This window comes from Caloenas nicobarica, chromosome 3 (genome assembly GCF_036013445.1).
Source record: "Caloenas nicobarica isolate bCalNic1 chromosome 3, bCalNic1.hap1, whole genome shotgun sequence".
Classification (NCBI taxonomy): Eukaryota; Metazoa; Chordata; class Aves; order Columbiformes; family Columbidae; genus Caloenas; species Caloenas nicobarica.
Window position 1 is genome coordinate 13,010,984 of NC_088247.1, and position 72,089 is coordinate 13,083,072.

Genomic DNA, 72,089 nt, shown 5'->3' on the forward strand with positions numbered 1-72,089 from the left:
AGCACTGAGGTTCATCTTCAGAAGTGATGAACCGCTACAATTCCAAACAATATCAGTGGTACCATGAATTATGCAAGTGATGACAGGATCATACTGAATATTCATATAATTTACTTCATAGAATACATTAGCATTATCCTTTTTGTCTGTGTTAACTACAAAAATAAAGTACTTCCAGACTAAGTAGATGATTAAGGGGCTAATTCAATGGCCACTGGCACTGAAGACTCTTTCCTTTGAATCTGGTAATCTCTGAACTGGGCTCTAAGCCTTTCTTTTCCTGAGATTGCTCTTTGTACCAACCTTCTTCATTTCAGTCTGCACAGAGCTAAAAGAAGCATTAAGAAAGATGTCCTTTTATTCTACAAATCAACTCCTACATGTAATCCTTGAGAAAGCTGCTAGATAAATACATCAGTTCTGTTTAACAAATTAAACATCAAAAGCTGAAAACTCACGTTCCAACCTATTCTGAGACCGCTGTTTGCATCCAGATGATTGTTAGTGCAATTCTGCATAAAACCATGAGTTTCAAGCCTTGCAAGGTACCATACTCTATAAAAGATGAGACAACACTGTTCCAGGTAGATAAAAAAATCAACATTGTAGATTACTTTATGCATCATTCCTCAAAAAAATTATGTCACCATTTAAATTACAGCAGATGTTATAAGGCCAGCGTCTAAAAAATTTGGGAGATTGCTGTTATGTTCCAGTTGAGCCACAGCAACTGGTTGTGAATATGTTGTCATAACTGTGAAATGAAATGTGTTAAATTCCCCTGAGATTTGAGATTGCAAATCGATTTGGATGGGATTCAGTGTGAGACTCAGACTCCTAAATTTTAGATGTCTGTATGCAAGTGTCTTCAGCCAGGTGTTTGAGTTTCCACTGCAGTGAAGACAGGTTCACTTGTCTAGCAATGGGCATTCTGAGCTACCTGACCTACCTCTGTGGGTCACAGGACCTACAGGAGATCTGATGCTTCTGGAAGAGCAGCAAAAAACAAGGCATGATACCCAAATGCCTCCTAAAAAGCCTATACCGCCCATGGATCAGGACTCAGGTAAACCAAGCCTGGGGAGCTTTGAGTTATGATAACGCAGCCTCTAAGTGGCTGGTCCATTGCGTTGCTCACCAGAGAACTGATTGTAGAACACCTACCTGCTTCTTGTGATGTGTGAGAAAACCACATGAATGTATCAGACCTGGACCCTACTACTGACTGTACTGGGAGAACAGACACCTCCTTAATGTCTAAGAACATGCAGGTGTCTATATACCCAAATTTAGAGGCACAATTCACCTATGTAGATACAAGCACATCCTTTCATCTGAGAAAATGTAGGGTGTTTGAGGTACAGGGATTGGGCTGGTAGAGATGAGACAGAACTTTATGGAAACCCTGCACTTCTTCAAAGCAAAAACTGGGTGTTATGTGAGATCCCTCACAGATTGCAAGTGGTAAGAGATGACTTTATTGAGGAATCTGAACCCTACCAATGTGCCTCAAACAGAATTTGTCTCACACCAGCACTGGGATAACAGTTTAGCACAGACAATTACTGTGGCTTGGCTAATACACAAGTAGCCGGTTGAACAATTATTTCCCGATCTCTAACGTCATTGTCCAAAGCTGAGAATCTGAAATCTATCACTCACCCGCCATTCCCCTACTGGCTGTTCAACTTCAGTCTTATGGCAGTATGTGATGCTAAAGCTATGTAGATGTTCTATAGTTCACTTTGTCAATATGTAACAGTCCCTTTGTTTTGGCAGGATATAAAAGTTGGACTTTTCTAACTCCTGAATACTATTCATATCCAGAAACAAAATATTCTTCTGCTTAAGTCCCTGAGGCATTCAGTGCAGCCAATCTGAAAGCACTCATAACATGCACTAATAGAGTCAGAATATTTCCAAATGATGGATGACAGCTGCCTCTTCCTGTGTAAAAGCATCCAGTTCATGTCCATTATACAGCAGTCGGAAGGCATGCCCCAGAAAACTAAGTAAAAGGGGACATTAAGCTGCTAGCTGGGGATACGAGGTTCAGTTCTCTCTCCTGGTTCAAGTTTTCCATGCGACTGTCTGTTCCACTTGAAAGTGAAGCAATGCTATTTACTTCTTTTAAAAGATGCTTTGAGACTTGTGGATAAAAAATGCAAGCCAGCAGCTTAGTGTTCTACTAAGCTGGGTGCCGGAAGGGTAGCTATATTAAATATATGCTACAGTAACAGACACCAAGACTTTTAATAGGCTAAGTATGTCATTTGAATTATTTTCCAACTAGAAAATTTGGAATTTTCAGACCAAAGCAGAACAATTCAAAGACATAAGGGTACAGCCTGGGTAAAGGCAAGAAATCGAAGCCTGCAAGTGATGCTGCTCTGGGACACTTGCTCAGTGGTAGTGACAGGCCAGAGGGTCGGGTCAGCAGCAGATCATACGTGCTCGCAGCTCTATCAAACCGCTCGGCTTCGCAGGCTTCAAAACATGCCTTATTCATGAGAATCACACCCCTGGGTGCGCACAGGCCCTTTCTGCAACGTGTCTGCCCCGGGCAGAAGGCAGCTGTGAACTCTCGGTTCACTGGCACAGTGCTGTAATGGCTGTGTGGTCAGCAGCACGGCTTCTCGCATTTACACAGCTCAGCAAGCAGAACCCTGGTACGAACAAGTAACCAGATATTTCTGTGCTGTACTTCCAATACTGTTACTTGTAAGCTTTTTTTTCTTTTTTCTTTTCTTTCTTTCTTTCTTCCTGTAAATGACTCATAGAGCGGCTTTTGGGGAAGGGGGAAGCCAAGTGCTTCATAGGCACTCTTGCAACTTTAACCTTATTTAACCCTCAAAACAGCAAGAGGAAGTACAAAGTATTTTCACGAGCTGTGAATGGGCTCAGATCTGGTTTTGACGTGTTGAGGAAGTGCTGCCTCCTGCAAAGCCAGAAATGCAAAAAATGCATTTGCAGTCCCGCTGAACTCATTTACACACACACGCCCGACTCCCATCCCAAAAAAAAAAAAAAAAAAAAAAAAGCGCACCAGCTGCGGGGAGAGGACGGGATCTCTGCGAAACGGGGCGGATTTGGGTCAGCGCCGATGCCCGCGGGTGACAGCGGCACGTCTCCCGGCCCTTACTTCTGCGCAGACACCCCCAAACACCCCCACCCACCGCACTGGGGAGCCCGAGGGTCCCCGTGTGCGGTCTGTGCGGAGGTGGCGGAGCCCCCCCCGCCGCCCCTTCTCCCCGTTCCGCTCGTTCACAGCCGCGCCGCCGCGCCTGCCCTTCCCCAGTCCCGCAGCCCCGGGACCCCTCCGACTCCTACTCCTCCCCCTCCAGCCTCCGCGGGCGCCGCAGGGCGCCTCGCCCCCCGAGCCCGCGGCGGCGGGAGGCGGGTCCGAGGCAGCCGCGCCCGCCCGGGGCCGCCCGCCGGCGGCAGCCGCGCGCAGCCACGGCGGGGCGGGCCTGCGAGCGTCGCGCTGGGCCGGGCCGGGCCGCGCCGCCGGCTGTCTCGGAGGCGCGGGGGATGGACGAGGGTCCCTGCAGCGGCGAGCGGCGACGGGCGGCTCAGGTAAGCGGGGGCGGGCGGGCTGAGCCGCCTCTGCCGCTGGTTCCCGCCGCGCCCCCCGCGTCAGCCCCGCCGGCAGCGGGGCGGGGACGAGGCTCTGCAGCAGCACCTGGGCTTTCTCCAGCCGCAGGGCTCCGCTCGCCCCGCTGCCGTCTCTGCGGAGCCCTCGCTGCCGCCTCCTCGGTGCGGGGTCAGCCCTCCCCGGCCGGCCCGGGCCGCAGGCGGCGCGGCTGCCGCTGCCCCTGGCACGGCGGGGGCGGCGGGGGGGACACCGGCAACTGTTGCCTGGGAAAGCGCCGGCCCCAGCCTGCAGCGGTGGGCGCTGGGGGGGCTCGCTTCGCCTCGGCTGCCGGCTGCGTTTGGAGAGGCGTGGGTTGCGGTGCGAGCCCCCGCGGAGATTCGCCGCTTGGCCTCGCCTCAGCCCGGGGAGACGCTTCCCCCGGGCACAGGCTGGAAGCCTCCGGGGTTTCGCTGCCGGGCGGTGGATGCCGGAGCCGCCGCGGCCGCAAGGGCGGGAGGCGCTGGTGCGGGGACCTGGCTCTGCCTGCGCCCGGGCCCAGGGAAGCCTGGCTTAGCTCTGGCACTGGTCAAGGATATCCATCAAGCTCGTCGTAGTGCCTGACTGGAGTAAGTACGGCCCTGCTGTAGTGGGGGAGAGAGGGGGATTAAATTCACAACTTTGATTATACCGACAACTTTCTGTTCCGGCTGCTGGTGGCTGTTGGCTGCAGGGGGCTGTAAAGGCGTTGTTTCCAGAGGGATGTACCTGGGCATGAGATGAAAAACTCGATCTGTAATACCGCATTCATCTCGTCGTTTGAATCTCTGTCCATGTTGAGTTGTGTTACAGTGAGCAGATACCACGCTTGCATCTACTCTTCCTATTAGTTTTTCCTTAATTAAATTTGAAGACCGTTTGGCTTTAATTTTATTTATCTGGGTTTTGTTATGCTAAGGTCTTGGTAATACATGATGCCGCTGTGTGAAATCGAATGCTCCATAATTCACTGGCAACACAGCGAGACTCTTAACTTCACATGGTTTCAGTGGTGTTGCTAATGACTTGCCAAGGATGGTGATGTGGGCCGGTTTTCAGCCTGTTCCTGGTACTCTTTCAGTGCCATATATCTGGTCTTTGCACTGTTTTTGTTTACCAGCTCCTAAAGTCAGTGTGTGTGTGTATGGGGAGAGGGTAAGTTAAGGGAGACGGGGATGTTTTTGCTTTGCTTCTCCTGTTCTGACCATTTGCAAGGTCAGAAAAAGAAGAAAATGACTTTGGCTGTGAACTCGTAGGTGGGGAGATCTGGAATGAAATGCTGTTGTGACATGAGATTGCCTTGTGGGCAAAGAATTTCACATGCTCAGCACTGCGTTACAAAAATCCCCCAACTCATATTACACAGGGAAGAACCAAGCTGATACTTCCCTTTTCTCTATTACGCTAATTTTTGTAACATGTAAGGAAGACTTATACATCAGCAATGTACTTCTTTATTTTTTAAGAATAAACCTTGTAATTTATTGTGCTTGATTCTCCTTTCTACTCTCCTGTAATTCCCCTACACTGCCACCTCACCAGGCCCGAATTAAAAACTAATGATAAATCCCTACTACTCATGAATTTACCTTTCCTAGGGTGGGCTTTAAAAAAAAGTTTTAATGAAACTAATTTACAGATTATTTGGAATAGCATGAGGGGTTTGACTTAAATTCATAAATAGCATAAAATAGCAACTAAGAATAAAATTCTTCAACTTTGATTTGAACCACTATAGTATAGTCTGTCTGGTATTTAAGGTTTCACTTAAATGTAAACTATAGCAAGTATAAGTGAGGCTTTCTGGGTGATTTATATGGCTTCTTAATGATTGCCCAATATTTTATTGTATTCTACTCTGTAGTTTTTTACTACCCTCCTGTGCTGTTTTTGCAGTGACACTTCATTTTTCTGTGAACTTCTGTTCTTTATTAAAAACAGAAAATAAACAAACTGCAAGTGATTAAAAAGACAATGTGTACCAGTAATTAGAAGAAAAAATACTTGGTTAATTCACAAAGGAAAAGTGGTGATTGCTGTGGATACTACTGCATAGTTACTGTCAGCAGATGTCATTTCACTATAATAGTGAGTCTATTAGTGAATTTTGCAGTGGTGGGAAGATAATTCATTGTTAGTGTGCTTAGCTTGTCTTCGTGACATCATGTTTGACACTGTTTTGTCAGGCCGAAATATCTTGTCCTCAGCAGTATGGTAGTCTCACAAAGACTGAGGATTTGCATGTGCACTATGTTGCAGATTTCTACATGTTAGGTGTTATACAAAATGAGAACTTAAAATGTGTGTCAAAAATACTAGAAGTTTTTTAGATGAATGAGAATTCCTGTACTTTAACAGAAGCGACATTTTATTGGTGTACAGATACTATAAATAAGACCTCTTTAATTTATCATATTTGTATATATTTCTAAATACCATTTTAATTAGAGTTTTTAGAGAAATTATAAGAGATTTGTAGAATCGCTGGCATTCTTTAGCACTAGGTGTTCTAATGAATGCAGTAGCTCATGAACTCGAACATTCAGTTAACATTTTATCAACAGAAAGATATTCTATATTCAAAACCTGTATGCAGGTCTACTTATAAAAACCCCGGAGACAAACTGAACATATCAATGTGACCTATAGCATCAGCGGACAGGGGTATATGTGTATTAACAATATATGCTGATTTGAAGGAGCCAAAGCCTCTTACTATTTCCTCTGTGCTGAATTCAGTATGTATTTGGATCTGTTTCAGTATTATCAATCATTTTTTAGCAGTGCCTTCTACTCATGTTATCTAGGAATGCAAAACAGTAACATTAAATCAGGGAAAACAGTTTGAGAGGCATGAATTAAAATATTTAATAGATGTGGCAGCTTGAGAGTTGCGAAAAACACAATCATAGATTTGAATTTTGTTTAAATTAAAATTGTAATAGAAGCTGCTGTGTACTCATGTGTAAATGATGATGAGAACGATGTGAATGATGTGAGATGTGCAGGTCCTAATTCTTCTGAAGTACTGAATTTACCATTTTTCTACTTTCATAGAATTCCAATTCACATTTCCAATTAAAATGAAAAATGTGTCTAATAAACGTGTCTTTTTATACTTCTTGATACAAGTTCTTGATTTAAACTGGTAGCAGGATTTGCTTCTACAGGAAAAATAACAGTAATGGATATAGGACAAACACCTTTTAGGACAGATATGTCCTAGTACAGCACTGACACACAGGTGCTTGAAAGATTTTTATTTATCCATGTGGATTTTAAATATTTAGAAATAATCTGATGGTGGGTATCTTCGTGTTTACATTAAGCTGAATATCAGTCAGTCTTACTTTAATTCAGGAATGGTTACTTTTGCATGTTAACAGCTGAAATATTCTTGTCTAATTTATGAACTTGTCAACAGAATACATAACCAGTCCTCCATGGGACTTCTTTGTGGATTTTATGCTTTTTTTTCCTGTCTGTGACAATACTTCTGTAGGTCTGTTTGTAGTAGAAATGAACAGGTTGACTTTTAACGTCATGGTTTGGATGAATGACCGTGCAGAACGTGAAGCTAATGCCTGAGTCTGAGGCTTATTTTTGAGTAAATCTGCGTAAGGATTTTGTGATGTATGTATGAAGTATGTAAAATGGGAAAAGTTCCTTTCAAGGCTCCTGTAGCACTGCAGCTTGTAGTGTGTCTGCCTATCACAAGCGCTAGTCTGATTTGGTTAAAGTCTTAGGTTAATAAATGTGATTCATGACGGTAAATCCTTCAGACCTATTGAAGTGCTGGGTTAACGGTTGGACTCAATGATCTTAAAGGTCTTTTCCTACCAAAATTATTATTTGATTCTATGGTATGGCATGGGACTTGTCATGTCTAGAATATGGCATGGAGAATACTGGGATCTGGAATTTGGTCCCCTGTTTGTCTGTGGTGAGCTCTGCATGACTGAGTCATTTCTGGGCATTGGTGTTTGCACAATTTAATAACACTGTGGAGGTGGCTTGGTGTTCTTAAGAAGATGCGTAGACTCACACTGACATTTTAAATAACAGCCATTCTGTACTCTCCTATAGCTCTCTGATACACATAGGTTTAACTTAAAATTTAAGTAGTTGCTAGAAGCTTTTTTTATATATAATTTATGGGATTTGGAGGGAGGGAAATCCTTCTCCCTGTTGTATTACAGCCTGAATTCATAAATTATTTAGGTGGCCTATTTTACAATTAGATGCCTCAAAGTTAAGGCCGATGTTCTTACAACTCGTGTCTGAAAGCACGCTGTTGTCTAGTTTTTACTGCAAAGAAAATCAGATGCACAGAGCTTCATTTCTGCATCCCCCCAGAGCCGTTACCACCGTGACCATTCAGAAGAGTGGCATCTCCCTCCTGCCTGACTACCTTTGACACCTGGAATGGGAATGTTCCCTCAGGATTTGAAAAGCTTGTTTTGCTAAGAAACAAGTAAGTGTAAGCTATTTACTCAAACTCAAGGAAGAAGCATTTGCAAGGATGTTTATCTCTTCTTCTTCTTACGTTCAGTGGTGCATTAGTTACATCCCTTACTCATGAAGTGTGAAGCTTCATTCTCTGTTCCCTTTTCAGCTTGAAGTAACTCGAGCTCACGTCCCTCTTCCCAGGAGAGTGCAACAAGCTGCATGTCATAAGCTGCCCTTTATTTCACCTGCAACCGTGTTACTTTGAACAAAAAAAATAATTTAGACCAGAGGGAGAGTGACTCTTTCCCTGTGATCAAGGCATTCAGCTGAGGTGAGGGAAATCTGGTTTCTATGGGTGTGTCATTCTTTCATCCAGTAAATATTTTTCCATTTCATAGCTTCAAGCAGGAATAGCCTAGGACAGACTATAGTCTGTAGGTTAGGGCACCCGGCTGGCATGCAGAGATGCTGTTGTGAGCCAGCCTTAGCCTGGAAAGAGCCAACTGCCCACTGTGCTTCCTCTGTGGTTGCTTTCCTGATGCTCTTAAATTGCTTGATGGTGCTTGGGGGCATGGTCCTGCCAGCTCATCCAGAACTTCAAAATTGCATGCCTCCTTTCTTCACCAGCTTGTGAAAGGGATGACTTTGTGTCTTGCTCCTGGGGAGGCCTGAAGGTTTTACAAACCTTTTTAATAACAGAGGTAGCTCTTGAGTTTTCAGGATAGGTGACATTTAAAGTACAGCCTTCACAGCTTTGTTTCCTATTAGGTCAGATGGCTTCCTGCTTACTATCCCAGTTATTTTAATTTCCATTATATACCCATATTTATTGTAGCTATGTTCAAAATTCTCCTGTGAGTCCATTTTGTGCTTTTAGTCTCATATGGACCAGTAAATCTAAGAAAAGTGTAGATTTTTTTTTTTTATGATATCCAGAATTGGCAAGACTGAGGTTCCCTTCAGGAGAAGGTCTTTATTTTGGGGTTAGAACACAATTTGAGCCTGGTTTGGTTCAGTTGTCCACCATCGGCACCTCATCCTTGCTGAGATGCTTTACAGCGTCCACTGTGTCTATACTTGGCCAGCAGATGCAAGATGGCCAGAAGACCCAGGTCCTTGGAGTAGCACCTACTGGGGAAGTGGGATATTTTAACACAGCTCAGTATTATTTGCCTCTGCAACTCAATTGAGCCCAGTAGTGTCCAAAGACTATTGTTGTCTAGGCTGAATGTGGTTAGACTGAGAAGCAAGAGGAAGGAGTTGTTTTCTTGTTTTTCAAAGAGATTTCAAAGAAAAACTGATTTCTATTTCATTTTCTTTATTGCAAGCATATTTGGTGCCAGGGCCCATCATTATAATTTTCATTTTGCAGCCACCCCAGATTAAGTCTGGGAGGTTAGCTTGAGTTAATGGCTTTCTGGAAAAGGTGGGCAGAAAGTTCATCTGGTTTGTCTCTTGCATATTAATAGTGGTGTGGAGCTGTGGGGCAAAAATTCGTTACTGTTGGTTGTTAGCTGGTATGGAAATGCTGAGTGATGGTGCCCCTTACAGAGCTGAATTGGTTTTGGAGAATAAGGAAAATGCTCTCTGGTAACTGATCCATATGATCCTATCTCCGCTAAATTGATTCCAGAATTGTGTTTAAATAGCCTCCATGAGAGATGTGCAGTGGCTTTTATTTGGTACAGATGATTTTGCTGGCCCTAATTTTTCAGAAGGGGTTCATTTAATGCTATATTGGGGGAGGGAGGCAATGGTAAGGGGAAAATTCTATGATAATATTCTTCAGAGTAGTGTAAAGGGATTTAGAAGGCTAGATTGTTAAATTTGTTATGTTTTATTTCCAGGAACTGTCTAATTTTGTCTCAGTTATACTTTCTCCCACCCACATATACACAGTCTGAGCCCTTGTACTGTATTGCTTTGTAATTGCACAGTGTTTTGTTTCAAGGATCATCTGTAGACTGTTGGTGACTCCTTCAGATAAAGATTTCATAACAAAGGTTGGCATCTTCGGAAGCTTCTGGAAATAAGTCTGTAATCATGTCCCTAGTAATTGATGGTGGCAGAGGAAATGGGAGCTGATATTCTGTAACCGTTTTTCCTATGTTTTTATTATTAAAGCATAAATGCCCTGAAGGACTGGAACATTTCCCTCGCCCTCTCCCACGGCTGTGCTGCAGCCGAGCTCTGTAATACCAATTACTGCGGGGATGGTTTGCTGTTCCAAATGAGATCATGATGGGGGTGCTGGAAAACGAGTCTCTCAAAATGTGTTTCATGCTCTGAATACTTGAGAGATTTTGTTAGAGTGAGATACTCAGGTCTACGGGGTTTATGTTTTTAATTAGAGAAGGTGGTAAAAAAATCCACTTACTGTTTTGTATCAATGTCTCTTGTATTCAAGAGGAAAATAGAAGATATTTCCTGAAGTATTCTGGGAACTGATTCGCATTTCTGCAACAAGATAATATTACTACCTTTATGTATTTATTTTCCCAAAAGGCAGAGAGAGGGAAACATTTAGAGGCCTTAGAAGTATAAATAATCTGCTTGTGCATTTTTACACTGTGAAACAAAAACTGATTGGGATCTGACTACCTACGCCTAAGGTTTCGATTCATTATGGCACAGACAGTATCATGTTGTCCTTTACTGAACTAAATGTAAATCCCTAAAAAAGAAAAAATCCCCTTTTGTTCTGCTGCTGAGGAACACTGTGGGCTGCCAAATCCTGGCAGTCTGAGTCACCACAATTGCAATAAAGTGTTTGTACTTTTGTGGTTGCTGTTATTCAGTGTCTTCTAATTTATTCATAAGGCAAAGGGACACCTACAGGTTAAAACACTATTTTTAAAGCAATATTTCATATTTATACTGAAATAACATTTTGTCTGTAGATAATTAAATACACACTGGTAGTACTTTAAACTTCCAAGTAGCAAATGGTAATCTTTAACAAGAACAAATATATATATACATGTATTTCACAAATTCCGTTTTCTGTGGAAGACTAATATTAGACTTCAAAAAATGATGGGATTATTTTGAACTCCTTACTGAACTCTGCTGTTTTGGCCATCTGATCTGACCTGATAATGATCTGATAACCAGGGAGACTGCTTCCTTCCTTAAGAAAAAAAAAAAATAAAATAAAGCTTTTAAGGACAGAGACTCTGACCCTGGAAATGCTTATCTGTCTTTTAACTTTGATGCGTGGGCTGTGACCCAGCAAGCAAACTCATGTAATTGAATTCAGTTGTTTTCAGGATCACTCCCAAACAAAGCAGTCGAATATTGAGCTGCAATATTCAAATAAAACTCAGAATTGTTGCACATAAGTAACTGAGGGAAAGCCAGGTGGTTCTGGATCAGCGGTGGGTACCTGTGAGGCTGACAAGTATGTGCCCAGGCTGCACAGGAGATGTTTGCAGGTACCTGCAGGTGCTCTGAGGGATGCACCTTGTCACCTGTGCTCAGGTGGGAGTGCTTACCAAGTCTTGATCCCATCACCTGTGCATGGAGAGGAGAAGGCTTTCCTTATAATTTTTCGATTCTTTAGCTATTTATGGGTAGGAGTCCTCATGATACAGGCTTTTAACTCTAGTGTTGGTTATTGAGGCAGAAACAATGATTTCTTTCTTTCTACTGATAAAAGAACAACAACGCTTTTATTACTTTTTTTTTTTCTTTGATACATAGGGAATTATGTATGTCATTTACCTTTCCCTAGTGTTGGGCTAATAAAATTTCCACAGTTCTCTCAAAAATGCCAAATTTGGTGAGATCATTAGTAACTTTCCCCGACTCCATCTGGTAGAGCTGCTGAAGATAAGGTGGACCCAGCTGGGTGGGGGAGTGGGCACCGGGGCAGTGTGGGACATGTGTGGAATTATATGTGGCAGAAAGTACTATAATTTTAATTGCTGCTCTGAGTCATACTATCATTACAGCTGTTTCCCAAAGAAGAGGTTCTCATGCTATTGCCAGGACATTCACACAAAGAAAGGAGATGGTAGATAAGCAAATGCAAATATGCTACATGCCTTCTATCTTTTAGTTCTTAATACATTCTGTAGTGACGAGTTCAGTGTGAAACACTTGGTGACATATAATTATGGCTGCATTAAGTAAACACCAGTTGATTCATGGTATCCAACTCTCAGAGTATGTATTCTTAATGCACTGAGGTAGGGACGACTGAGTAGTAATACAGCTCTGAGCTTCTCAATACATGTGGCAATGCAGTCCTTCTTGGGGTGCAGACTTCCTTTCTCCTTTTTTTTTTTTTTTTTTTGCCTATAAAAGGAGAAAAGTGGTGCCATATGACTCGCTGTAGAGAGAATCACAAGATGAAGGTTGGGGGAGGTTATTCAGGTAGCTCTGTCTCTTGTACACAGTGCGAGACATTCTGCTTCCTGTGTTCAACGTGATATTGCTAAACAGAGTATGTGGTAGTATTTCCTTCAACTGACATTAAAGTAAAACATTTCATTCTTCTAATAATGTGTGTTGGGCTTTTTTGGTTTTTTGGGGTTTTTTTCAATATGGGTGAGAGATTCTGAAGGGAAGTTGGATATAAATGAGTTTGTAAAGAAGATGGAAATCCCAGTTCTCTGAGATGAGGCTCTGCTCCAAACCTGCAGACACTTTCCCGCTGCTGGTTCAAGAATGACTATGTGTGGTGGTCTCCCATCTTGTGCCAGTGACTTCAGGTAGACATGCCTAAGCTTATTGCTTTTTGCACAGTTAAAAAGTTTCGTCTCCAGTTTTCCAGAAAATGGACTGTCCAGCTGATTCTCTGAAGACTTGCCCAGAAATCGAATCTGGACATCTTGGTGCCTTTGCATGACTGGAGAAGTCCTTGAGCTCACTTGCTCTGCTGTCTTACAGTGACTTTCAGAGTACAATGAAGCAAGAGTGGCCTGACGCCCTTTGGCACACTGACAGAAAGCATTGCCCTCCCACTGATGAGGGTCACATTTTCTCCACTGAGTGAAGACAATTAACAGTTCGAAATATGTTCCACCCAGCTTCTACCCTGGGTTACTAAGTGGTGTTCGATGGGCTCCTGATTCAGCTTCAGAATGTGCAGGATGGTCTCGAACTGTCAGCTTCAGCCACGCTGCCTGCGGATGTCCTCTGTGTGCACTCAAAGCCATCACTGAGTCAATGATTCATGGTATTGATCAGCTTGGCTTTAGTCAGCCTTGTGCATTCCCTTTATTTAGTGATCCTGTGAAATGACTTGACGTGGAGGCCTGTACATGAGCTGTCTCTCTTGCTCAGTCCAACACAAGATGTTTTAGAAATCACAGCAGAATGGATCTACCTGTGGAAAACAGGCTTTTTTCTTTGACAGCTTTGAAAAGTAGAGATCTTCAACCCAAACATTTACTTTCTTATGAAATGAAGCATTTTGTTAAGGATTCCAAAGGGAGCTGGAGAAAATGAAGATCTTAGTAATGAGCAGTCATTTCCTAACATTATCCTTTTCTGGTGTCACTGTAGGTATCCTGGGAGCAGAGCAGAAGGACCGCACTAATTCTGGATCTGAAGTCACATATTCTTCAAGCTGTTTTATTAATTTTTTTCCACATCAGAACTAGGATGTAGGCCGAGATCTGTGAGAAACATATGTCTGTCTCATGCCAGCAGTGTTATCATCGCTGGGATTTAATAAATTCATTACTTCACTTAATGTGAGATGGTTTTTGTTGTGTTGTAGATTTTTGGTTGTTTTTCTTGGAAGATCCGATAGCGAGTTTTCTGGTTAATTGGAGTGATGGTCTTTAGTTAAGTGTTGATGTTGCTGTTGGGGTAGAAGTGTCGTCTTTTCATCTTTTTGAAATACATAAATTGTACCTGTAGTTCAAAGCACTATGATTAAAGTATTGCCAGGTAAATCAGGGTGTGGGAGTTCATCATCTGGGGCTATTAGGTTGGAGCAGATGGTTATTAGGTGAACTCACTAGACCAGATTGGCAGCCAATATTCCAACAGTTATAAATGATCGGTCAAGGCTTTACAGAATAATATGCAGTTTTGTCAGTACCATTACATTTTTAAGACTACTCCAAGATAAGCAGAGTTGGGAATGGAGAAGCATGTAGTGAGATGATCTGTAGGTAAGCAGGTGTGAAAGGGGTGTAGGCTTTTGTACTGTCAGTGTAATTTTTCAGTATCCTGTGACACTGTATTATCACATACATATATATACAAAGTTTTAAACACAGCAGTTCTTGTTAAGTGTAATATTTACATCGAAATTTGCAGTAGGGTAGTCATGTTTTCCTTTGGAAAATTTTTATGTGCCTCTGTTGTGTTTACAAAGACTTGTTGCCTGTGATTCTTTTTGTGCAAATTAAGGGTAAATGTTTTTGATTCGGATTTAGAAGAAGTAAACAAACTTGTGAAGACATAGATAAATTTGTGAATTATTAAAAAAACACAGTGAATTTGTTCCTGAAACACTACTTGTGTAAAGTGCTTGGATTTCTTCCTTGCCCACCGCCCCGATGTGGGTGAAGTTTGGAGATGCAGCGTCTCAGCTGCTGGGCATGGGGATGCTGTCAGTAGAGCTGTGCCCGCTCACACCAGCTGGCAGGCTCCAGCAGTGTCCTACTGGCCGCAGTCCAGGCTTTGCTGAAATGAAGAAGTCAGATGCTCATCCTCACTCTGTCTGAACACATTAAAAAAGTCCAAAACCTAGAGAGCGCAGATTTTCACATGCTGCATGTAATACATGTAGAAACGCAGATGCTCAATTGTTACATATTTATTTGGTTCTGTATTCATGGTTTGAAAGCATCAGCCACCTAGCTGAGGATATGATGTTAAAGCCAGAAACTAATAATTCCTGGAAAAGATGACTTGTTAATTCTGAAATGCATTGGCTACTTATGGAATTAACTTCTATACATGATGTTCTCCAGAGGCAACTGGGTACTATAATCGTGATGCCTGTTCATAGTAGGAACTAAATGAGGAATGGATATGGCATGCGACTGCACTGTTACTTTTTTAGTACTGTTCGTGACACAGTTTTGTGCTGTGCCAAATAACACTCTCCCAGATCATGCCTAAACCTAGTTCTGGGGTTAGGAGAGACGGTGGACTATTTTCAAAAGGCTGTTTGGATCTGGCCAGGCTGTTTTAAAGGGATAGGATTTTAGTTGTACAGCCATGAGCTGTACCATGCTTGCTGGTTCCAAGCCCAGAGCGTGGCTGTGTGCCCTGGTCTGTTTTATTTTTTGACATATATGTGGCCACAGATCCTGCTTTCCAGGAAGCTGGGATTCAGCAACTCCTTTGGGAAGGCCATGGCAGGATTGGGTTTGTGTCCTTAGAAGGGTAGGAGAAAAAATTTTGTCAAACCTGAAAGTGATAAGCTGTGTCTGGAAAACGGGAAAAATAATCCAGAGCCATTTAAAATTATAGAATAATTGAGTTTCATTTTGTTTTTATAAGAAAAGCCCCAGGGAATGTACAGGTGTAATTAGCCATTTTGAAAGTGCTAGCTTTAAAAAAAAAAAAAAAAGAAAAGAAAAAGAAGAATTATTATGGCCTGGCATTTTAAATCAAAATAAATAAACTAAATGTAAGTAGATGGCATCTACAGTGTCCTCAACCAGAGGATGTATATCCTGGCAGTAAAATATATCTCTGTCCTAAGCTTTGCCTTGTGTTAAATAAAGGAGAAGCAGTAACCTGCTAGTGCAAACCCGAGTTGGCAGTCTTTAGTTTCTTCCTGGGGAATCCCTGTCTCAAGCAGATGTTTCAGCCCTCTTGTAATTGTCTGATTGCCTCCTAACTTTATATTTAGCAAAAACTGTAGGGTGTGGGTTTTTTGCTATTTGTGTGTTGTGGGTTTTTGTGTGTGTGTGTTTTTTGGTTTTTGTTTCTTGGGGTTTTTTTTAGCAGTGTTAAAGCTATTAGCATCCTAATGACTTAACAGAGTCTGGTCCACCAGACAACTTAGGGGTTGACTCTGGTCCGTGGAGCGCTTCCATCTGTCTCACAACCTCGCTCCTGTTGGAGGTGAGGAATAGCTGTGGGGGTGGCATAGGCTGCCTGGTGAACTGGCCACGTATCCCTGCACCTGGAAGTGGTCCCAGCGATGGGAAACCGAGCTCCTGGTCCCCACGCAGACAGCGACGGGCTGAGTGCCATTCCTGGGCTGGGAATTCCTGGTGCGATTTGTGGTTTGAGGGTTGTGTGGGGAGAGAAAGGAAGCTCGGGTCAGGATGCTCTGCAGGGTGAACCGCCCTGAATTACCTGTATTACCATCGACATTTCTTGCAGCTTTCTGTGTAGTTTTTAAATAGTAGGAGGTTGGTAGTAAAAACTTTAATGACCCTATGCTTTTTCAGTACATTTATTGATACGTGTGTTTGTTCTGCTCCATTTATTTTCTATATCTTAAATCAAAATATAGATTTGTAACTTCATTTTGGAACATATACCTTCTACTTTTTGAGTGAAGAACTTCTAAAACATGAAGTGATATTGCATTACATAGTTAGGATTCAGAGTCTGGCCTCTGATGCACATTTAATCTTATTTACCTCTTCTGTTTTGCCTTTGAACTACAACATTACGTAGTCCATTCTGTAATGCAACTTCACCTAACTCTTTATTTGCAAGTAGAATTAATTTAGCATCTTTGCTCTTAATGCTTTGTTGACTACTGATCATACAGCCTTAATTATTTCTCACGCAGCAGGAAACTTTCAAAGTAGCAGCTGTGTTTTGCCTTAAGTTGAATTTGACTGCTCAAATCCCTGAGTGGATAATAAGCTTTACTGCCAGCAGGTCTCCCAGACTGCTACACTGAGGGTACTGACCTGACTTCTGTCTTTTATTCTATAAATGCATTTTAACTAGGGATAAATTGACTTAGTGGCTGCTACCAAAACAGTAAAAGATAATTTTCTCTTCTGCATTAATATGTGGTGGCCTCCTTGTTGACATCCTTTCCTTAAAGCAGTATTAAGGATTTTGCTAAGGTTTCCAGAGTGTCTTATTTGTTTCTGTCCAGTTTTATCATGCTGGTGTTTAAGAGATGTTCATTTTCCTTTCTTCCTGACTTGCAAATTCTCCCAAGAAGAGCAGTTGCTCATAAACATGTTCCTTCACCGCATATTTAGGTCGAAGTGTTGTATGCACTATCTTGGTATTTAGTTATTTTATAAACATTGTGAAGTCTTGTCCCTCTTGATTTCGCCCAGCTTTCCTATGGAAGACTTTGATATCAGTCTTGGGCTGTTTTTCTCCACTTCTAAAGGAACATGCTGTTTTAAAGACGCAAAACTGGAAATTTGAAGCTCTTCCAGTCAGAGTCTTTTTTTCTGTCCTATGTGCTTTTTGTCCCTATGTCTGACCTCGGTGAACTTGCATTGCAGCCCGTTCCACACAGTTACTGCTGCGGAACAAGAAGCGATTCGTGGCACGTTTGTGTCCTTTTTTAATGCCCATTTCCTACCCCTTTGTCATATTAGCTCTATGGATTGGATAGAGATCGTTTTCATTTGGTTCCGTTTTAGACCGAAAGAAATTTGGATATCTGAAACAAGTTTTTTAAAAAGGTTAAAAAGCAGACTTCCAGATTGAAATGTGTGTTTTGTTAAAAATCTAATTCAGTGCTAGCTACTGCTTAGGTTGTGCTTAGGGTGGCTATTCTGTGTAAGTTGCAAAGTTTTTGTAATTTCCTCATTTAGTTGAAGAAGAGGTACTCCTTGATAGTTGCTGTTATTTATTTCCAAAATTTGCTATTTCTATATAAAAATGGCTGTTGATTTCCAGAGTGACTGTGTTATAATCTATTTCCCAGCCAATCTGTAAGCTGTGAGTATATTTTGCCCCTCTTATATGTGTTTATTGTTGCCAGCACTGTTAATTTTCTCCAAACAAGCCAAGTTATGTAACAGAACAAACTGGTCTAACATAAAAATATGGAAATATGAATATGAATTTGAGAAAATTCTCATTTACCTTTCTCTGGTCTACGTTAGATCTCAAGATTTTTAATGATGTGCTTGTGTGCCCTGATGAGTTTTTTAAATTATCCAACTGTCCTGTTTTGCAATGTGCAAATTCTAAAGTTTTGATCAAATATATTTGATCTTCTGTTCTTGCATCTACTTTACAACTGTTATGCTATTTAATTTCTTATAGCGATCTCTTATTTTTGTTCTGTAGAGTTTTAGCTTGGGTTTTTTTCTGTCCCACTTGCAGTTGATTTAAACGTTTCTGGCAATTTTTTACCATAATTAAACTTGTAAGTCTTGTTCTAGAATTAATTAATTTTCCTGAAAACCATTCTGTTCAGGTACTTCTGTAGAATTTGGTGAGGTATGTACTGTGCATTTGACAGGAATTTATTAGTTGTTCACTCAAAACTTAGGATCTTTGTAGTCATATTTCCATTTCATACTTCCAGAAAGAAGTGGAAATTTAGTACCTTTTTTCCCTTACGAAGGTCTTTTTAGTTCTGTTTTCTTTGTTGTGATAATGGTCACTAAATCAATTAAACTTTGTTGCCTGTGGCTTCAGTGACTAAAAACTTCTGATTTTTTCACATTGATGAACTCCTACTGGAGTGAATGTAAATGGATCAAATAATGGCTCAATAAACATAGTTCTGCAGGTGCTCGCTTTGGTACGAGATTGTTAATTGATTAATTAATGTATTTAAGATATTTAGCCAACAAATGCTTTTGTCCCCTTTCTCAGTCTGACTTAGGATTTTTTTTTATGTTGTGATGTTCCTCCAAAGCCAGTTCATGTTGTGTCAGCATCGTCTGTGCTAAACTCGCCCTTTCAAAGCTAAATTCCACCTTTTTTACTTTTGGTGAGCAACTAAACTTCACAATCCCGTTTCTTTACCTGCACAATTTCTGCTTCTGCTCTTTCCAGTGTCTTCTTCCCACCTGTGATCTTTTCTCATCATTTTCATCCATACCCTCTCTGAAACTTTCTTCATGGGTGCTCATTTAATTAGTGCCGGTGTTCCTCAGTCCTTCAGACTTGTCATTTTTGTTGTTGTCGGGTCAAGAGGGAAGGGGTCATGTTTTCATATAACTTCAACCACTAAATTCTGTAGAAAACGGTGGTATCTAGAGCTGGTTTTTGCAACCCAGCAGGGCCGGAGGGTGAGAAGTTGTCTCTTACTGCATCACCGCTCTGTAGGAAATGATAAGTTTCTGGGTTTCGTGAGGCGCTCCCAGGCCATTCCCTGTCTCGAGGTGCTCCTGCTTTGCCCATTCTCTTTTTCCTCCTTCCCGGCTTCTTTCCTGTGTAAGCTCCATCATTCTCCAGAATTAATTAAACATCCTAAACACGGTCGTTCACTGCCCTGATGCGCTGTACAATGGGATTAATTGACCTTTTCCTCTGGGCGTAACGCACAGTAGAAGATACTTTGCAGCAGTACTCATTGCTTTTAAAAAAAAAAAAGGAAATTACTATATTTTGAAGGCATTTAAGTAACATTTTTTATTTTTACTTAGTAATTAAAACAGCTTCATTAATAACAATTCTTTTAAACAAATTTTTTAATCCACAGATTGCAGCCTCTGTGTAATTATCGGGAAGGCTCTGGATCATCTTCAACAGGTAGGAGTCGGCTCCGGTAGGTTCTGTCCTGCACAGATTCGAACGTAGTAAATGAATTCTCGGCGTCCCTTGAATAGCCTCCAGTTATGGAGTTTTACTGTTGCACCTGACTGACGCAGTGAAAATGCTATCTGGGCATAATATTCTCGCCTTGGGGTTTTTATTTGTTTGCTTTTCTTATTATAGAACAACAACCGAGAATTGTTCTTCCCATGTACTCTTTTCATTTACTCCACTGTTTGTTTTGAATCATTTCACTGTTATTGTTCTGGCCTGTGTAAACCCTTGGGACAGAATTGGCCAATTGGCCTAGACAGTGAACAGGATTTGTTCTCATCCCTTTTGAAGTTCTAATTCTACGATATTTTTAAAATTTTTTAAATTTTTTTAGGCTTTCTGCTGCCATTCTTTTTTCTTTTTCAAATGTTGACCAACTTCCCATCAGAGTTTCTGAAATATAAGTTCTAAACACCCTCTGTTGCTACAGAACTGGAGAGAGTTTTCAACCAGCAGCAAAATAAAGCAATGCTGAAAATAGACTTTTTTCCCCTAGAGAAAGGGAGTTCCCTGACTTGACCAGCTACTAATTGGTACAAAGGTTTGTTTACACAGAGGAGCTATTCCTAATTAGTTCCCTGTGTGGATGCTCTACTTGAGAAATTAGTGTTACATTCTGATTTAATTTAATCTGTTTTTATAATGAATTGTTATAGTTTTCAGTAAGGAACGTAGTTTTAGGAAAAAAAAATCTGCACTGCACCACCCCTGAGTTTCAAAAGAGAATTCCTCTTTAAGTGGTGATCAAGCACTCTTACTCTTTTGAACTTAAGCGAGTAAAAATCCTTAGTTAGAACCACGTTTCAGTCATATCTTTATAAATATAGCTGCAGAAAAACAACCACGGGTTTTTTAGAGCCAAAACTTAATTCAACTGGTTTATGGACCTGATGACCTCGATTTTTCTGTAGTCATGGACCTCTGTTTTTCTGTAGTCATGAGAATAGTGAACCAGAATATTTGGGAAGAAGATCATTTATGGAGTTATATTAGCAGCGTTGAGGTTATGGTTGAAACAGAAGTTCACTTCTGAGCTTTTCCGTAGCAGATTTCTTTTTCTTGACTTCGTCTTTGTTCTGGGTGCAGACTCACATCCCTGTAAGTTCTTTTATTGAGCGAGTTAAAAAAGTGCCATAAGAGAGAGACCCTAAGCACAACTGTCCCTATAGAGCAGGGATGTCAAACTCATGTTCACTGGAGGCCACATCAGCCTCGCGGTTGCCTTCAAAGGGCCGAATGTAATTTCAGGACTGTATAAATGAGGTTGACACCCCTGCTCTAGATCCTTATGAAGGACCCGGTCCCCTTGTTTTTCTCTCACAACGCCTGCAGAAAGAAATGACCAGTTAGGCATTTAAATTACATGATGTATTTCGGTAGGTTCAAAAGATTGGAAAATTAATTTCTGAACATAGAACAGCTTTAACCAGACCTCTTCCAGTGTAAATGTTTAGAATAAATGTAGCTGTTACAATAAATTGATAAATATTTTGGAAATGGATTTGCATTTTCTTTATCTCATTAGCATTTCTTCTAATTCTTAGTACAATGCAAACTGGTACTAGTGAACATTATTTACCTTTGGCTGTACCAGTCTTGGCAACAGCTCATTATGAAACTGATATTAAATCTAATCTATTCTGCAGAATAGATAAAAATTCAGTTTAAGTACCTGGTCATTTCAACCTAGCAGCATTTTTAATAGTATTACTTTGAAAATTTTTGCAAGTTCCAAATTTCACTTTTAAAATAATAATTTCCATTTTTCATGGATATAATCGGGTATATTTCCTTTTTAAGATAGCAAGTTTAATCTGAAAATTGAGAGAGGGAAAAGCACAGTGATCCCAAGTGTAATTTTGAATGTTTTTCATGACAGGCGGACGTTGAATGTTTAGCATCACCTCTTTGGATTTTTGGATGTGAATTGGAACGACTGTATTTCTAGGTAAGACATAACCAAGTGTTTGTGTTAAATACCCCCTTTGTTTTATACATGAATTGTGAGAAAGCTAAAGAATACAGTATGCTGGACTTCACTTTGTACAGTGTTTATGTGTTTGTTGAATGAGTCCACTGTTATTTGAGATTTCAAATAATAACAGTTCAGTTGTTGTAAATTTTCATATTCCTGAGAGAAATGACACCAGCAACTCTGCACGGTCTATCTATGATCGAGTATGTAGTTGTTTGATTAGCTTGTTGCCCTTGGAAGTGGTGGTTCAGTTCTGTCTGCCCTTTGTCTTGTATCAATACTTGCACTCATCCGGGATCTGCTGGTTTAGGGAATTTGCTGCTGAAAATCTATGGGATTGCAAAGGCTTCTTGGAGGCTTAATTTTCTGTCTGTTCAGACCTCTGCATCGTCAGCTCGCTGTGGACTTAGGCAAGTACTGGTGTTGACACAAGGAAATCAGTGCCAGTACTTGCAGCAACAAATTGTTTTATTTGCTTTAAACCTAAGGAAAGACTTACTAAGATTAAAGGCTATAATCATAGCTTTGACAATTTCTGCAGTGTAGGCAACTGTTCTTCCTTACCTTGAAAACTAATGGTGCGATATTTGTAAGGACCGTATACTTGACCACTGAAGCTGCTTTGTCTATTTTGTACTTACACTTTTTCACTTAAAAGGTCTTCCAGCCTTCTATTTTGTTACAGTTGTATGGAATTTAAAATAGGAATTATGACAGACCTAATAAATTTTATTAAAATAGATTTTCAAGTAAACTTAAGGTCCATTCTACTTTTTAAGTGAAGAAGGGTCTTTCTGAGCTGGAGAGGATCTCAAAAGTGAGTGTTCTGGATGGGCTTATCCTAGTAGGGGATACTGAGATGAGCTGAAGGGAGATCTTAGACAGGACAAGTAAAGTGAAAAGGAAGGATTAAAGGGAAAAATGACAGCAATAGAGATGAGCACTCTAACATGTCAGAAGAAAAAGGAAGCGATGAGAAAGGAGGAGTGTGAAATGAGGAAACAGAGATTTGCCAAATTATGGATTCTTTTAAACTTAGTCTGTAGAAAGCTAATATTACTGCAGTGTAGGTCACTGCTTTTATTAATTCCATTGGTATAAACTAATAGCCTAGTAGGAACTGTAACTGGCAGAAAAAATTTTCAGTAATTTTTTTTACCTGCTAAATTTTTGAAGTCCAAACTGTTTGCTATTTGAGACCTTATACAGACGATAAGACCAACTATTTTTTTCAAAATGAAGCTCTTAAATATGTCTTTAATGACCTTATAGATTGACTCATTCAGAAGAGTATGACAATATGGACCATAGAAGCATCTAACTATTTTTTCTCTAAAATAAAAGGTTCTGAAAATAAAATCTTAATATGATGACAAGCCAGTAATAATTTCTAAATACTAATGCAGTAGAAGCAGTTCTTTGTGCTTGTAACTGTGAGCTGTTTGAGCTGTGCTGAACGTCTTACATGATCAGGTTTTTCATTTCTCTTAGTGCAAGCAGAAAGAGTGAATCTCTTAAGCTGTTTTTAAAATGACCAGTGTCCCTTACAATTGTTCTGAAAAAGATGACATGTAATATTGTTTTAATTCTCCAGAATTTGAATTTTATTACCAGTTTAAATATTTGTATAACTGTTTGCAGAAATGGTTTTGCGCAGTCATATGCACGTGCCTGGTGATCTATTAATGTTGTTTTTTAAATTACCTTGGGGGTAGGAGAACACAGGATGAGGAGAGAGTGAACTAGTTTTCAGTTTCCTGTTTTCTAAAAATACATAGGAAATTTTCTTAGTTAATATCATAATAAACATAAGTCGAAAGATGAACTAGGATAATATTACTCAGGTCGTCAGATGGTGTGTTTTTAAAATAGTAACTGGTTGACAAGAATTAGGCATAATTTTCTAAAAATACTAGTGTGAGCTGTTAAGATGAAGATGGTGTTACAGGGAGAGCGATATCAAACATTTAACCTAATTCAGACAATTAAGTTGGATGCCTGTAGAACATTTGGGAAGCTTCAGTAACTGCGTAAGGAGTCTGGATTGATGCTTAGGTGCTAGAATTAATATCTAAAACTGGATCTCTGGAGTGATTTTGTACTTCACATGCAACTGTGTCCTTAGGCATCACCTCAAATGTGGAAACTTCTACTAACTTCTCAGGTGCTGTGATAAAATGAGGAGCAGTGGGGTTGTAGAAATTCAGAATGCATTCTAGACTTTTTTTTTTTTCCTTAGAAAATAATTCCAAGTTCAGAAACAAGATGATGTTTCATGTCTATTACTGTGCAATCTTTAAAAGACTGTTCTTTTTTTATGCTCACAGAGTATCTTGTACAGGGCTGTTCTGTACTGTTGTGAGGAGCACCACGCAATGAAGTTTTCAGCATGGATTTCTAGTTCGCTCACTGCCAGGTGCTTTACAGATACAGTGCAGAAACCTGGTTCAGGGAGAGGTGTGAAGGAAGGTGACTGTAGTTTGTTGCCTTGTGTTGTTGGCCAGATGTGTTTTCCAAAGAAGTGGGCACGCTCTGTGAGTCTGAAATTCAGTTTTAGGCCTGATTTTAGTCTGTAGTGGTAGACTGTGACTCAGAGCCTAAAATTAAAATGCTTTTCCTGAATTTTGCATCCTCACAGGGGGATGGTCTCCCAGCAGGTTTTAATGATGAGGCGTTTGCTGATTTACAGCAGTGAAACTTCATGAAGCTCTTGAAATTAAGGGTAGAATTTTTCAAAAGTAAGAAAACCTGCAGACTGTTAGCTTCTCCAGAAATAAAGGCTCTATTTTTCCACCAATAGCAGAAACTAAGGCTCTGTAATATCTATTTTTTTTTAATACAAACTCTTTCAAAGAGATTTTTCTTCCATGAAAAAAAAATTGTAAACATCTTTTTTTGCCATGTTTACCTTCATTAACACAACTTGCTGACTTCCTTCCTCAGCTGCAGTTCTTCCTACACTCAGAGGTCAGAAAAGAGCAAGATCAACAAGCCACACATCTGGCTGTCTCCCTTTCCAACTGGAACAAAGAAACAATTTTTTTAATGGCTTTTTGAGTTAATTGTAAACAATTTGGTTTTGGAGTCGCTGACTTGCAGCAAATGGTTGTCGTAGGCGGATGTAGGGAAGAAGGACGATGTCCTAATGCGATTCCTCTGTGGCCAGTGAGGAAAAAAAAATAACTTAAAAAAATAATGTCTTGATCCTTCCAGCATTGAAGTATGCTCAGAATTTTAGTGCATGTATAGGACATTTCACAAGCTTGAAATGTATGCTTTTAAGAGGCAGAGACGCAGAAGCAGCTGCTCATTTCATGTTCTTGTACTCTTATAGACAGTGATGCTGATTTTTTTCCCTTTATTTTCAGTAGCTGTTTACGTATGTACAACTTGACAGTGATAAAAGACCAGGGACAAACAATAAGAATAGAGAGGACAAAAACTATTTTAAAATGAGACTTCTGTTATTTTTTCTTGTATTTGTACTGTTCCTAAATGCTTTTTTTCCAGTGAACAGTTAGCAAAAAACTATATTTACAGTCATTAATGCTTAAGTAACTTTTTAAAAACTGATCCTTAAATAGTTAGTGAAATGTGATACTTTTCTTACTTTCCCATTTATTGTAATTTTTTCAATACCTTCTAGCATCAGGTAGCATCAGTTCATCTACTCTATTAGATTTACTGGGGGTTTTTTTAAAGTGTTTAACCATCTGGTGTGACTTTTAGTATTTTCGCACTTCACAACACAAAATACTAGAATTGCTGGTGTACAACACTTCTTCTGAAACCCCAGCTACTTTAAAAATACCTTTTTATGCCTTCATGTGTCTGATTTGAGCTCCTATTACTCCAATGTTTTGGTTGCTTTGTTTAATATGTGTATCATGATAATTTTATTTCTAACCTGACCATTCTGCTAAACATTTACAAATATCTTGGTGTGAAAAGTAAATTGGTACTGCTGGTTTACTAATACATTGACTGTTTGTAATCGTCTTTAAATTTCTGAAACACTTGAATAAAATGAATCAACTTAAGAAAATGTTTTCCATCAATTTGTGTGTAGGAGTTAAAAGGCACTGGACTATGATTATTTTTTGTCAAATTTAGGTGTTTGAGTTGATGATGCCACTTAGTGGATAACAGCCTTAACTGCAGCTTTTTTTCAAAACCAAATCAGGTAGCAGCAGCTATGTTGATTTATATTGGGGTTTTCCTCCTGGCTAGAACATGCTGACTGTAGCATGTTTTCAAAGAACCTTTTATTATTAACCCCATATTACGATGTTTATGATAGCCAATTCGGTTTGTAGATGAAATGCATTAAAATGCAGGAATCATTTGCAACAGAATTTTAAACTTCTTGTAGGAAAACAAGGATCTTCTTATTTGCATATTTAATTTGATTGGATAGATTAAACAACAATCTTGGTCCTTTTGCGCTGGTTATTTAGGTTAATGAAATGTGGTTGGTAATATGGTGAAAATTCTGGTGGTTTAGGCAATGCTTGGTTTTAGCACTTGTGGTTGGAAGGTTGGTGGCCAGGCAAACTCTGAACTGGAACAAGCCAATTCTTCAAGAGCTAAATTGAAGAGAAGCAGATTGAGAGTAGTTAGAGCATTTTCTTGGATGACATTGTGGAGAGCGTACACAAAAGGGGAGTCGAGCACTGAGCTGGGTCCTGCTTTAGTTGGACTTTTGTCGACTTCAAATAATTCTGCTTTAAAATGTCAGAAAGGTGAGATAGATGCCGAATGTCTGTTCCACCACCGTCATTTACAGTTATTAATTCTTGAATATATTATTTTCACAAAGACTTCCCTAAGTAGTTTGGACGGTAGTATTAATAACTTGGTATATCTGATATAAAATATACATGTAAAATTTCAAACTTTGTATCTGGGACCAATTTATGTATGCATATATAGTTTATATTGTGTATATATGTATATTTTTTTCTAACATTAGTATATCAAAAAACACTCATTCTGTAATAAAAGAATCCTCTGCAATTTATTGGCTTTTTTATAGAAGAGGTTTTTTGCACTGTTGAAACGTATACTGGTTTAGGTCTTTCCATTCCTTTTTGGTCTTTACGCTGTATTCTTTGAACTTTTTTTCCTTAAGTAAATTTTTGTTACTTCCTATCAACCCTGATAATCTTCAGTCACTGAGCATTTTTTTATTTCATCTCTCAGGCTTTTCTGAAGTTTTCAGTTCTGTTGTTTTTATTAGTAAGCCAGTTGAATAAACTGCAACTAAAATAATGATTGGCTCAAAGAACAAGGAAGAAAAGATTAATTCAATTTCCAGCCGTATTTCAGTGCTGTGTTACAAAACGGTTTTATTAATGACAAATATTAACATTTTTCAGAAAATTTCTATCTTCCATTTGTTGGTTATCAAATTGGGAATAATTGAGGCTTTTTTTTCCTGCCCCATCCCATCTTCCAGAGAGCTCACATCATCCAAGTCATGAGCTAAGAGCTTTTAATATTCCCTGACTCTGTACGCTGTGCTGCAGGTGTACAACTGCTTGTTTCTGCAGACACCTGGAGTAGATGGGTTTGAGTCAGCAAACTCAGTGTTGTTAAGTCAGTTATTTTAATCTTGATCTTTATTATTGTGTTAAGTTTTATTCTTGATTAATTTCTTTTTTTTTCCTGTAAAAAGCAAGTGTTTCTCAGTTCTTTGTTAAATGTGCTGTGTGTAGATGTGTATATGTACATACGTTATGTATGTTTGTGTGAATGTGTGATCTTTACACAATTTAAGTTTTTAATAAGTTATACGCCTTTTAAAAATATTTTTAAATGAAGTATTTAAATAGTTGATTATAATTTGAAGTTTTGTCAGAAATTAATGTGTTATACCTTTATAAGGGTGTATTTATTTTACATTTAACTTATGTCATCTGTACTCAAGTGTGAATAGGGAGTTAGTTTATACTGAAAATGACATTAACAAGATTCTTAGATCCTTTTTAAGTAAAATCAAAACTTAAATTTTGCTCTGAATCTAAATATGGTGCCTTTTCTATAGTTTCTGGTTCTAAAAGGCTTGATTTGCCTTTCAAACAGGAGTATTAAACAGGCAATAAGAAAATATTGAAAGTAACTAACCACCTCACTCCATTTTTTCATTGCAGATAATTGACATTTTAAAGCTAAACGTATGTCATCCCATATATCTGGGTTTTAGTCAGAGACTACAAAAGGGAAACTAGGTTTTTTTCTTTCTCAGCTTTTAGTCTGCTTTGTAACTTCATTGAATGAAGGCAAATAAAAGTGATATTTCTGTTCACATGGAGGATGCAGGACTGGAGCTGAGGGCTGACATAGCCTGTGTCAGATGCTGGGCTGCGATGCCCTGCTAAGAACACTCACAGCCTCGCTCTCTGCTAAGCCTGGTTACCCCGTTTAACCCCGTTTAACATTCCAGTAGAAAGGATGGTTTTCATAATTTTCGATGCAGACACAGTTCTTTTTAAACTAAATTCTGAATTTCAGTGGGAAGAAAGGGAAAGCAATATGTTTTTTTTTAATACTGTTACTCATTCTGGAATGTGATTATTAAAATATTACCTAGATTAGTTTGGCTTTGGAAAGTAAGAGTAGAGGAGAAAGTCATCCACTGATACTGGAGCTGTAGTCCCTGCAAAAATTCAGCTTGAAGCGTGCATCTCCTGCAGAAGTGAGTTAGCACTGATCATCGAATCACAGAATAGTTTGGGTTGGAAGGGACCTTCAAACCTCATCTAGTCCAACCCCCTTGTAATGAGCAGGGACATCTTTAGGGAAATGCTTGAGAGAGTCCAGCGCAGAGCCACAAAGATGATGAAGGGAGTGGAGCATCTCCCTTATGAGGAAAGGCTGAGGGAGCTGGGGCTCTTTAGCCTGGAGAAGAGGAGACTGAGGGGTGACCTCATCAATGTTTATAAATATGTAAAGGGTGGGTGTCACGAGGATGGAGCCAGGCTCTTCTCGGTGACAACCGAGAAGACAAGGGGTAATGGGTTTAAACTGGAATACAAGAGGTTCCACGTAAAATATGAGAAGAAACTTCTTCTCGGTGAGGGTGACGGACACTGGAACAGGCTGCCCAGGGAGGTTGTGGAGTCTGCTTCTCTGGAGACATTCAAAACCCGCCTGGACGCCTTCCTGTGTAACCTCATCTGGGTGTTCCTGCTCTGGCAGGGGGATTGGACTGGATGATCTTTTGAGGTCCCTTCCAATCCCTGACATTCTGTGATTCTGTGAACTAGACCAGGTTGCTCAGAGCCCCATCCAGCCTGGCCTGGGATGTCTCCAGGGATGGGGCATCAACCACCTCTCTGGGCAACCTGGGCCAGTGTTTTTTGTAAAAAATTTCTTCCTCATGTCTAGCCTGAATCTCTCCTCTTTTAGTTTAAAACCATTAGCCTGTGTCCTGTCGTAACAGGCCCTGCTAAAAAGTGTGTCCCTATTTTTCTTACAGGCCACTTTTAAGTACTGAAAGGCCGCAATGACTCGGTGCACATATAAACTAATGATTAGATCTAATCCTGGCCATTTGCTGAGGCGTAAAGGTACGAGCGTTTCAGAGAAGTCAACCACTTTTTATCAAGAGCATGAATTTTCCTGCTCTTTGTGTCAAAACCTCTGGCTCGGCCGTTGGGGGCGGCAGGGGGCGCCCCGGCCCCGCCGGGTTCGGTGTGTCCTGCCCGGGAACCCCGGCCCTGGGGTTGTCACCGCAGCGGCACAATGTCCACCCCTGTGCATGTTTGATTTCACTCACGTGGTTGAACAATGCTCGGTTTTCTTTGTATAATGGGCCTCTATACGCTTGTGCATCTCGTAACGGGGAAGGGAGCGAGCTGTGCCGTGAATGGGCTTGTGATTAATCGCCGTCGAGATTTGTCAATTAGCTAAAAATAGATTTTTACAGCAAGGCAGGAGTGGGATATAAAGTCACCACTGTGCATGAATTTTATTGTCTTAATAAAAAGTTATTGTGCAAATTTCATTGCTAAATTAGGAATAGCTTCCAGTAGCGATTTGAATTAATTACTGCGGAGCCTGTCAGGGTCAGTGTGGTGTTTTAATTTTCATTTACACTTACAAAAAAATCTAATTTTTAATTTAAACGTGGTTTTAATTCAGCGCCATCCACAGTAGTCCTTCCTTATTTGTCATCTTAGGCAAATAGCAGGCTCGTTAATATATAAAAAAAAGTTGCACTTGTTTTTAGCAGCTCGTGTTGGGGCACAAAAGCTTGTTTGGCATTCTGTGTGTGTAAAACACATTATTTGAAAATAGATTTACCAGGGAATGCACTTCTTAAAGTATTGGGCACAATGCAAAATTAAGAATCTTTATGTTTACATCATTAAGAGGGCTAATGTGTTTGCCTGTTAACTAAAGGCAATTTTCAAGGTTGACTATTTTGCAGAAAAATGCCGTGGACCCAGTCTGCCCAGATAAGTTTTAATGAGTGTTTAATGTGAAAGAACATGAATTAATAAAATAATATCAGAAGGGATTAAAAAATGACACAAAACTAATTAAGAAAAAAGGGGAAGTTTTATTGGAATTTATAATTTTCTGTAACTCCTTCATAATTACAGATTAGACTAGCGTTTTGGAGGAAATCTCTTCTTGTTCAGTATTCAGTCTCTTTGTCCCTTAACTTGACTGTGAGAGCAATCTTTGAACAATTATGGAGTTTAGCAGCTTTCTACCCTGTTTAATTTATAGTCCAGTGTAATGATTAAATATTTTTTTTTCCTCAAACTTTCTGCTTACCATTCCGTCTGCATTCGTGGGATTGATTTGTTGTTTTCCTTGAGTGGAGTATTTCCCATTTGCATGTAGTGAATTTCTTCTGGGTAATATCACCAATTTATCAAAGTGGTTTTGAATTAGGGTCCTATTTTCCAGGATATTTTAATTCCCTTCTAGTTTAGTACATATTTTAAAAGTCTACTTTCTTCTCCTCTGTCTGTCACTAATTAAAAGTATTGAACAAAACCAGATCTATACAGCAGATACCAGATACTATTTAAAAATACCATCATCTTTTTTGCCAGTAAACCACTGGCAACTACTTTTTCAGACTTTCAGTGTCACAACAAATTCATGACACTAAATAGCATTTTCTCTTTTCTCATCTCCAGTCATTTGTCAAAGCTCCCTCCTTTATATATTTCTTTGTTTCAGTTCTTCCATATGCTTATACAGGCATATCTATTTTGAAGTCTCTATTTTGTCCATGGGAATAACCTGTTGTGTATTTTCTTAACTGTTGAGTTTCCTGCACTCCCTTCTCCCAAAAATCAACTTTCTGAGAGACCTGTTCTTCCAGTTATGTGAAATTACTGAAACTACTTTTTTAAAAATCATGATCTTCAGTTTGCTGTTTTTTCCTTGCTTAGTAACCTCTGCTGTTTTTAATTATTTCTCCTGTGTTTCCATCCTTATTCAGTTAATTCTCCCCATAAGTATCAAACAAGTCTAAAATAACCATTCCTTTGGCAAACTCCTCTGTGCTATAGAAGGAACATTTATCACCAGTGAGCTCCAGGAGCTTCTACAGATACCTGGTTAATGAACCCTCCTGTAGGTTCTTGCCTTATTCTGTTATTCAGATGCCTCTGTAGTTCAGCAAAACCTCATTTCTTTACTACTTTCTTGGGATTAGGTGGTCTCTCACATTGCTGTCTTGGGATGATACCTGTTCATTCTTCCTTTGTCCTCACCCAGAGACACATAAGATGTTTTTCTTTTACCTTTTTTCTGAAATTTTAAGTTAAAAAAAAAAAAGAAGGTATCGTAACGCAAATTGTTCAGCAAGTTTTCTTATTGTGTGTAATGAGATATTAAAGCAGACCTCTATCACACAAACGGCAGTATTTTGAGCTAATGGCAGCTAATCCCTATGAAGACCACATTTCATCTTTAATTCCTCAAATCTTGAGCTATTGATACCTATTGTGTCAGCCACAGTTATTTTAATTCCAGTAATATCGATATGTTTGATCAGAATGAATTGTCTGATTAGTATTGTAAGATGTTGTTTGACTTCTCTCCCCGTTTCCAGTAAAGAATACTTATAAAGACAGCTTCAGATCTATATCTTACAGATCATTACTTTCCAAACCAGAAGTACAAATTTAGCCAGCAGAATACATTATGTCCTACATACTGACACATTCAGAGCAGATCACTAGCAAATATGCGATAAGATATCCAGTCACTCTAGGATTTATGTCTGGCTTGACTCAGATTATATGTGCTGGTTTGGCTTTTATTTATTAAACGGAGAAGTAAAATAAATAAAGAACAAAGTTAACATGCAAAGACTTATTCCCATTATCAACTGGCACAAGAAATAACTTGGAAATGAAATCACTCTGGGGAAAATCTTTACCACAGTTGCACAAAGAACTAGAATATGATGGTTTTCATCTTGTTTTTTCAGACACTTGCAGTGGATTTTCTGTGAGTATAGTGCACAGTACTCCGTGTGGCATAGTCAGAAGGCTGAATACTTGACAGTCATTAAGAGAAGGGACCAGCCACATTTTTTTCTGTTTCTGATTTTTCACCTGAGAGTCCTGTTTGTGATTCTGTATCGAAGAATGTATATGATCTAGAGCAGATTTTCTTTTACTCATATTCACAGATGTCAAAAACAGATACCTGTTCAAATGCCCAAATCCTTAGATTTCCAAAGTGGAGCATGTTCTGAAATGGTGTGTTTCCTTTTTCACTATGATTTTGGTGAGAAAAGACAAGGACGAGAAAACTTTAAGAGAAAGATGATGATGTAGCTGCTTTTCTCTTACAAGAGTTTGGAAGAACTGAGTCAAACGCCACCTGGAAAAAAAAAAAATGAAGTGGTTTTGTTTTGAAGGAAGAAACACTTAAACTAGCCAAACCTGTTCTGTTTCTGTTAAAGGTATCTCTCTCCTGTGTATCAGTTTGGTAAACATTAGTATCGTGCTTTTCTTACTGAACAGCATCAATTGATAGAGGCTTCATTTATTGCGTGCAGGGAAATTGTCTCCCTGTTTTGTGTGGCAGCATCTGTGCATGCGAAGGCCTATTCAAACTAGATTATTGTAGTTACTGTACACTCCTGTGGAAGGATCAAAGTACAGCAGTGTTTTCTTAATTTCAAATATAATTCTATTCTAATTACTTAATTGACTTCCATTCTACTTTTTTTTTTTTTAATTATTATTATGATCTATGAATTGGAATCCAGATATTCTGGTTGCCTGGTTTTCATCCTTTCATGATGGCTCTTCTGCCATGATGCACTTCGAAAATATATGAGAGTTCTGTTCAAAGTATGTTCAGGTGTGAGAGCTGGCATCTAGAAGAATCTCCCCCTTGAATAACTTTTAAGTTCATCTGAGGTGATCAGCTTTTTTTAACCTTTTTATTTTAGTGAAACCATGAGCCAAGCTCTTTAATCCTTGGGGCTACAGGTACTAATATTGTTGGCCAGCTCTTTTAACATTTTATGATTAGTGAAAAATGTATTTGTCATTACAAACTATTTATTAACTCCCTTTGATTTGCCTCACCTTTTTTGTGTGTTTTAATTGTGTCCTGCAATCTACGAATCAGTTAAGAGCAAAAGCTCTTGGCTTGAAGTGTTGCTTATCTAGGAATTGTAATAAAATAATTGTTCAAAGCAGAAATGATTCTTTTATCTTGAGTTACTTTCACCTCAAGCAACTTTTTTCTCTTATTATGCTTTTCACTTCTTTACATCTGTTTTTTGAGTTTGAGTTTTGTTGGGGTGGTTTTTGCATCGCTTGCATAAAGATTGTGTGGCACTGGTTTTTCTTCACTTGTGTGTAGGTTGCTTCTTGGTGCATCTTGTTATGTGAATATGTTACTTATGTTATGAAAATCTTACAAACCCAGTATTTAGAGGCCAACATTAGGGATAATTTGATGTTTTTCTGGAAAACAAATGTAGGTTGCCTTCTGAAAAGAGCTTGCGTTTGTTTTTGCCTTTCTGTGTCTTACTAGAAAATACTATAGGTACTTCACTGTGAAATATCTTCAGGGTCTTTTTGCAATTAGCATCTCAAACACAAATGTATGAGTATTTTTACACATTTTTTTTTCTTAACAATGCAGTCTGATTTCTAAAATAAAGTCCGTAGAGGAATAATACCACTTTTCAAATATAACATCTATTTGCACAGCTATCTGTTAAATATCAGCTGTTATATTTCTCTTCATCAATGTAACTACGGTTTATAAAATTTAAACATTTACCAGTAAAACAAGTGTAGCTAATGATACTACTATATCCATGAAAATAGTTTTACCTGTAAGAAAATTGGAGAGATGATTTAAAAAAAACCCTATGTGGAGTTTGATGGAGATAAATGTAAGGTGCTGTACAGAAGCAGGATGAACAAAAGACCAAAATGCAGAAGGGCAAACAATGAGTGAAGTGAAAGTGTACAAATAGTATTTGAGGGAAAAGCACAGTTTTCTGCAAGACACGATTCCTTCATTATGTTTGGCACCGTACTTGGATGCATTCGGAGCACTGTACTGAGAGCTGAGTGGAAGTTGGACCCCTTGGAGAGGTTTCCGAGAAGGGCAGTGAGACTGGTCAGCAGCAGGATGACCATGAGCCAGCACTGTGCCCTTGTGGCCAGGAAGGCCAATGGTACCTGGGGTGTATTAGAAGGCGGGTGGTTAGTAGGTCGAGAGAGATTCTCCTTCCCCTCTACTCTGCCCTGGTGAGACCTCATCTGGAATATTGTGTCCAGTTCTGGGCCCCTCAGTTCAAGAAGGACAGGGAACTGCTGGAGAGAGTCCAGCGCAGGGCCACAAAGATGATGAAGGGAGTGGAGCATCTCCCTTATGAGGAAAGGCTGAGGGAGCTGGGGCTCTTTAGCTTGGAGAAGAGGAGACTGAGGGGTGACCTCATTAATGTTTATAAATATGTAAAGGATGAGTGTCATGATGGAGCCAGGCTCTTCTCAGTGACAACCAATGATAGGACAAGGGGTAATGGGTTCAAGCTGGAACACAAGAGGTTCCACTCAAATATGAGAAGAAACTTCTTCATGGGGAGGATGACAGAACACTGGAACAGGCTGCCCAGGGAGGTTGTGGAGTCTCCTTCTCTGGAGACATTCAAAACCCACCTGGACACCTTCCTGTGTAACCTCACCTAGGTGTTCCTGCTCTGGCAGGGGGATTGGACTAGATGATCTTTTGAGGTCCCTTCCAATCCCTGACATTCTGTGATTCTGTATAATAAAACGTGAACTGTTGTGATTGAGCTTAAGGGGCTTTTTGAAGAGCTTTAAGCAGAGTTCAGACAAACATCAGTGCAGAATGACAGAGCTCCTGCTGTTCCTGTTTTGGGGTCTAGATAACCCCAACTGTAACAGTTTTATAGCACTGCTGTCAGTGTGAATCAAAATGCTTCCCTGTTTATTGCATAGAAGAAAGAAAACGAAGAAAGCAAAAAACCCATTATTAATAGAGTGTGCAAATGCAATTAAAAATTATCTTTTATATCTTCTTTCCTCTCCCAAACACAAACCAGTGGGTGACACAGGGTTTCCTTCAGAAAACAAAGTAGATTATCTTTGTTGAAAAACTTCAGCTCTTTTTAATCCTTGTTTGTTTTTATTTTATTCCTTAATAGAGTAAACTGTTCTCTGAGTCTTGCTCTTCTGCTCTTCTGTTATAAGCACCTCAACAAACTTCATAGCTGGATATCACAACGATTTGGAGTCGTGCTTTTGATCTGAGAGATCTTGAGTTCAGATGCTGGTGTTTTTTTGAAACCACAGTTAATTATTCATGCAGTAAGGTCAGTTCCACCACTTTAATGGCACTAATGCTTCATGCAGTACAGTTCCTTCAGACTGCGGATGGGCTGCCTGTCTCTGCCCATGCAGAGGTGCCATTAGGGATTATCTTTCCTAATCATTCATTGCCACTCCTGAACTTGGGAGTCTCTGTTTCTCCTGAAACTCCCACTGGAGCCGCTCATGAGAACACTCCCAGCCCTGCTTCGTTAGATCTAAATGGGTTTAAGCAGTAGGTATTTGCTGATCCAGCTCATTTTGACACAAGCCTTTTAGACTATGTTTATGTAAGCAGGCAGATTTAGGAAAATAGTATCTGGCAAAGGAGCAGCGGTGAGGAGCAAAGGGTTGAGCTGGAGAATGTGGCTTTTTTCACTAAAACCAGGTTTAAATGCTTTGTCTGTTGTACCTTCAGTGTAGCTGCAGTGATGCTGATGGCTTTGGTTGGAATTGATTAAATTAGTCCCGTAAAAGAAGAAGAAATAAATTAGTACTTCTGTAGCAATTTATATAGCGCTATAGCTATCATTTACAAGATAATATAAAACTCCACACTTCAAAATTATGTCATTGCTTAAAACTGTGTGTAAATAAATATTTTAAAGAGTTAAATAACATGAGATTTAGCTTTGGGCATGCAATATTTAGTAGATAACACCTGGTTTGTGAACATTTACTAAATTTTCAAAACTCTTTTAGTATATAATAAAAACATATTTCAGTATATTTCCAATATACCTGTATAAAATCCATGTCAGATTTGAAAGGTTGCATTTTGATTTGTTTTGAAGGGGTAGTATTTTATCCATCAGAATTCAAAAGTAAATTGATCATTTTAGTGGTGGAGAGGAATTTATTTTCCCATCCTATATAATGCCTGTAAAATGTCAAAATTAAATTAATGAAATTTTAGGGACAAAGTGATGTATTAGAAAACCAGCCTGTGTTACTTTGTTCAAACCTCGGCATTTTGAAATAATTGCCTGAATAATGGTATATAAAAATGCAAAATGCTAAATGTACCTTCTAGTTCATAACTGTTTTTACAGTTTCTTAATGTCTGTGTGCTGCTAATTAAATATTGAGCATCAAAAATTGACTCATGAGCTTTAAACTGTCAATATTATGTTAGAAAGTATTTTCTGTATGTTTACGTAGTATCTTAGAGTAAACTTTAATGGCTTTGAAAACAGTGGAAAACATGAAAATGAAAACAACATTGTCATGTCAACGTGTCATCATTTTTAAAGCATACTGTTAAGTTGGGATTTAAAGGGATTGGGACACTGAAGAGAAGCTGCTATCATTTAGGAGTGCTGCAACAGCAATTTTTTTATATGTGCGTTGTGTCTCGTTTCAACATTTAAACTGATTTAACAGTAAGTAAAACAAAATGCTTTCCAGTTTAATGAAATGGAATTTTATGGTCTTCAGCTAAACCTTTCTGTCTTGCTCCTGTGCATCAGCTGTTTATTTGCATATCTGTTACAACTGCAGTATGTATACTGACCTGCTCAGAATTTGTGTCATTAGTTACTTTGAAGGTTCATTAAAAATTATCCTGGAAGTTACTTGTAGTTCCTGAGATCAGGAATACATTGTTAAGAGTTTCCAGGAAAAGACAATTTGGAAAATCCATGTACTGGGAAGCAGCAAGCCATAAAGAATAATCAATTTTAGGGCAAGGGAGTATATTTGTTAGCACTTACATTAAGGTGAAGGCTGACCTTTTAACACAGAGTTAAAAACTTAGTGTTGAATGATGAGTTATAGTTTAAAGTAAAAGTTTCTTGCAACATTTAGGTTGTTTTTTTTTTTTTAGGAAACCAGAAATTATTTCAAATCATGAAAAAGTAAAGTATGTTTAGCAGCTGCCTGAACCGTATCTTCTAGATGTTGATGTTGAATATCACTATTTTGGGGGGTTGATATACATCAGAAATTGTGTCAAACCAGTGCCCTTGAGATCCTTGGAAAATGATGCAGACTCACCATGAAAATGGGAATCAAGTTTTTGGCAGGGCTCTTGTTTCATACTTGCAACCTGAATAGCTGAATCAGTTTCTACAGTGAGACTGAAGGAGAGGGGAATAAAATGAAAAGCAAGCTAAGAAATATAGTCAAAAATCCGGAAAAAATACTCATAGTCAGAAGTCTCCAGAGCCATAAGACGGATCCGAGCTCGGGCACATGCCCTCGAGCTGCTGGGTGCGGATGAGGCCGCGGATCCCCAGGTTTTTGGCAGGAAGGTTTCCCGGCTGGCGGGAGGAGCCGCGGGCTCAGCCCCTCGCTGGCTGCAGCACCGGCCTTGGCAGCAGAAGAAATGGTTGGAGACTCTCTGAAGATCGAAGGCAATGAGGTAAGAGACGGCTGGAAACCAGTTGAGACTGAAGAATCCAAACTGAGTGATTAGATTGTGATGGTATTTCATATTAATCGCAATAGTTTCTTTGAAGGTTATGAAAAGGAAATTAAAAGTATGCCCGTTATCTTGTCCCTTTTACCTGGTGCTGATAAAATGTATTATACCAGTTCGATGAAAATGTTATTGAAGATACAAGTTTTAATGCTGTATAAAGTCTATTTTGCTCTGTTTGCAGGTTTTTTCCCTTTGTAGGCTAATCAGAAAGTCAGACTTGGTTCATAAAGAGCAGATCTTGTTCTGAAAGTAAAACCGTGTATTTTGTTTTTCCTGTAACTTTATGAATAATGGAGGATGTTTCTTCATATTTCAATGTTGTATATGCAAGATGTTGCTAATTGTAAAGGGCTTGACAGTCTGCTCACTGGATCTGTTCTGGAGAGAAAATTTTGAAGAAGTAGTTAATGCAAAACAAAGCCATTTGTCTAACAAAAACCTCATTTACATGAAGCTGCATGCACTGAACCGATTATCGGTTAAATTTATGTCATTTTATGGAATGACTATGTCTGCTTCAAAATTCCAAGACCTACACTACCTTTCTAGGTTTTCCTGCTATGGAAATGTATCCCTAATATGCATATAGAAATTAGGGTTCATGATACTTTTATTCTGTAATGCTTGGGGGAGAATTTGAAAAAATCTTTGTCTCCTCATATGGCGTATGAGCCATGTACATGCTTAGAATAATTTTTTGCGGTCTGATTTCTTAAGTGGGAAAAGAGTTAAACTGAAAAATAGATGAGCATCAGATGCGAGCCCCAAGAGCCATGGTTTAGAGTACTGAGAATATTTATCTTTGAGGCAAAAATCAGTTTTCAATCTGAGTTTTAAATCTAAAATTACGTTTTTCTGCATCCCTCCAGGCAGGCCTCTTTATCCTCTTATGTGCCTTTCATGGTTTAATTTTTCTCTCTTCTGAGAAAAAGTTTAAGTTTGCCCAAGAAAGCTATATTTTTACATAATTTTAGAATAATGTATCTTCCTAAGGACTGTACTGGTAAAAAAACTTCTCTTCAGACCTCCTTCCTTCTTGTCTTGCATAGAGAATTTTTTGAGAATTGGTCACTTTTCCTTTGGGGACTTTTTCATAACTTGAAATGCAAAGGCTTCCAAGGTGATAAAAGATAAAGAGATAAAAGGATAGAGTTTGAGCCTCTTTTTTTTTTTTTTTTTTAATGCATACACGCATTAAAGTTAAAAGGTTAAAAAAGCAAGCTTTTTAGCTTTTCTTTCTGATATATTTTGTAGTAGTATTTTATAAAACCTTGCTGATTGAAAAAATTAGACTTTTTCCCTTAATTGAGTTATTTTCATTGAATAACATGGATTTATGGTAAAGAATCCAAACCAAGGATTAAGACCTCTCTTTTTTTTTTTTCCCCCCCTCTGGAATGGTGTTCTGTAACCTTGAATCCAGCAATTTAGGGAATTTACAAATACAGATACAGTTCCAAGTTTGTTTCTCTTACTAAATAAATAAACTCAGAAATATATGTTTGTACTTTGTGATGTTATACTGATGTTTAAATTCCAGTTTGTTGAATGGAATTATTTCTGTGTTTGTCTAAGGTCTTACTCTCTCTGTCCCCATGCATAAATATTGCAGAACCAACCATCAAAATGTTTCTCATGGTCCAGAACTTGCCAAAATGTTTAATATATGATGCAGACTGTATCAAGCCCTTAGTTGTAGTATTGTAACTTTACGTATATAACTGTTTATGATTTTGTTGCATTTACTAGGTTTGCTGGGATGGGTAATCTTCTTAAGGTCCTTACCAGGGAAATTGAAAACTATCCACATTTTTTCCTGGATTTTGAAAGTAAGTTCAAACAACTACAAGACAATGAGAGAATCTTTTCCCTGACTTAACAGCAAACTGAGGAAAAACTTTTAGAATGTGATTGCTTGCAGTTTGTATTTTCCAGCACAACCAGCCTGTCCAAGTCCTTGTCTCTAAAATCATTTGTTCACTCAGGACTCCTTTTCTCTTCCTTTTCTATTTTTCAGGAACCAAATGGGAAATCTTTTAAAAGTTCTCACTTGCACAGAACTTGATCAGGGGCCAAATTTTTTCCTTGACTTTGAAAGTGAGCAAAGCTTCTTGCCTGGCTTGCCTTCTTTGCTTATTGTTTCCTAATAAACTGCATGCGCTTACGCATCATAAAGCAATTCAAAAGGGATTTGCAAACAAATCAAATTACACTTCAGTCGAATATTGCTGTTTGATATTCATTAAAGCCATACAAAACTACTTAAATTCATTCTGAGCAGAGGAGGGCACGGAATAATAGATATGCAGGTAAAATCTTACCTTGAATTAGTTTCAAAACATTAATGACCCATACTTAAATTTACGTATGGATGAGCTTGACCTCAGCTTTCTTTAACAAATCAGGGTTAAAAAAAATGATTTATGTTGCTTCCTTGAATAGACATATATATTGGAAACAGAAATATAAAGCAGAAAAAATATAAGCAGTGGAGGTGACACTATTTTTACTTAGTTCAGTGATGATTTAACTGGGATTATTATAGTTTCTAAAAAGTAGTGAAGTGGTCATAGTGTATGTACTTGATTGCATCTCTCTTAATTGCATGGTTATCAGTTTGCAAAACGGTGTTTCACATTCTAATTTCCTTGTCACACCCATATCTGATTCAAAGCTATTTCACTTTTGTGATTACGGTTTCCCTGCATATACTTCTAGACATTGGCTTGAAAACTGGTCATCAAATCCTTAAATATGGGTTTTATCTTACTCTGCCACTTACATGAAATGCTTTTTATTTAAAATGCTAACAATGTGCAATGTTTTGTCTCTTAATACCTTTATTCTAAAAAAAAAAAAAAAACCCACCCAAAAACAAGTTTTGTGAGAAAAGCCAGTGCTTTTAAAATAACTTTATTTTGATGCATGGTTTAAGAGAGAATTTCAGGTGATTAGACATGTTTTATCACCTTGAAATAGTTTTCTTGAATAATTTATTCCTGACTTGTTTTTCTGAAAAAAAAGTTACTGACGTGATGTGAGACTGTACATGTGTGTGCACTCTGAAGCACCGGTTCAAAAAGTCATTTAAACACATACTTAAATCTCATGAAATTGTTCAAACATGCTTTCTTGGATGAAAGCTACAGTGTATGACTATAACTTTGCACATACCTTCTCATCCGGATCTTATTTACCTCATTATGAAAAATCAGTTTTACATGATGAGAAAAAATCAGTCAGTTTGGGTTTAGGTGAAGGTCCCGCGAGCTGCGTAGCCTTTTTTCTCTGTTGCCCATATCATTTGAGAGTTTAATTATAAACCCAGGATGTCAAACCTTTATCCAAACCACCATGTTGTTTTTTTTTTTTTTCTGTCAAACTTTTGAAGGCTTCGGTAGCGCTCGGTGGCTTTGCCAAGCTGTTAGGAAGGTTTTCAGCTGCTCTGAGCTTCCAGGTTTAATCAGCCCCATCATGACCTGGGTGGTAAGAAAGTTCTCCCGAGCCAGACTGCAGACTTGGCTCTGGGGGTGGGAAGCCTTGGTGGAGCAGAGGTGGTGGTGAGAGGGGAAAATATCTGTTTCATTGCCTTGACAGCTAAGGTTGGTTTTTTTCCCAAAAGTTCGTTGCCAAGAATTGAGTGGGGTGAAGCACCTCTCCCATGGGCAGTGACCAGTCAGTACAAGCACATGGACACACTAGCCAGGCACGTCTGCCTAGAGAGGAACAAATCTGTCACCTCCAAATTTCAGTGAGTTTGATGCTTCGGAGTGAAAGGTTAAAATGTTTTGCCTGTTGAAATAATGTCCTGGAGGTTTTTATGGCATGAAATCTGTGTTGTGTTGAAGGGATGTGACTAAAGATGCCTGTAGTTGTGTGCTTTGGTCACCTTGAATTAGCCAGGATATGGTGTAAAAGGACACTCTCAGTGGACACAGATAAGAGCTGCTCGTGTGCTTGCTGGACGTGTGACTTTCTGTGGCCCGAGTTTTCAGTTTGAGTTCATGGACAAAAGTGGTCAGTACCATGGGCCGTTCAGAGGATGAGGGATATGTTGAGTTGATGTGCTTACTGTATTTCATTACTTGCATCGGCATCTTGCTTTCTGGTTTTTGTGCACTTTTTCATTAGCTGAAATCTCAAATCTGTCAGCCTTACTCTGAATTTTTTACAGAGTTTTGGGATACTATTGCCCTTGTGTTTTTTTTGCTGCTCTTCATTTTATATGTATTGTACCTGAAAGGAGGGTGTGTGATGTACTCCTTCCTGCTGAGTGTACAGCATGCCACACAAATATTGCTTTAAAAAATAAAAAAAAAAAAAAAACCACAACAGAAACAGCCTTTTTCCTTGTGCACAGAACAGATACAATCTATCTCCATGCCTCGAAAATCAGAGGCTTTGTGGGCTGATATTGGTCAAAACTAATATAAGAGTTTATACAAAGAAAGTGGGAAAAGAACATCAAGGTGTTAACTTCGTTTGGCAGTCGATTTAATCTGTGCTGCCGCAGAGGAGCCATCCCATGGGTGATGCTTTGCCACATGGTCTCATATCCGAACGTACAAACACGATTGCTCCCATCGTGAGTGATGGCTGTGTGGGGAAAATGAACTTGCTGAGATTTGGCTGTTAAAAAAAACCCCCCCAGCCAAGTACCAGCTTACCTTTCTCCCTGAGTGTTCTTCCAGTCGGGTCAGAGTGCTGTGGATGCTGGTGCGGGTGGGAGAGCCCCAGCAGTGGCACAGAATGGGAACAGAAATCCATGAGAGGATGGCAAGCAGTTGTACAGGTTTAGATAACTTAGGTCAGTCATGAAGCTAAACAGCAAGGTCAGCGTGGTAGGTTTTTATTTTATTATCTTCCCTTATTACCCTCAGTTAATAGGCTTTCTAGAGGCAATGTGTTATAAGGATGACTTTTTCTGTGCAACAAAAATGAATTTATTTTCTTGGGAATTTTTATTCTTCGGGGCAGAATTCTGTTTCAATGACAAATTTGAAGAAGACAGTCTTGTATTGCATCTTTTGAAAAATCCCATCATTGGGGTTTTTTGTTTGTTTTAAAATATACTTTATTACAAGTTGCTTTTCATCAGGTTCATGCTCACTTTTCTCTTAAATAATATTTTTTTACCAACCTGATTTTTTTTATATTTAGCCTTAGGTCCCTCACCCCCATCTTCTATGCAATTCTTGTGGTCTTTAAAAATGGGCAGGTAGAAACAGATACACTTAGAAAAACTAAGTGTTCTCACGAAATTAAAAGTCGTGGGGTTTTTTTCAGATTCTGCCATGTGTTATATTTTAAAATAGGAATGAATCATGAAAGAAAAAGAAGTAAATTTCAAAATTTCACGTTCCGGTTGTTTTTTGTTGGTTGGGTTTTTTAATAGCTATTTTAATTTTTCCCTAGAAAAGTTTAGGCTACAAAAAAAATGTTCGAAATCATCTCTTCGCCCCCCTTTCCTGCAGCTCTCTGTATCATCAGTTGCAATTCTTACGACACCTTTTACTGGCATTATTCTTCATTCCAAACTGGGAACCAGGTTTCATGACTCCATGATCATACTTGAAAAACCTTGAATCCAGCATTAGTTCCAGTTAATGTTGTATAGCAAAAGCAGTTCTGTATGCTCTCCGGTAATCATTTAAGACTTTATGCAGTTATTTGGGATCTTTGCAAGGAGAAGCAATTTGAAGATCCATTCAGTCCAACCTTGAAAGCAAATGGGGGCAAATGGGAACTGTGGTAACCTCAGTGAGGGATACGGAGAAAAGTGTTCTCCCGTGCAGGTCAAAAAACCTTTACTTTGAGGTGTAGTGCAAACTGTAAGCGTTCAGCCAAACGACTCTTTTTTTAAGGTCTACTGAAAGGTTTATTTAAAGACAAATAATCTCTTTATTAACAGAAGGTGAACTGCATTGCTGTTTTACACTTGTGTCTTGGTGTGGGTATTCTTAATCGAACTGCTACAGATTGGATTTGATTATATACCACTTATTTTACCTCAATTCCTTTTTAGCTCTCAGCTCAAAGATAGTGTTAGGAAGAGTGAGTGCATGGCAAGTTTTGAGAGTCTGTGGATTTCAGGATTTCATGAGCCATAAGGGCAAATTCTCTTGAAATTGATTTTGTCAGTTCAAGAACTGTTTTGTTCTTTAGATGCTGACCTTGTTTAAATTAGTTACAGGTAAAGTAATTCTGGGTATTTGAGGCTCTTTCCATAGCAGCTTACGAGTGCTCTTTTTTTTGAAGAACATTGTCAAATTACTGCTGCCCATAGATGGCCTTTTTCAGGCAAAGTAAATAATTCCACACAAATTCTTGGAAATTATTTGAAGCCTGAGGTAACAACGATTTGTTTTGAACCTAAACGGCCACAGACTGAAGCACAGGAGGTTCCACCTAAATATGAGGAGAAACTTCTTGACTTTGAGGTGCCAGAGCCCTGGAACAGGCTGCCCAGAGAGGCTGTGGAGTCTCCTTCTCTGGAGACATTCAAACCCGCCTGGACACATTCCTGTGGGATCTGCTCTGGTGACCCTGCTTTAGCAGGTGGGTTGGACTGGATGATCTCCAGAGGTCCCTTTCAACCCCAGTCATTTTGTGATTCTGTAAAAGGCTAAAGCTTGTAGAATATTGGGAGGAGGTGTCCGTAAGTCCCATCCTCTCCTCAGATACAAATACCTTTTATAAGACCAAGCTCTCTAACCTTAACCTAAGCACGTTCCCTTTCTTCCTAAATGTTAGCTAAGTGGGCTCATTACCTGATCCTAATTTAATCCTCTTCATCCCCCTAAGAATCAAGGACACTTACTTTCTAGGATTTCCCCACCCTCCCATTCCCAGAAAGATTAATGAAACTTTCAGTTATCATTGTTCATGTATAATTAAACGTGTCTATTATTAGGACGTGTCTGGCAGCAGAGCAACCGCCCACATTTGTGTAAGAGGTTATGAATTAATACCCTGGCTCCATGCGTGGCAGGGCTGGAGATGTCATCTGTACCCAGCCTGCGGGAGGTTAAACTCTTGTCTCCTGCGCTGCCGAGTGCCCAAGGGACCCTGTCCTGTCCATGTCGGCCACGGAGCCGGAGCCTGGCACTGATGTCCCTGGCACACACCGTGCCGTAGCAAGTATTAACAGTTTAGGGAGCTTCACTTTGTTCTAGCTAGTTCAGAAAGGATGAAATTCCAAAACCCAGTGTAGACTGGATAGGGTACTGTTTCTACCCAATACTGTCTTTTAATGTATGGACTACAGTGGGTTCTGATACCCTCCAAAATGCACCATTCACTCTAGTAGTTGTAATGCCTTTTGTCTTTTCTAAGGACTAGCTCTTCATCTAATTTTGTCCTAGATTGGAATGGGAAAAATCATTGTCGTGGTGACAAACCTGAAATAGGACTTCAGCATTATACAGTAAGATATATGTATTGCTCTCTAACGTGCTGTCAGTGGCTGCTGGAATTATTGGCCGCCTTCAACAGTGGACAGGAAAAGGAAAGCTGAGAGCAGAGCCTGTAAGACATCTCATTTTACTCGCTGTTCTTTCGCTAGGCTGAGAGGGTATGATGTTTTTCTGACAAATATGATTCCACATTCACTGAAATGCAAGCACCGACCAGCCTCAGAGAGAATCCTCTTAACCTGCCACCAGTTTGACTGAGGGTGGGATAAAGTTCTGTGCTATTTGGTTTGTACTTCATCCACAGAAAGGGTGTGTGGGTTGGAAGCCCTTCTTTTAGTACTGTCTTGTTATCTCTTCATAAAAATTAATTACTGAGATACTGTTATACTTGACTTTGTAGTGGTAAAGGCTTTGTATCTATTATTTTTTATATTTAATCTTGTCCTACGAGTACTAATGTCTTACCTACATAGCCATTTCTATGTTTTTTTAATGCACATTTGGTGAAGAATGAGGTAGATACCTTGTGCTGTTAGAGTTGGATTTTTTTGAAACAAATGACAGATATTTTTCTAAGAAAAGAATGATGATTCCACCTTTGCACCCCACCATGCACCTGAACTATTTAATGCATCCACAAATGGACTGTAGTGGATGCAGCTTTCCCTCTTTTTTAATGCAGTCTGAAACCCCATCCAAAACACGGAATAGACCATGTGTAAAGATGAAAGAAAGCATTGTTCATGGAATGGATGAACTATCATATCCTAGCTATTTCTGATGGAGCCATGAAATTTGCTGATAGAGTCTGTATATGGAACAGTCAAGCCTGGTCTGACTCTGGAATTAATTTGATAGAGGATTCATTTATTATAGTTGTCAGGTTTAGGGGTTCGTGCTAGAAACGTTTGGACAAACAGAGGTGAAAGGGTTTCCTATTTTGTCTTATTAAAGACAGCATGCTCTGAATGCTAATCATGAGTATTCTAAAAATTCAGACTTGAAATGTTGTAAGTTCGGTGATTATGGTAACATATTATTGAGAGGGCTTGTGTTCAATGTGGGTTAGTCAGTGGCCATAGTTTTATTTATAAATGGGCTCAGATTGCTTAAGTGCATGCTGGTTCTTTGGTGGTTTGGGGTAAGAGGTGAGCACTGCCAAGCAGTGATTCTACACTTTGCTTCAGGAATGGCATTTTTTTTACTCTGAACAGAGAAACAAGCTTTGGTATTGTTGGAATAGAAAACCAAAATCTGTAATGAAGAAATCCGTATTCGTTTTAGTTATTGTTGCTGCTATTACTATTATTGTTGTTGACAGCAAGGTTAAATTTTTTCAAAGTGATTGATTACAGGTATTTTAACTGACCATTTTTGGCAGGATCTTCATGTAAAATCCCTTTTGAAACATGGCCATGGTCTTATCAGAACATCTGTTTGCGTAGCATGTATTTCATAAGCAAGATGCATGTTTTTCTTAAAGAAAAGCCTGAATCATCCTCCTTACCTTTATTTTTAAGCTAAATACTCTCAGCATAAATACAAACTGCTTCTGCAAATGCAAGCTAAGCCTGTTGCTCTGTAGCCTTTGCAGCCCTTTTCATCTCCCTTCTCTTTCTTTCCCTCTTCCACCCACCCACCTTCCTCCTCCTCCTGCTTCCCCAGGTGCTGGGATACTACAGAAAGCTCTATGGGTTTCAAATATACAACCTTCCCCCAACTTCCAAAAGATGAATTGGAAAAAATTGAAAAATACTGACAATGAAGGGTGTTATTTAAGGCCATTTTTGAGTCCCAAAGTGCTGAGCAGTCTATAGTATTTACGTTTCTATTAGGAGCTAATATTTTTTAAAGCAAAGGAATCGTAAAGCGTAGCACGGAAGTAACTTGTTAACCAAGCCATGCTTCAAGTGACATGAACACACAAATGTTACACTCATGAACTGTACTGATAAATTACTTATTCTCTTTTCTGTCTTAATTTTCACTGAAAATGTCATTTTAATTTTTATTAAACTCTTATAGATATTGATTTATAGGTGACTCCCTACCCTTCCCCCTATTCTGTTGTTCCATAGTATGTAACTGTTCAACAAGATTACCACTTTCTTTGTTAAACTTAGAAGCATTTACTGTTTTGTTTCATTATCACGAGGTGACAAACGCTGTATACCTGAGATTTCTTGCAGCTTGGGGAAATAACCAGTCACTAACTCTGTGAGCTCCGGGTGACAAGTAGGTCGGTTCAACAGCTGTGTCCCAGCTGGGATTTTCCTGTTCGGGGTAGTTTTTCCCTTTGGTGCCACTTACCCTCGCTTTTTGAAGGATGGTGGAATTGTTTAGTTACATTAAGTATTTTGGATGTAAAACCCAGCCGAGTAAGCCCAGCTTGTTTTTGCTTTCTCTTGTTCCGTCTTTTAAACAAGATAAGGGAAAACTTCCAGCATAAATGGGAAGTCAAATCAGTATTTTTTCTTGTGCCCGGTCTCATGGGACTCATGGTGACATAGGGATACAGGAAAGATTTTAAGTATTAGTTGCTTCAGAGCTACAGACATGTAAATCTCAGACATTCGTGTCTAGTTTGTGCAAGGTCCATGGACAACTTGACACATTTAGACAAATTAGCCTAACCTGAAACATCATGGAGAGAATCCCTGCTCTTTCCGTACTCTCCAAGGTGAACCGGTTCATTTATTTCTAATGGAGGGTGACTAAATGAATCCTGTACTGATATATGGGTGGAAAACCGTGTCTTATTTCTTAAGAACCCTGAGAAGACTAAATAGAAAAAGTATTTTCAGTATTTCTTGTCCATTAATATAGAGGTGTGTACAGTAGCTCTTCCTAATTGTTGTGTTTTGAACTGAAGGTATCTCATTGCTTTTAATTCAAACAAGTAGTCCTTAAATCCTAAGATTCACCTTCATAGTATTTTTTTTTCCTTCCATAAAAATTATAAGCTAATACAACTCTAAGGAGAAAAAAAAAAAAAAAAAGTTGTTTCTCTGTAGAAATTTGCTGGGACAATGTGATTGTTTCAACAAATACTGACTACAATTCTATATATAGGTCATCTACTTTAGTCAGCGCCAGTTGTTTTTATGTTTTAAAGCAAAAGAAGGCAGAAGATCTCTACCTTGTCTAATGCATTGTGGGGGTAACATCCCTCCCTGGTGTCTCACTGCAGCTAAAATCCCATCGGATAGGATTCGAATGGGAAAATTGATCTACTTCCAAATGTCATTTCTCTGAACAATAAAGGTCTACAGGTCATTCCCACTCTGAAAACTGATCATTGACAGAGCTGGATTTATTTTAGTAGCAGGAACAATCTCTGACATACATAAGAAAAATGTTTATTTTTAACAGTACTGTATCTGTGTTTTACAAAAGGAGAAATAAATTACCGTGGTTAAGGAGGCCTGGAGGAAAGTCAAAAGTGGTGTAATATCCCGCTGCTCCATCCACTGAAAGGCCTGATTTTTATCCCCAAGCTGCAAGAAAAGTGAACAATTCTTTGTAATTGAGCTGTGGAACTCATGAAAGAGAGGGACATTTTTGCTGAAGAACTGATGCATTATCCTGTTTTCTACTAACATTGCTTTATGATACTGCTTCACTTTAAAATGCTGCATTTTGAGCCAGAGCATACAAAAACCCTACTTTTTTTCCTTCCTTGCTATAGAAGGCAGAAACCTGGTTGTTAGCAGAATAGCAGTGCAAGATAATTGTATATTTTAAAAAAGCACATCAGAATGGAGTTACACATAGTCAAGCTGGATTTAATGTTAAGTAAAACTGAGTAATCTTGCCATTTGTATTGCAGCTGCTGTTTGACTTTGTGCATTTGGCTTTTCTATTTCTTAGATGCGCAGCCCACAGATGGAGAAAGGGAGGTATGGAACCAGATCAGTGCAGTTTTGCAGGACTCGGAAAGTATGCTTGCAGACCTTCAGGCTTACAAAGGAGCTGGACAAGAAATTAGAGATGTATGTTTGTTAAAGTTAATGACAGTTCTTTGGAAGCAAAATCAAGCACAACTCAGTGTGGTCCTTGCTTCTGTTCTGTATCCAAGCACATTCTATGAAATTATACGAAAATCTTCGTTAAAGTTGTATTGAGAAAATATGGTACGGATTATATGTAACGTTGAATGTAAAGTGCTAACGTGAAATTAAATGATGGCTGTTGGAACTTGTTTTAAGTTTACTAGTAGTAATCGTTAATTATTTTTCACTTTAAGAAACACCATTTCATATACCTCATTTCATGTCTCTCATGGTAGAAGTCGAAGTTGAGGACATGGAACAAATAGCACTCAGATGTCAGAAATACACTATAAAAAAGGTTGAAAATAGTTGTTCTGTGTATGAACCACAGTAAATTATAACCTTACATCCACTTTACAAGCTTCTTATTCTATGAAACTGGTCCCGCAATACAATTCTGAACTGTAACTTGATTTTTTTCTCAGCTGACCAAACCTTTTCCTGCATCAACTTCAGAGTTACTGTTAGCGTGAGCTGTTGGTTACTTAGGAACCTGGATATTTTGAAGATTTCAAAAGTATCAAAAGCTGAAAAAAACCCCTATTTCTGCAACCACTATTCATAGAAAAGGTCTTACCTGATGCTTCTACAATAGTTTTGTTCCCCAAAGAATATGTTAAAACATATTTCTGTATGTCAGTGGTGCATTGGAATGAATAATTTAAAATTGGTGTGCTACAGGGGGAGAGGGAAGGTGGAAAACATTTTTTGAATTTACTAATTTCCTATCCCCGTGCAACATAATTTCTTGTAATTATTCTGTGTTTTCCAGTACTTAGTTTCTAAAATAATATAGTGGAAAAATTCCAGACCACCTTGCTTGTTATTCATATACTGCAGTTCTTTACAGTAATATTTTCATTTCAGGCAATACAAAATCCCAATGATATCCAGTTGCAAGAAAAAGCATGGAATTCAGTATGTCCTCTGGTTGTAAGGCTGAAGCGCTTTTATGAGTTTTCACTCAGATTAGGTGAGCCCTGTTTTAGTACGCCTGTTTATTAGCCTACTTTACATATAAATAGAAAGTTTCATTTTCCACAGACTTTTAAAGGGTTATTATTTTTTTTGTTCGATATCAACAGACATTTAACTGCAATTACATTTACCAAGGCATATTTTTAATCTTAATTTCATTTCAAAATTATTATAGTTTGTTAGTTTGTTACTTAAAATAAATCTATATATCTAAATAGAGTACAAGGAAACAACATGATAAAACTGTATAAAGTTTTTCAGTGGTGCCTGCCGTGCTTCTGTACTTCACTGGTCCATATTGTACTAATTAAATTTATTTTCCATATTTTGAATACTTCAGCATTTTAAAAGGAATGCAAACCAATAATATTTTGAGACTTTTAAAAACCAGAGATAACAGGCAGAGCGGAGTATCAATAAACAGTATCTCACAGGGTGAAAATCCAAAGTTGCGCACGTTTTGCACTGACTTTGTCATCCCTACAAACCCAAAAAATGATGTAATTACTCCTTGAATTACAGCTCTGGAAAAGAACCAGTGTGCAAAATCGCATGTATGAAATGGGAGAGCTCCCAATGCAAGGGAATACTTCTACAAAATCTGCCTTACTACGTCTTTCACTTTTTGAGTTATGCTAGTAATTGTAGCCGCGGGAGCTGAATTACTTTGCTATCAGTGCCTAAGAGTACACTCTTAGTTACAGATGCCAGAAAAATCTCTATACTGAACTGATGGCTAATTGGGGAAGATGAAAGAGTTGAATATTTGAATGCAAGAAAAATGCTTTCTCTAGGATTTTCGATAGGGAGCCCAGATAAAGAGTGATAAAAAAGGAAAACAGCTCAGTGATACAAAATTGAGAGAAAATGGCTGAGAGCCTGAGGAGGCAGGTGTCTTTGACTGATGTTTCTTACCTTAGAATAACAAGAAGACGACATTTCTGTTGGGGCACTGCATACTCAGAGGGTTCCTTCTCTTCAAACAAAGTGTATTTAGTTACTTACTTAAAACTTTGTCATAATGTGGACTGAACAGAATTTGTGCTGATTTTTATTCAGAGAAAGCGCTGCAGAGCTTATTGGAGTCCTTGACGTGCCCGCCTTATACTCCAACCCAGCACCTGGAACGGGAACAGGCTCTAGCGAAAGAGTTTGCAGAAATCTTACATTTTACTCTTCGTTTTGATGAACTTAAGGTTAATAAATTTTTTTGATACGTGCTGATTTTTCCCCATGTATTTTGAACCAAGACTGATTATTTCCTATTTGTCTTCCTCTAAGATGAGAAACCCAGCAATTCAGAATGACTTCAGTTATTATAGGCGGACAATAAGTCGCAACAGAATAAACAACATGCATGTAAGTAAATAAAATCTGATCTGCTCTTCATACAGAGGTATTTATCAGTATGCATTTATACCATTTGTGGCAATGTTTTTTCTTTTGATTCGCTAGCTGTCATGTTCTTTCCCACCGAGAGTTAATCAGCAGTCCAGATGAAGTGATTAGAGTGGAACTATTCATGTAGTAATCTGCTTGCTGACATGAGCGTGCTCTGTATCATTTTCTTGCTGCTGGCAAGATTTTAAAGAGTTTTACTGACCATTTTTTCTCATGTTTTCATCAGCTAGACATTGAGAATGAAGTGAACAATGAAATGGCTAATAGGATGTCCCTGTTTTATGCAGAAGCCACACCAATGCTGAAAACACTCAGTAATGCAACTACACATTTTGTATCAGAAGTAGGTAATGGGGGAGAAAAGGTCTAATACAGATATTTTTGGTTTTAATTTTACAAGATTGTTTACTGAGCAATGGCTGTTTTTAACCCTTCTAGAACAAAACGTTGCCAATTGAAAATACAACGGACTGTCTAAGTACTATGGCTAGTGTATGTAAAGTCATGTTGGAAACACCGTAAGTTTTACCTTAAATCTTGTTTTTCTTGCATGAGAGAATTTGTATTGTATTTTAAGTAGCCACGTGGGATAAACACATTTTTTTCCTGTATATTTGCCTTAAGATGTTATCACATTTGTATACAAAGCATGACCTGGCATTAGAAAGCCTTGGGCTCCTATTTTAACCCCCTCACGATACACTTCATGAATCAGCATTGGGTTTTGTTAGGGAGAGCTCACCTGGCCAGCCTGCATTTCAACAAAAGGTTAAAATACAAGTGTAATCTTACACACTCATAGGCTTCGGTGTCTGTGTCTTGTCTAACCAGGGCCATAGGCTGATTGCTGTCTCTCGGTTGCCTGTGCTGCTCAGTTTTTAGCAGCTTAGGGGCAAGATTTTGGTTTTTCCAACTAGCACTTTCATGAACGATACACAGGGACTATTTTGAGGATGACTTGAGCAGATCTTTTGTGGATGTAGCCATCTTACTCTGGGTACGAGAAACTTCAGCTGTATGGAAACTGTACAATTGTTTTCTTATCTGCTAGCACAGGTATAGCCATTGGGGTTACTATTGTCTGGCTGTGCATTTAGTCAAGTATTTTTTAGGTTAGATGTCTCTTTGAGTGGAAAGCACAATGCAAGATAGAGTCAAGGTAGTCTTCCCTGTCTTTGTTCATGGTGCCATGGAAAGGGTGGAATTCCTGAGGTTATTGTGTTTGTTTATGAAAATTCTGGAGAAGTGTATGTAGGCGGTGGGATTCATCTCACAATCCCAGGACATCACAGAAGTGACCTTATGCATCAGCTCATTTTTTGGCAAAAGTAGAGAAACAGTTGTGAGTCATCTACCAGAAGATTGTCTGATATTTAGTTCTAATTGTGGGATAATGAAACGTTTTCATGTCAAAATGGCTGTAGCCTTTAAATCTGTTCATGTTATGATGCTGTGTTATTTAAACAGAAGAATAAAAGTTGAAGTTATTGTAAACTGAGAGGTAGTATAGTACAGATTTTAGTATTTTTAATAATATGTATAAGTGAAAAAATCAAATTTTATATTGAAAACCAATGAATGACAGTAGACAAATCTGTGTACTATCTACTAAAAATAATATTTATTAGAAAAATTGTGATAATTTATGCTTTTCAGGATTTCTGTTTTTCTCTACTGTAGTTCATTTTTCATTTCCTGATGATGGTTTCAGGGATTAGAGCTGATAGGAGCTATTTTAACTGTGCCATCCATAATCTTATTTTGGAATCGAAAAGTCAAATAAAAACTCTTTGGAGTGAGTTCAGTCCAGTCCTGCTTATGGGTTTCCACATTTTAGATGCTCAGTGAACCTGGGTTGTTAAACTTGCCGGTGGACTTAGTCGTTGCTGTCTCTCTCTTTTCTATGAGCCACCTCAGTGAAGCCCTAGACTTACAAGCTGCTGAAATTAGATCCCACTTAAGTGTTAACTGTTTCAAAGTAGGAATTTAAGCAAAAAGAGTAGCTTTCCTTTGAGTTCCTAGTATGTTGTATTTTGAAGATTAAACACAACCATGATCAGTCTCCATAGTTTTTCATGAGCTATGGAAGTCTTCTGTGAAGCCATTGTTTCAGACATTTTGCTGAAGTGAGGATCTGAACTGCGAAGGGATGCTAGAAGGGGTTTACTTTCTTTATTTATTTTCTAACCTTCCTTCTAAATTGACAAGGACAAGGCAATTCAAAGATCTTTAAAATCGTACTAAGATTCATCTACAACCTTAAAATGCAATGGTCAGATTTCATGTACTCATAGTCTAGTTTGTAAAATTGTCCACTAAAAAGTCAAGACTGTTTGTTTTGTTCTGTTTTCCAGAGAGTACAGGAGTAGATTCACCAGTGAAGAGACCCTTATGTTCTGCATGCGAGTAATGGTGGGAGTTATTATTCTGTACGATCACGTTCATCCTGTGGGAGCTTTCTCAAAGACATCAAAGATTGATGTAAGAGTGACTTTTCTTTAGTACTCTGTAGGTTTGAGAATACTAGTTGGCAGCTTTTTTTTTCAGCCCAAACTTTATTACTTTGTATAAATAACTTTAATTACTTTTGAATGGCAAAATTTTGAGTTTATCTTCACCTGCATACTTTAATAATCAGCTTCTTTACAAAGAAATATAGACTGATCCTTATTTTATTTTCTTCCAGGCACAGATACTCATTTGTCTTTGTTAGTCTTGCTTTCCTGCCAACTACATGGTTACACTAAAATAATTTTGTATTACACCTATCCTGGAATAAGTTCTATGGTCATAAGCTTTTACTAATCATGTAATTTATTTATGCTGAAATGCTTCTCTTTGGCAGTAGTTCTGTTGTAAATAGCAGATATTCAACATCGTCTCTGCTTTGTCTGAGATCTGAAGTAGCAGAACTGAAATGTTATTGTTGTACTTGTTGTAATGTGAAGATAATGAGCCTTCAGTTTTAGCTTTTACATGACCAGTCACAGGGAAATCAAACTTCTGTTTCCATCTGAGATATTGCGAGTACACACAAAAAAGTACTCTTATTTTTGCTACATGTTTTTACAAACCTAAATCTCATAGGCCATATCTTCCAGTAGAAATCAGCTGTAATTCATGAACAAATATGCTAAGTCTTTCCCTTTACGAGAGGGCCTACTTCAAAAGAAAATTAAAAAATATATATATTATTGGGCTCCATGACAGTGAGTCTTTATTAGCATTTTTCATCTGCAGATATCAGTATTTTACCACATCTCCTCTTTGACTCTGTTTTACAGAGGGAAAGATATGTCACAAAGAGGTGAATTGATTTACTGAAGGTCATGCAGCAGATAGAGCCTGGAAATTGAATGCAGACTTCCTGACTGCTAATTCAGTCTCTTGCCTGCAGAAACAACACAAGTAAAATTTTGATAGGACCCAATATACAGTGTGTGGACTTTGTTTATCCCATTTATCCTAAAGCCCTGTAACCCTACTGGAAAGTTAGCTAGACGTAAATGGGAGGATGGAGATGTATGACTCAATTTTTTAAAATGAGTGTAATAATCCCAAATCTTAATTCACCTAATTAGTTTAGTATTTCTTCTCTAATTAAAAAAAAAAAATATTTTTCAGATTATGAGTTTGTTTTACTGCGAAAAACAGTTATTTTCTCCAAACTGGTCTCTTATTGAGAGCCATTTCAAGAGAATTTCAGGGACAATGGTACAAATTACCCTTTACATACTCTTTCACAACTGGAGACTGAGTTTCAAGCCGTTGATTACAGGCTCCTAGCTTAGATGTCCTAACAGCTTCTCTTTTTGAACTGTTTTAGGGATTCTGTAACAAAAATGGAAAAGAACGGTTTGAATTTTTATCCCTTTGAGTTTGTCTGCTCTGATCTGATGGAGCACGTAAAACTGTACTGAGAGATATGAATATAGTCTTGAGTTTCTCTAGTTCAGGAAAATTAATTGTGTCACTTCAGAACATGTGCTGCTGCCCTGAGAATTTCATCTGTTCTGCTGTTCGCAAAGCTATTTTAGTTTTATCTTCCAGGTGGAAATGAGCCATCTGAGCAGTGATCAGTGCAGGAGGCTGAACTACTTTTTCTGAATAATTTTTATTGGCAAATACAAGGACCCTGACTTCCATTAGGTGTTTCGGCATCCACTTCTGTAATAAGGCAGAGTTGCTCTTTAGCTGCAAAGAAATACTGGCATGTAGATGTAGCACTGTAATGTGGCTTGGAAAATTAGAAGGTTCAAATCTTGGCTCTGCCATGTCTTTTTAAGTCATTTCAAATAAGATGGAATTAATCTAGACTGACTTTTTTGATAGCTATTAGTTGTCTTCATAGCAGTGGGAATAAAGAGGTACTTCTGGAGCACGATTCATTCCATGTGAAAACATATTCTGAATAGTTTAGAGGAATTTCTTATGTCTCTCTACTGACTAGATGGGCAGTCTGTATAGTGGGTCAAATGAGTTCTACCTCTGCTTTCTCTCCTTTTCCCCTTTTGCAAGTTTGGACAGAGTTCCAGCCTGTTTTGTACAGTCTTCACGAAGACGTCTGTTCAGTGTGGTGTTTAAAATCAACATCATGGACTTCTTATCTCAGATTAAATTCATAACCACTCGTGGTGAAACAAATCATAAGTTATTACCAGTTAGGTTTACCACTCAAAACTGAATACTGAAAATTACTTCCTTGTGTGCAAGTATAAAAATGAAAGTCAAAGCTTAACCTTCTCTTCTGATAACAGCTAACATTGCAATGATATGGAACCCTCTTCTGTAATCTCTTTTTTCAGCTTATATCAGCTGTTCTTGATATTTTTTTAAGTTGGAATTAGAGAAATTATGTGCAAGTTAAAATATATACACTCAATATATAATTTGCTATCTACAAAAGCTTATTAAAGTAGATGTTGTTTTCTCAAAAATTAGGTTTTTAACTTAAAATAATTTTAAATAAGTTTTAATGCATTTATTGTATCATATAAAGCAGTGTTAACTCTCAGTAGGAAAAAACTTGCCTGTCTGTGGTGAAATTTTTCCTTATTTTCAGCTAGTGCAATTCATATATTATTGTTCAATAGTGGCATGCTTCTGTTCCCAGATGAAGGGATGCATAAAAGTTTTAAAGGAGCAACCACCTGACACTGTGGAAGGACTTCTGAATGCTCTCAGGTACGTGCGGAATAATTGTTTGATTCAGTCTTAACAAATTCTTCTTTGCTTTTCTCCCAATCTATTTATGTTTAAGACTTTTCACCTTAGAAGCTTGATTTATTAAGAAAATTGTCCTTTCAGGTTTGCTGTTGTCACCTGGGGTTTTGTTAAGTAATATTCGTTCCTTTCAATTCCATTTCACTTTGATAAGCAATGACTGTGAATATTGGAAGTCATAATGTTCTTCAGAGACACTTAAGGTTTATTTTGTCACCTAAAACTGAGCCATCTAAAAGCTAAACAATGCATCAAAGGTAAACAATACGTCTGAGCTAAGATTTGTTATACAAAATACTCCAGCAACCAGACGTTTTAGAAGTGAAGAGTAGAATTTCTGTTTCTCAGACCTTTGATACTTCCCTTCTCTTTTTCTCTTTTATTAAGACTCTTCTTTTCTTTTTTTTTTTTTTTTTTTTTTAATTTTGCTAAATGATACAACTTCAAGAGAACAGCAACCTAAATCCCAATCCTGTAGCTAAGTGTTGAAGGTGATTTCTCAGGAAGCAAGACACAGTGGTCTGACACTTCTCTGAAGCTCAGAAGCGAGCCTTAGTACCAAGTTTTTCAGAACTGTAATTAATTCTTTTAACTGTTGAATGTTTGGATCTAGTGAGAACTGCAGCCATAACAACCTCCGTGTTTGCTTATTGTGTCTTTTGAATTAAAATCGGTGTGGAGTTAAATCCTACAGGTATCAGATGTGTTTTGAGCTTATGTGATAATTGATCTCCCTAGGAACATAAGCAGTGGAGACGTTTGGGCTTAAGTGGGAAAAAAACCACACTAAAACTCTTCATTCCTCCCAGGACATTTAAGAAAGCTGCTTAAAATTAAGTTTATGGATTATGCCAAAATTCAGTCTAGATTCCTAAGTATTTACCCATTTTCTTATGTCTTTCCGTGATTTTTTTCTTCTTTTGAGGCTTTTAGCTGGAAAGAAAGAGATCCTTTTGGCCCAAAATTATGACAATGTTATAGACAGATGACAAACAGTACTTAGCCAGGATTTAGCCACAATTCTCCACCAATTAACAGGGAATAATGGATTGCAAGAGATATTTAGAAGATAAAGAGCACCAGACTATTAGCAGTTAAATTCCAGTGATCAGTGTTTAGAGTAACGTATAAGTTCCTCCTTTGTGTAATTGAGCTGCACTGATTTCAAAAACAGGCACTGAAATTTTCAGACTTTTCTAATCCTTGTTCATTTTATAAAATATTGTTTTAACTTGTAATTTCTAGGTTCACTACAAAACACCTGAATGATGAATCTACTTCAAAACAAATTCGAGCTATGCTGCAGTAGTATCCTGCGACAAGTAGATGTTTGTCTTGATCACAGAAGATGTGTATGTTTACATAATTTAATACAGTTTGATGTTAATACTTGTGTGTATTTACATAACCATTTTATCCACATTGCTAAAATATATGAATCTGTTCATAACCTGACTGACTTTATATAGTGCAGCCTTAGTTTTTACGCTAGTCTTTATCTTTTGACTTCCAGAATACTTTTTTACTTAGATACTTCAGTTACGACAGTTTATCTGTGCATTTTAATCCTTAAACACCTTCTCTATCAGAGAAGTAAGTAGCAGTGAAGACAAAATAGAAATCAAACAAACCAAAATGTCAAAGATACCATAGAAAAGAACTTTAAAGAAGGAGAAAGTTAATGTAAGAGAAAGTAAAATTCATTGGATATGTTTTAAGAACATCTGCACAGTATTTTAGTCAGTTTTCGGATCTCATCAAACTTCTATGAATATGAGAAAACCTGAATGTTTATCAGTCTCATAAAATACGTTGTCTTTCCTGTAATAAGTGGAGATCCAGCTAATTTTAAGGGTTATGTGCTGGCTGAGGTCCAAAAACATATTGCAAAGATGTCAGTTTACCTTTTTTATTAAGTATAACCTGTCCCTCTCAACAGTTGAGGAAATCAATATCCTTTTTCAGGTTCAATATAAATAAACAGAAAAAATGTTTTAAGACCATTGCTAGATTTTGAAAATTCTGTATAATTTTATTAGATTTAGAAAGGAAAAGGAAAATACTTATGCCTTGACTTAAATAGAAAAGATTTGTCAGTGTAAATATATCATGATGAACATTATCTCTCAGACAGCTCGGTAAGTTTTTTGCTGATAAAGCCAGTACAAAGCAGAGCGCTCCGCTGTAGCAGCAAACTTCCCTAGTGTCAAATTAGCCTCATCAAACTAGGGGTGATATAAATAGGTTTTAAGAGCTGAGCTGTTAGTCACTCCATCAAGTTCCTTGGTAGTATTGTTCCTTAGATGACTCGGAGTCAACACAGAAATATTTATCAGCTGACTGTTCTTCCTTGGCTTTTGAGATGTGATTGATACTTCAAGGGATTGATTTCCTTGCCAAGTTATTATTTCTAGTAATTCTTCCAGTAAATGGAATAGAAATACTTTGCCAGAAGCAGGAAGGTGCTTGTGCTCCGTTAAGTGTGTCTTCTGGGTGGCCTGCAGATGCTGTACATATTCTTGCAGAGGTCACGTTCTGAAAATGTGTTTGATTTTGTGTACTTTGCTTGCATGTAGGTGTGAAAACTCCAGTGCTTGTGCACAGATTCAGATTTGTATTTGTTTATTCCTGTGTACGTAAATCAGGGTTTGTGTGATCACTGGAATTTTCACACGTATCACTTTTAAAAACATTACCTTAAAACTTTGGAGATGCATTTGGTCTGCTGAAACTCGACTGCACTGTGACAAATTCAGTCGTTGAACTGAGTCCTTAAATGGTAGTAATATCAAAAGTTCTTTGGAGTAGGAGTTGCCTAAGAGTTTATTTCTGAGCAGAACTACCACTATGAGGTTTCTCAAACCTGATCAGAACCCAGAGGTGCCAGCGTTACATGTGTCATGGTACTGGACCGCACCGCAACCCCAGCGTTCGTGTCACACATCTGCAGTTGTAGCAGCAGATCACTGTGTTCTTGTCAGGAGCAGAATTAGCCATCACGCTAGGTTTTTTTTGTTGTCTGGAAGCAGTGATCACACTGCTTTTTCACAGTAGTAAATCCACTGTTTACAAACTCCATTTTTGATGGGGGGACACTTACAAATGTATATTAGGGGAAATCCTGCTTTGCTCATAGTCACTTCCAGTTAGGTAAATCTAGGTGGATGACAGGTCATTCTGTTGAGCTTTGGTAACTGAACTTAATACATGCTTTACCTGCGATTATTTGTCAAGCGATGAAGTCTTATCTTTAAGTAGCCCAAAGGAAAGCTATTTGTCACTTGTATAATAAAAATGTAAACCTTAAAGCATTCTGCGAGTTGTCATGTGCTGTTTGCCCAAGTCACTGAATTTCTTTGCCTGCTTCGATGTTTTTGTACAGAAGTGTGTTTAAAATAATAAAAAGTTTGGTACAGTAAGCAGTGGGACTGTCTGTATTTAGAGACAACATAAACAGGTTGAGAAGTATCTAATTTAAAGTTTGGGATCTGAGCTATAGTAGGGTCACTTTTACGTATACAGTTTATAGTTTATTTAAAAAGCATTTCAAATGTTTCACTTGTATGCTGTAACAATATAACCTGATGTCACTTAAACAATTCCTGGGTTTTTCTGATGGTTTTTGGCACTTGTCTGTCATCTTGGCCAGGGGAAATTATTGATACTGCTTTACAGAGTACAGAGCATTAATCCCTTCTATGACTTTTATATCTTCACATTAGGCATGATAGGCTATGGTTGCATCTCAGGTTGCATTTGTAATCAATAAGGTCACCAGAGGATGATTCGTTTAATCTTAAGGTAAGTGCAGATGAATTGTCCTGGGAAAAAGAGCTAGATAGATGTCCTGGCTTCAGCTGGGATAGAGTTCATTTTCCTCCTAGTACCTGGTATAATGCTGTGTTTTGGATTTTGGTTGAGAATAATGTTGATAACACACTAATGTTTTAGTTGTTGCTGAGCAGTGCTTACATTAAGTCAAGAATTTTCAGTTTCTCATACTGCCCTGCCAGCGAGGAGGCTGGGGGTGCATAAGAACCTGGGAGGGGACACAGCTGGGACAGCTGACCCCAGCTGGCCAAAGGGATATTCTCACAGAATCACAGAATGTTAGGAATTGGAAGGAACCTCGAAAGATCATCTAGTCCAATCCCCCTGCCAGAGCAGGAACACCTAGGTGAGGTTACACAGGAAGGCGTCCAGGCGGGTTTTGGATGTCTCCAGAGAAGGAGAATCCACAACCTCCCTGGGCAGCCTGTTCCAGTGTTCTGTTACCCTCACTGTGAAGAAGTTTCTTCTCATATTTAAGTGGAATCTCCTGTGTTCCAGTTTGTACCCATTGCCCCTTGTCCTATCATTGGTTGTCACCGAGAAGAGCCTGGCTCCATCCTTGTGACACTCCTCCTTTACATATTTATATACATTAATGAGGTCACCCCTCAGTCTCCTCCAAGCTAAAGAGCCCCAGCTCCCTCAGCCTTTCCTCATAAGGGAGATGCTCCACTCCCTTCATCATCTTCGTTGCCCTGCGCTGGACTCTCTCCAGCAGTTCCCTGTCCTTCTGGAACTGAGGGGCCCAGAACTGGACACAATATTCCAGATGCGGTCTCACCAGGGCAGAGTAGAGGGGAAAGAGAACCTCTCTCACCCTACTAACCACCCCCCTTCTAATACACCCCAGGATGCCATTGGCCTTCCTGGCCACAAGGGCACAGTGCTGGCTCATGGTCATCCTGCTGTCCACCAGGACCCCCAGGTCCCTTTCCCCTACACTGCTCTCTAATAGGTCATTCCCCAACTTTTACTGGAACCTGGGGTTGTTCCTGCCCAGATGCAAGACTCTACACTTGCTCTTGTTGTATTTCATTAAATTTTTCCCTGCCCAACTCTCCAGCCTGTCCAGGTCTTGCTGGATGGCAGCACAGCCTTCTGGCGTGTCAGCCACTCCTCCCAGTTTGGTGTCATCAGCGAACTTGCTGACAGTGCACTCTAGTCTCTCATCCAAGTCATTGATGAATATACTGAATAGTACTGGTCCCAGTACTGACCCCTGAGGCACTCCACTAGATACAGGCCTCCAACCAGGCTCCGCCCCATTGACCACGACTCTCTGGCTTCTCTCCTTCAGCCAGTTCGCAGTCCACCTCACTACCCGATCGTCCAGTCCACACTTCCTCAGCTTAGGTGTGAGGATGCTGTGGGAGACTGTGTCAAATGCCTTACTGAAACCTAGATAGATCACATCCACTGCTTTGCCATCATCTAGCCACCTGGTTATGTCCTCATAAAAGGCTACGAGGTTGGTCAAGCACGACTTCCCCTTGGTGAAGCCATGTTGACTTCCCCTAATGACCTTCTTATTCTTGATATGCCTTGAGATGGCACCAAGGATAAGGTGTTCCATCACTTTCCCAGGGATGGAGGTGAGGCTGGCCGGTCTATAGTTACCTGGGTCCTCCTTCTTGCCCTTTTTCAAGACCGGAGTGACATTTGCTTTCCTCCAGTCCTCAGGCACCTCTCCCGTTTCCCACGACTTAGCAAAGATGATGGAGAGTGGCCTAGCATGACCTCAGCCAGCTGCCTCAGCACCCGTGGGTGCATGCCATCTGGACCAATGGATTTATGTCCAGAACCGTATTCTGAACTGTATGACATCATGCAGAACAAAAAACTAGGGGGAGTTGTCCGGGAGGTGGTGGCTGCTGCTCAGGGTCCAGCTGGGCATCGGTCAGCGAGTGGTGAGCAATTGCATTGTGTATCAGTTGCTTTGTATATTCCTTTATCATCATCATTGTTATTATTATCATTATTTTCCATTCCTTTTCTGTCATATTAAACTGTCTTTATCTCAACCCATGAGTTTCACCTTTTTTTTTGATTCTCTCCCCTATCCAATTTGGGCGAGTCATGGACAAATGGCTGTGTGGTGTTTAGCTGCCTGCCAGGTTAAACCCCAACAATAGACTAATGGTCAAAGTTATTGATATCCATTTTGTCAGTGTTTGTTCTTACTTTGGCTCATCATTATGTAAGAATACGTGTTTGTAGTATGATAAATATTTAAGCCTGATAATAACAACATTTCAGAATATGAATAAATAAATGCGTGTAATTTGGGTCAGAACAGCCCAAAAATATTTCCTTGTTTTGTGGTTAAAGAAAGTACTATTTTAGGCTGGTATGGATCTGAAAGACTACGATTTGCTGCTGCGAACAAATGAATGGGTTTGAAACATAATTTATGACTTCTAAGCTTTCTGCTGCTACTAAGTGGCTGTCACAATGGATACTTACTAAGATTATATTTACTGGTTTGTCATAGACCACATCACTCAGATAAATTATCTAATGTTTTCCACATTGACTAAAATTTTCAAAGCAACAAGAAGTTTGTAGTTTCTGAGTTGTATTTCAGCTAAATTTCAACTGGAAAATGTAAGTAATATATAAGATGACTTCTGTTCATACATTTACGTATGGGACATATATTCTTAATGTGACATTTTCTCTCTTCCCCCTCCCCCATTTACTTCTTGAGGTGTTTAATGGAATCAATATATTCCTACAAAAATACAGTGCCAGTTAGGTGGATGCACATTTGGGAAATACTGCATCATTTTTTTGTGCCACATCTGGTTTCAGCCAAACCCGGTACAGATTCTTGTTTGTCTAGTCCTCAGTCTGTCAAGGTCCCTCTGAATGGCAGCACAACCATCTGGTGTATCAGCAACTCCTCTCGGTTTTGTATCATCTGTAAAATTCCTGTGGGTGCATTCTCTCCCACCCTCCAGGTCATTAATGATGAAGTTACAGTATTGGTCCCAGTATCAACTGCTGTGGTATGCCACTGGTGACTGGCCTCTACATGGGCTTTGTGCTGCTAATCACAAGCCCTTTGAACCTGACAGTTCAGCCAATTCTCAATATACCTCGTTGTCTGTTTATCTCATCCATACTTCATCAGTTTGTCTATGAGAATGTTATGGAAGGCAGTGTCAAGAGCCTTGTTAAGGTCAAGATCAACAAGCCTTCACTGACTTTGGCCAGCTTTCTCAGCATTTGTGGTACATCCCATCAGGTCCCATACACTTGTGTATGGCCAGTTTGTTTAAATGTTCCCTAACCTGATCCTTCTCCGTGAAGAGTAAGTCTTCCTTGCTCCAAACTTTCTCTCTGGTCTCAGGGCCCTGGAATTCCTGAAGGCAAATCATACCATTAAAGACTGAGGCAAAGAAGGTACTGAGTTCCTTGACCTTTTATGTGTGTTTTGTCACCAGGTCCCATACCCCATTTAGCAGCAGGCGCACAATTTTCATAGCTTTTCTGCTGCTGCTGATACATAGCTGTAGAAGCCCTTTTTGTTGGCCTTCACATCCTTCCCCAGATTTGCTCAGGTGGCATCTTTGTATTCTTCCTGGTTCCTTTGTTGCTGCTTCCACTTCCTGCCTCTTTATGTTTGAGTTTAGGCAGGAGCTCTGTGTTCATCCCTGCAGGCCTCCTGCCATCTTCGCTTGGTTTCATGCTTATCTGGAAGGACCCTTCTCAAGCTTGGAGGAGGTAGTCCTTGAAAATAAGCCCGCTCTCCTGGGCTCCTCTTCTCTCCAGGGCTGTATCTTGTGCAATACTTCTAGCCAGATCCCTGAACAAGCCAAATTAAAATCTGCAAATTAAATCCTGTGAATCATCTTGTGGCTGTACAGTCAGAAATACACTTTTAAATTTGTATGTCTTCTAGGACTATTAGAAGTGCATGATTCTATGAACATCAAAAGCCAAGAAAAATAAAATCTTGGATATCCAGATGTTTGTTAATAGTTGCAAATAGTTGGAAGAGGTGGGGTTTTTTTGTTGGTTGGTTGGCTGGTTTTGGTTTTGTTTGAGGTTTTGTTTGTTGGTTTGTTTTGTTTTTTCTTTAAAAATGGGGACACTAATTACTATTCTGTTACCTCAGATGAATTCTCTAATGCAAAATAAAATAATTCATACCATGAAGCAAATTAAATAATGCAGTAGAAGCCAATGAGCTGAAACATTGACATGAATTTGATTTACCAATAAGAGAATAAAACCCATTTTGGTTAAAAAACCAATATAGCAGATCTATTATTTTAATTTAGTAGTCTTTAATGCTTCCTGCTACAGATTAATGAAAGTGAATTCCTGACTGTCATGTAATCCAAACCCTGCAAACACAGAATTCTCTTTTCACACTGATTTGAGACAAATGTAACTCAAGTGATTTCAATAGACCTATTTCTGATTGACATGGGTGTAAACAATAACCTTTGTCTTTTCTCAGTTATGACCTTTGACCTGTGTTGCTTATTACAGAGCAAAATGAGTCTCCTGCTAGTGCAGATCAATGCCATAATATGATAATCTTGCAGAGATCTCTTGCACTTGGCTGCTTTGAAATTAAAACTAAACTGAACAATGCAGTAGATGTTCTAGAAAATCAATAAGTGTGTAGATAAAAAGTAGACCAACCATGCAGTAATCCCTGGTTCAGAAGGAAGATATATCATGATTTTTCAACAGATCTTAATTTGGGGTCCAGCTGGAATTAATGTAACTCTCTTTTCTTGCATATTTGGGTTGTTGACAGTTCAGTATGTAGCCTTGGGTATTAAGAACTTGACATACCTCTTGACATTTTAAAATTGCTAACAGAACTTAAAGGTTAGAATGTTTGTATGTGGCTTGGATCAAAATTGCTATTACAACTCATGATTGTTCTTATTCTGATTCTGTATCCACTTCAGTGAAATCCTAGGGTTTACAGATTTTTTTTCCATGGATTTTTGTTGTGTCAAACAGCTACTCTTTTGCTGCCTTGAAAACTGTGGAAGAGTTTGCCTGTCTTCTCTAGGCACACAAAAGAAGTTGGAAGAGAACAGTAGAAGGTGACCAACCTCAAGTGGTATAGATCTTCTATAATGAAAAAAGGACAAAGCATGAGAATTGACATGGATGCAGTCACCGTGCAGTTCAGAAACGACCCTGTCCCATGGCAATGTCTGAAGGTTGGATCGTGTTACATGGACAGGGAACTTCTGAAGGGCTTTGATCAGGAAAGGATTCTACCCAAAATGAGAAAATTGGTCTCTTTGCAGACATGACTTTAGGATGCCATGGTAGGAGGAGGTGTAAGGGCCCTGACGTCCTTTTCTGTGCCTCAGTTCCGTCTCCAGTGGCCGGCTGAGGGCCCACCCCAGGCTGTGTCCTCTGCTCCGTGACGCTTGGCTTTATTCTGTCGTGTGGGGGCAGGTGAGGTGGTTCGCCTTGGCTCTCCTGTACGCAGCCTCCATCTGCCTTCTGCTCCTGTAAACGGAGTGAATTCAGACAGATAGGTACTGAACCTCGTTTTGGTAACGTTTCTGAGAAGGTTACTGAACAGCAGTATTAATATTTGACAATTTCAGATATAGTTCTAAATCAAGTGTTATGGTTTTATGTGATTTTTTTTTTCCACTAGAATTTTCTCTGCAGATCCTATTTGTGTCTTTATAAACTCATAAATGTCTGACAGTGTAATATATAACTATAGGCACTTTAACAATTAAACTCAGATTTAATAGCATGCAGCATCACAGCTCAGAGGCCCTTTAATAGAAACCTTCCCAAACAAGATTCCTTACAATGGACTTGAATTAGGATTCTTAGATAAACTTCACCAAACAGGGATACATAGTCCTAGTTACTGAGATACTGAATATATCAAGATAAGACTGAACCAGGTATTGCATCTCTAAGAAGATTTTTAATTTGCAGAAAGAAAATTTGTGTTATCTAGTCAATCTAATTAAAGGATTTTGTGAAGATTTTTATTGTATCTGTCAGATGAAATGTACGTATTTGTTCTTCTGATTAATTTGGGATTATGCATACTCAGGTATACATTCATAATAATGTCTGTGATATTTATACAATGAAAGATTATTTGTAAGTACTGACTTAGCCAATTCTTTGCAGCTGTGTTTTAAAACTACAGGGTGAATGCCACATTTGTTTTCCATAGCCTGTCAAAGTGACATTTGCTTTATTAAATTTGGAAGCTTGAAAAGCTAATGAAGATGCCTTTTGTTCAGTGGTTTCACATTCACACTGAGACCCACTACTCTAATTATATGTTGTACAACTGTAATTACTTTGAGATATGCAAATAAGACCTTTTTTTATTTATTTTTGTCATTCATTATGTAATTGGCCAGATTTTTAAATAATAAAATCTAGTGTAGGTCAAGTGAAGTCAGCAAAAGTACTCAAATGCATGTTATCTGAAAATTAGTTAAAATTATTGTATTCAAATTAAATTGTTAAAACATATTACTTTGGAGACAAGATTATTTTTCAAACAAGTGTCAGTAGTCTTCCTTATTATAGGTATTTTCCAAATACAAGCTGAAGTTTTACTGATACAGTTTGAATGAAGAGGCATGGTATAGCAGAGCTGAGAAAAGACTGAATGATTTTGCTGGAGTTTGACACAGGTGCTCAAGCTACTGATCACTGTTCATGTTCAAAAGTTTGAGATTCCTCAGTTCTTTCATACTTCTGAAATTGGAAAAAAAAAAAAGGCTGTCTTCTCTGACTGCAAGAACAATTTGAAATGCCATACTTAGTAAAAAATCAACCGAATAAAGACTAACAAGCAAACATTTGTGGGTTTTAGCTCTGAGAGGTACGAAGTTCAATTTAACTCAGATTATTTTTATGGCAGGTCGTAGTGAGGCCATTTCTGTGTAAAGCAAAAGGCCCATGAAATAGCAGGTTTTTGGCCTCATGTGGAAAGTCAGTCTAGGATTTTTTGTGTATTTGGAAAGTTCATTTTTCCTGGGGTGTTCATTCAATTGTACCAAACTTATATTAGAAACTTCTTCTGGAAGAATTCCTCTGAGACATCTTTTACTGACTTCATGGGTCAAGAAGCATGAAAATGAAAGATAGCATTCTAGACTTTGCAGTGATGGGCCATTTACCTCCCTGATCTTGAAAGCAGAATGAAAATAATTAATGGTCAGACTACTGGCATCAGAGCTGCTGATAGGACATCCACTCACCTTCTTTTTAATGGCATTAATTTTGATTAGAAGGGTTTTTTGCTTCCATTTGAAGCAGATAAATTCTTCCACAGCTTTGTTCATCTTGATGCGATATGCTGTTTGAAGCATGGACTTTTGAGTCCTGCCTGCCACAGACGTCTGGAAGATACAGATGGCAGGTATTATAACCTTAATTTTCATTTGACATTTCAAGGGACACCACTTGCAAAAGCCGTGGGCTTTCCCCGAGGTAGAAAATAATCCTTCTATGTGCAGCCCTCCAAAGACTATGGAGAGACAGATGCTGAAGACCCTCATTCTTTTTTCAACTTGTGTGTTAGGGTAGATGGTATCGCCCCCAGTTGTTTCTCCGCTATGGGCCATGGAGATCCTAGATTATTACCTTGGATGAAATTCCAGCTCCTATGTTGATCGTCAGGACAGGCAACTAAGCATCATGTTCCCAGTATCTGAAAGTTTTTGCTTTGAGCAGTGTCTAGTGCTATCCTGTGCTGGGATTTCTGCACCAGCAAAAGAGAAGCAAAACAAGCAGCAGTATAAAATAAATTACTTGGGTTTAAATCTAATTTAGTTTATTTTGAGGATAAAGCCTGTTCAAGTCATTAGCCTTCAAATTGCCAAACTGAAAAAAAACTAAAAAAAAAAAGGCAAAGAAAACCTCTTCATTCTTACGAGTTGTCACTTTTTCTTCATGTGTGTTTACAAATCATCTTTTCTGCCCAGCAGCGCTCAGCTACCTGACAGCATCACCAGCGATGTGAATTTCCACACCAGGGTTCAGCAGTTCAGCCTTACTGGGTTCCTAGGAGCTCCTTTAAACTTACTCATTCTGGTCTCTTCCACCTGTATCCACTTTGAATAAACCTTCTCTAAACACCATGTTTTAGGACATTGCCTTACATTTGCCAAAACGTGAGTTTCGTGCTCTGCCACGGTAGTGGAGAGTTACCCAAAATTTCCTTAGTATAATAACATCTGGGTGTGATTTTGCAAACTCATTTCAGGTTGCAATTACAAGAATCTTCGTAGTTATCTTTTATTATCACAAAAACCTGTTCAATTGGAAATGTTCAATAGATACTCAAAGAAAGCATTTACATTGGCAACAGTATGTAACAACTGATAAAATTACAGAACCGTTTTATCAGATACATTCTAAAAAATGTCTCTATTTTCCAAACTGGAATATTTACTAAAATAAAATGTAAGAATAAATAAGCCCTAATTAATATATATATATTTTATAATATTTTGGGGATTTGCTTGCATTTTAAAATCAATGTCTCCACCATTTTACACCCATTAATGTTTCCACTTTCTCTGAGCTACAAGGAGGGTTTGCTGATAGGGTGTGTGTATCCTAGAGCACACAGAGAGGAAAGATCTGCTTCTGAAACCACTCTAAGAGCTTTGCTCATCCAAGCAAAGGATAATAAACATTCACCTCAGCTGGAGATCTCAGCATCAGAACAAACCACTGTTCCATAACAGCTTTCAAAGACATTTTGATATTTTGCATTTGAATCCATTGAAAAAAGTTGCAAACCTACTGATGGGCAAACAACTAAATAATAAAAGAATTCAAATTTAAGTTGAGCTCCAACTTGAACTATATTCAGTAGAAAGACTGCATGACTCATGGCTGACTTGCGATCAGGTTTAAACTGACTTTTAATGATTACCTTTATTTTGAAGAGAAAACAAAAGCAAGTGAAGTTATAACTCCTTCTCGTTTAAAGTTTATTGCAATGATATGAGTGAGAATTTGTCCGAGGAAAGTTGATGGACTGGATAATTTACCACAAATAGATTTGCTTTCATTTTTTGTATTTTTCCCTGATTTAGACTTGATTACTATAAATTGTTTTGACCTGCAAACATTCTGAAACACATGGGAAAAAAGTCTCTGCTGGCACAACTCTATTAATATAGGTGTCTTAGACATAAAATACAGCTTTTTATCACAGATACGGTATGTTGCATGAGGCAGAAGTCTGTAATGTGCTGTTTATACATAATGAAATGCAAGACAGCTTAGGGATATAATTTGGCCCTTAGTTTAATCTTATTAGGCATTTTAATTTTTTCTTGGTTTTCATTGTGAGGCAGATTTCTCCTTTATTACCAGTGTTACTCTGACAACTTTTTATCCTGTACTTATATTTCATAGTTGTTTGGGTTTTTTTTTACCTCTAGTCAGATCTGCTTTTGTCTTATAGGGAAAGAAAATAAAAAGGCCAGTCTGTTATCTCACATTTCAGTTAAGTCTAACATGTATTGGCTTAGGGGTAAAAAAGGTTGAAGAAAAAAGGGAAATGTCAAAAATGAATAATAAATGGCATATAAACAGAAGCAGATTTTCTGTGATATGTTGCCCCTGAAAGACTTGATAATGTTTCCCAAATGTGTTGCCTTGGTTCAGATCCAAATCTACTGGTCAGGTTTTATGTGCTATTTTTAATTTTACTGCTTAAAAAACTTTACATCATCTTGTAGGAATTCGCTTCTACTGCATAGCTGTATCTAGTTATTTGTAGGTTAAAATTCATCTTAATATAGATTCATATAAAACATGTGTTGCCACAGAGCCAGCAAAAAGACAGATCTGGGTGGGTAAAACAAACTGGATTTGCAAGGAAACTCTTTTTTCTTTTAATGAAATATGTTTTCCTTTGAGGTCACTCTGCTGTTTGATATTGTAGACTCCAAGGTCTTTCCATTCCGTAAACTTTCCTTGCCCTTTAAACAGTTAAATCAGAATGTGAGAGGCGAATGCAAACAACTAGGGACAGGAGGACCTGGATATGCTTAAGATCCGCAAAAAGCCTCTAGAACTAGGCAGTGAAGTCAAGAAGTATTGCAAAGCAATGGAGCTCTTTGGAACACTTAAAACCAGAAATTGTCTTCTGTAGGTACTGCTGCACTGACTTAGTGGAGTTACCCTACCCTAGACTGATACAAGCAGAGGTAGTTTTAGAGAAAGAATATTTCTCAACATAAAAAATTAAAGATGTGGAAGCATTAAAATGGACTAAGAAAGGAAAGGAATGGTGTTTCCAGTGGCACGTAGCACTGACGATACCAATACATAAAGACACAACGTTAGTAAAGGAAAAGCTCTCCAGTGTCGTTTGCTGATCAGTCCATTAGCAAGCGTTTTTCCACCGCCATCCCATAGCAAGTAGCAGATATGCTGCAAATAATATTATTGAATATCAAGTTCATGCTTCAGTGCCCCAGCCTTAGCCAACTTCTGTATTTTGGAGTAGGTTGGGCCTGATGAGCTTCATCAGAAGGTGTTTGATGAAGTGGCTTAGCACAGACCGTAGTTATATGTGATGGTTTCTAAAGGGGAGGTGAGGCAAGTGCCTGCCCTTAAAAATCAGGAGGGAGTGTGAAAATGTTTAATTTTATTAAGTGTTATTATATAAAACTGTAACCAGCTGATGAAATGCAAACTCTCCCATGCAGTCTAAAATATGAGGGGCTTACATGTCATCTCTCATCCCCTGCTGAAACACCATCATTGATTTCAGAAGTAAGAATTTATCCTGATTGAAGATTGTGAACATTAAGGCAAAATACTCACATTCTAACAGTAATATCCTTAAAGCTTCAGTGGAAAATAATGGATAAGATTTCCCTGTGCTGGCTCTCACTACAAAAGCCACCCTTTTGCCTTTGTTTACTGGTTCATAAAACAGGGATAATTATTCAAGGCTAGATCATTTAATCAGTGGCTTAACAGGGCTTGCATGAAGACACTGGAGTCAGAGATTACATTTGTTTTTCTTCCTTATTTGAGTGCTCTTTAAGAGTGGTTTGCTAAAGCCATGAATTATAGTTAATATAATCTGAGAAAGGTGAAGTGTAGCATAACTGAATATGAGTAAAATGTTACTTTCGCTCTCTTATGTTTGCTATATAATTATTATTAGCAGATAGTCAAAATAAGTAAGAAAAGAACAATAGTTAAAATGATGGATT

The 72,089-nt window shown here is 38.6% G+C and overlaps 1 protein-coding gene across 4 annotated transcripts; it reads left to right on the top strand.

Annotated features, from left to right (window-relative positions):
• Positions 1 to 3,460: 3,460 nt before the first annotated feature.
• CYRIA (CYFIP related Rac1 interactor A) lies at positions 3,461 to 60,443 on the top strand. 4 transcript variants are annotated; one of them, XM_065630993.1, is made up of 13 exons: positions 3,461 to 3,576; positions 19,626 to 19,675; positions 21,612 to 21,680; positions 39,720 to 39,799; positions 49,256 to 49,377; positions 50,305 to 50,410; positions 51,475 to 51,611; positions 51,697 to 51,774; positions 52,043 to 52,159; positions 52,255 to 52,334; positions 54,171 to 54,297; positions 56,930 to 57,000; positions 58,285 to 60,443. In XM_065630993.1, exons 4-13 carry the CDS (start codon positions 39,730 to 39,732, stop codon positions 58,346 to 58,348), a joined length of 972 nt encoding a protein of 323 aa, XP_065487065.1. In that variant the 5' UTR covers positions 3,461 to 3,576; positions 19,626 to 19,675; positions 21,612 to 21,680; positions 39,720 to 39,729; the 3' UTR covers positions 58,349 to 60,443. The 4 variants fall into 4 exon arrangements, with proteins under 4 accessions (XP_065487065.1, XP_065487064.1, XP_065487067.1 ...); XM_065630992.1 differs by lacking the exon at positions 39,720 to 39,799 and adding an exon at positions 39,988 to 40,067; XM_065630995.1 differs by lacking the exon at positions 39,720 to 39,799.
• The last annotated feature ends 11,646 nt before the right edge of the window (positions 60,444 to 72,089 follow it).

Excerpts from the sequence above, each read along its gene's own strand:
- CYRIA (XM_065630992.1), top strand. The coding sequence starts at position 39,995 with ATGGGAAATCTTTTAAAAGTTCTCACTTGCACAGAACTTGATCAGGGG. Across the intron at positions 50,411-51,474 it reads TGAGTTTTCACTCAGATTAG|AGAAAGCGCTGCAGAGCTTA; the intron begins GTGAGCCCTGTT and ends ATTTTTATTCAG. Across the intron at positions 51,612-51,696 it reads TTCGTTTTGATGAACTTAAG|ATGAGAAACCCAGCAATTCA; the intron begins GTTAATAAATTT and ends TCTTCCTCTAAG.